The sequence below is a fragment of the Ovis aries genome, chromosome 20, assembly GCF_016772045.2.
Source record: "Ovis aries strain OAR_USU_Benz2616 breed Rambouillet chromosome 20, ARS-UI_Ramb_v3.0, whole genome shotgun sequence".
In the NCBI taxonomy this organism is placed as follows: Eukaryota; Metazoa; Chordata; class Mammalia; order Artiodactyla; family Bovidae; genus Ovis; species Ovis aries.
The window spans coordinates 42,062,091-42,134,179 of NC_056073.1; the positions used below are offsets into that span (position 1 = coordinate 42,062,091).

General features: G+C 43.2%; 1 protein-coding gene across 1 annotated transcript; it reads left to right on the forward strand.

Moving 5' to 3' along the window:
* Positions 1-7,920: 7,920 nt before the first annotated feature.
* MCUR1 (mitochondrial calcium uniporter regulator 1) lies at positions 7,921-32,371 on the forward strand. The gene is made up of 9 exons (XM_027958368.3): positions 7,921-8,489; positions 15,719-15,838; positions 19,213-19,316; positions 19,866-19,967; positions 20,922-20,963; positions 22,838-22,909; positions 25,471-25,524; positions 27,682-27,796; positions 28,919-32,371. The coding sequence occupies exons 1-9, from the start codon at positions 8,051-8,053 to the stop codon at positions 28,972-28,974; spliced, it is 1,104 nt and encodes a 367-aa protein (XP_027814169.1). The 5' UTR covers positions 7,921-8,050; the 3' UTR covers positions 28,975-32,371.
* The last annotated feature ends 39,718 nt before the right edge of the window (positions 32,372-72,089 follow it).

The window sequence follows — 72,089 nt, forward strand, 5'->3', positions numbered from 1 at the left end:
AATGCTAGCTTGCTTTAATATTAATAAACAAAATAAGCATTATACATTAATCACATATTGCAGACCAAGCACGATAGTATGTTTTGACCTTTCGTTTTAATCCTTACCTAAGAGGGAGATGGTATTATTATGACAGAATTCTCTTTAAGAATGGGATAAATCAGTGTGAGATCAAGAAAGAAATCACGTAAGGTCATACAGTTAGTAAATGTCAATCTTAACCACTGTGCTATTTTGCAAATAGCTCTCAATTTTTGGAATACTAGTGATTAGATCTCAATTTTTAGAAGGCAGACAACATTCCAGGACAAAAGTCTGCCTGTTACCTGAGAAATGTTAATATAACAGAGCTTGGCTCATACTGAGAGTTACACCACCTGTCTCTCCACAAACAAAGTTACATAACACAATAAAATGGGGTTACTGTAAAGAGCTCATGAAAATTTGAGCAGTTTAATCATTGGGAAAACCCCAAAAGGGCCCATCTGGTTTCGAAATGAAAAATTGGCCAAGCAGATTCTATGTGGAAAACGTTTAGACAAGATACACAATTGTGCTCAGACACTCAGCTGTGTCTGACTGTTTGTGACCCCACAGACTGTAGCCCGCCAGGCTCCCCTGTCCATTGGGTTTCTCAGGCAAGGATACTGGAGTGGGTTCCAGGGGATCTTCCTGACTTGGGGATCAAGCACTTGTCTCCTGCATTGGCAGGAGAATTCCTTACCACTAGCTCCACCTGAGAAGCTCACTGTACACAATAAAGTATCAAGAAGGTTTGGAGTTGTCAGCCAGTGCTACAAAAGGGAAATGGACTCCAGAAGAAAAAGAGTGGGGGGTGGTCAGCGGGGGTATGCACACGTGGACAGAGCCTGCTCATCACTGCTGAGAGTGATGGGAAAACTTACAGAGAAAGCGACATCATTTGAAGTCCTTTTCTACATTTGCTACAGTTATCCTCAAACCCTATAAACATTTGTTAGTCAAAACAGCCTCATGTTAGCACGGTTTTGGAGAAGGAATGGAAGAGCAGGTAGAAGTGACCCAACAGCAAAATTAATACTGTTCCCAACAATGATGAGATGCTAAGTTTCAGCAGCAAACCCACCTGAGCTGTGGAATAATTCTGTGTGTGTCCCAAATCCAGGAGACCCTTGGAAGGGGCAGAGAGAAGAACTAGATGCTATCAGCAGATAGAACAGAGGGTGTGATATAATAAGAAATAAGTAGATTTGCTCTTTGTCCCCAATTCTTGGCACCTAAAGCCCTTGGAATCTCCAAAGTGGTGAGTGTCTTTTGTGCACTGAGCTCACTGGAGGCTGGGGGCCCCGGATAGCTTCAGGACGGGGGCTGGTTTCCAGAAAGACGAAGGCATGGAACTTTCAGCCCCACCCCCTGACCTCCAGAGAAGGGAGCAGGGATAGAGGTTGAGAAAAATCACCAGTGGCCAATGAATTAATCAATCATGCCTAAGTAATGAAAGCTCCATAAAAACCCCTAAATGACAGAATTCCAACAGCATCTGGGTTGGTGAACATAGCCACTTATTTAGTCAGAAGTACAATCGTCCCTTGGTATCCACGGGAGACTGGTTCTGAAACCTCTGTGGATACCCAGATCCATGGATGTGCAAGTCCCTTGTATAAAATGGAGTAGTACAAACAAGAAACAACCTGAGACTTGAAATCAGCTTCAGAAACTGAGCTCTGAAATGCATGTTGTCTGACACCAACTTCCCAGAGCTGTTGGATTGAATTCTAAGACATCCAGTCAGTATCTGGAGAGTTGGAAAAAGTGGCTGTTGCGGAAAATATTCCCAGCCCTGTGAGGTCAGAAATGTGAGTAAAAATGGCTCAGAGAGGATAATGCCATTTATTGAATGGGCCACACTGGAAAAATAGAGCACCTTAAGTCAGCTGGTTTTCACTGGTTTATTAAAAATTGGATAAAATACAGACCAGCTTTTATGTCCCATAAAACATAGTCACAAATGCAAACCACACATGTAATTTAAAGGCTTTTATTAGTAGGCATGTTTTAAAAAAAATAAAAAGAAATACATGAGGTTAACTTTAATAATATATTTCATTTAACCTAATATACCCAAAATTATCATTTCAACATGTAATCAATGTCTAAAAATACAGGAGGTATTTTGTATTCTTTTTTTTTGTGTTTTTTTTTTTTTGCAGTAAGTCTTTGAAATTCATTTTATACTTTACACTCACAGCTCTTCTCAGTTTGGACCAGCCACATGTGAAATGCACAAATCACTGAAGTTTCTCTGGTCAAGATTTAAAATGAAACTTTTAAATAATTTTTCATGGCAATTTGCATAAAAGATAGTACTATATATTACCATATTTCCTATTTGCAGCTTCTTCTCTATTATAAAAGCAACATATGTTCATTTGTAGAAAATTTGAAAAAATACAAAGAAAAATAAATGCATCTATAAACCCCATTTCAGAAATAATCATTGTTAAATATTTTAATACGTGTACTTCTAGGATAACCTATATATATATATATTACTCTTTATATATACTCAGCACTTCAACCTAATTCATTTCTCCCCAACATTACCATAAGAGTTACCTCTTTAATCTCCCATAGTCCAGTCTCCTCCATTTCAATCCATCTTGACTACTAATGCAAAACTAATCTTCCAAAAATGCTATTTTCTGGCTATTGAGGGAAGGCAGGTAAAATGAGAGCTTGCATAGCCAGGTGTGACTGACTCATTCTAACAGAAACATACACTCCGGGAAATGTTTCCTTCTAATGGAAATAGAATTACTCCTCTGTTACCTCTTTCTCATATCTAGCCCATTATGGTGACGCAAAGTCTATTGCAAGATACTTAATAAGATCTCAGAAAGATTTGAGAGTACAATCTCTCTAGGAAAGGCTGGAGGCAATAGCAGCTGAGCTCTCTCCCATGAGTGTTACAGCTTCAGGCTATGGCCAAGTATACAGAGCCCAAGAACTACACTCTCATGCTGAAGTACAGACATCGAGACAAACAGGTCTCACAGGAAAATCAGTAAAGATGTAAGGCGAGACCATCCAAGCAAACTTAAGGTCTGGTTAGGGCTGCCTACATTAAGTATGTGTGTGTGAATGCTAAGTTGCTTCAGTCATGTCCGACTCTTTGCGGCGCCACGGACTGTATGTAGCCCACCAGGCTCCTCTGTCCATGGGATTCTTCAGAAAAGAGTACTGCAGGGGGTTGCCATTTCCATCTCCAGGGGATCTTTCCAGCCCAGAGATGGAATCCTGGTCTCCTTCATATTAGCGTACAGCCTGCGGCTCTTGCCTTATAAGCCTCTGACTCTCTTCCTTGGAACACTCATTTGGTTTTACCTTAATAGTGAAGTCGCTCAGTCATGTCCGACTCTTTGCGACCCCATGAACTGCAGCCCACCAGGCTTAAAAAGTATCTCCCAAATTGCAATTTTGAAGATAGCAAACAAAGCAAAACAAAACAAAACTTTCATTTCCAGACTTTCTCAGTTTTTTTGGTTGACATTACACGGTGTCAGATGTAGATGCAGGCTTTCTGTTTTGTTTTGTTTTTTTTCATTTCTGATTGACAATATTCACAACTGCTGCACATGGTGTCTAAGGAATTTACTATTTTGCCATAGTAAACAACTCACACATTATTGTTAAATGTATACACACATACATACAAGATACAGCATGTGTGAGGCATGATTCTAATTCTTTACACTGGTAACTATGTGGACACTAAAAACTAAAACTGCAAATAGTTTTCCGATACAAAAAGATTTACGTGATTGTATTCCAATGTGTACAAATTAAATAAACTGTCAACTTTAATTTTGAAATAAAAATTTGATTTTTAATTGTAATTATTTTTCTTTTAAAATAGCAATTCCAGTATTTTTGAAGAAAATATATAAATTATCAAAGCAATCTACTTTTACATTTTTTGCATTTGCCTTATGTTTTTGATGTAAATCATTCAACTTTTGTTCAATGTGAGCACATTTCGCTTTTTAATTCTTTAGATCTTTTCTATTCTAGAAAATGAACTATGTGAAAGTCTCCACTATACCAAGATAATTTGATTTTGTTGCAATGAAGGAAAGAAAAATTAATTTTATAGAGTAGGTAAAAATGCATAGAGTAGGAAAGTGTTTCAGTACTCATCTAAACACCACTGGTTCAGGAACTCAATGTGCCCCATGATAATTACACTCATCAATCTTTAATATTTTGCCAAGTTTCAATTATGTAAAAACTGTGTAAAACCATGAAAAATCAAATTTTACACATTTTCTATTTTTTCCAGTCTGAAAGTGTATCTATCAAGTGTAAGGGAAGAAAAATTGTTTTTCCATCTTAGAGTCATAGGCTAGGGCCCTGTATATTAGGCTGATTAAAAAGATAGATTTACAAGAGAAAAACAGACAAGCTTATTAACACGTGCGCAGAACATACACATGGGAGTACTCAGAGAGGAGTAACACAAAGGAGTGGTCAGAACTCGGACTTACATAGCATCTTAGCAAAAAGCAATAACTTTGCAGAGAAGTGGCAAGACAGAGGAAAAGGACTTTGAGCACCTAGGGCAGCAAATTGTGGCAAGGTCAATATATGGAAAATGCAGAGTACATCATGAGAAACGCTGGGCTGGAAGAAGCACAAGCTGGAATCAAGACTGCCAGGAGAAATATCAATAACCTCAGATATGCAGATGACACCACCCTTATGGCAGAAAGTGAAGAAGAACTAAAAAGTGTCTTAATGAAAGTGAAAGAGGAGAGTGAAAAAGTTGGCTTAAAGCTCAACATTCAGAAAACGAAGATCATGGTATCCGGGCCCATCACTTCATGGGAAATAGATGGAGAAACAGTGGACACGGTGTCAGACTTTATGTTTGGGGGCTCCAAAATCACTGCAGATGGTGACTGCAGCCATGAAATTAAAAGACGCTTACTCCTTGGAAGAAAAGTTATGACCAACCTAGATAGCATATTCAAAAGCAGAGACATTACTTTGCCAACTAAGGTCCGTCTAGTCAAGGCTATGGTCTTTCCTGTGGTCATGTATGGATGTGAGAGTTGGACTGTGAAGAAGGCTGAGTGCCAAAGAATTGATGCTTTTGAACTGTGGTGTTGGAGAAGACTCTTGAGAGTCCCTTGGACTGCAAGGAGATCTAACCAGTCCATTCGGAAGGAGATCACCCCTGGGATTTCTTTGGAAGGAATGATGCTAAAGCTGAAGCTCCAGTACTTTGGCCACCTCATGCGAAAAGTTGGCTCATTGGAAAAGACTCTGATGCTGGGAGGGATTGGGGGCAGGAGGAGAAGGGGACGACCGAGGATGAGATGGCTGGATGGCATCACTGACTCGATGGACGTGAGCCTGAGTGAACTCTGGGAGTTGGTGATGGACAGGGAGGCCTGGCGTGCTGCGATTCACGGGGTCGCAAAGAGTCAGACACGACTGAGTGACTGAAATGAACTGACCTGAACTGAATGGTAGATAAGGGCTAGTCTGAGTGAATTGATCATATAGATTCCTCAGATGCTGTCTCTGGGCTGCTAAGAGTTCTCTCTGGTGACTACCTTCTGCCCTTCACAGTAGAGAGGGGAGGGGGACACCCTTTATAAACTTATGTCCTGCTTTTAGGCCAAAATGAGGGAGAACAGAGAGATTCTCTTGTATTAGCTTTTTTTCAAAAGCCTTCAGTTCAATATAACCTTCATGCCAAAGTGGTGTATTTTGGGGTGGCATATTTTGCTACCCTTCAGAAGGAAGAGGGATAAACCATATTTTATTTAACAGTATATTAGCTTGATTTTCTCTGGTATAGACCATTTACATTTTATATGATTATTACTATATTTGAATTTGGGTCTACCGTTTTACTATTTGCTTTCGGTTTGTTTCCTCTGGTTTTTTATCTATTTTCCCTTTGCTGTCTCTTTTTGGGTTATTTGAATATTTTTTATTATTACATTTTACCTATTGTGTGTTTGGACTATGTCTCTTCAGATAATATGTTTATAGATTACTTTAGGGATTACAGTGTACATATTGTTTTTAACATTAGCACTTCAAGCGCAATGTAGAAAACTCACCACCACAAAAATCTCTTTATCCCTGCCCTTTACTTTGTAGTTACATTACACAGATATCACCTTCAGGTCACCACATGGTAACTACACACTGGCCAGGCCCAGGGCCTCCAGGGACAGCCCTGCCACCCTTCACTCTTTTCTCCTTGGTGACCTCGGAGTGTATGAGGCCTGCCTAGAGATCTCACTTCCTAGGGCTTCCCTGGTGGCTCAGAGGTTAAAGCGTCTGCCTGCAATGTGGGAGACATGGGTTCGATTCCTGGGTTGGGAAGATCCCCTGGAGAAGGAAATGGCAACCCACTTCAGTATTCTTACCTGGAGAACCCCATGGACGGAGGAGCCTGCTGGGTTACAGTCCACGGGGTCGCAAAGGGTCGGACACAACTGAATGACTTCACTTTAACTTTAGAGATCTCACAGCATCTGCCCTGTGAACCCAAATTGGCTCATGGAAGTCCCCAGGTCCAGTTGTAGGGAGACAGCAGGAGGGCCCCGTGTCCAAACATATTCTCCAATTCAACTTTGTCAGAAAGTTCTGAGCCCTGAGGGTAGTTTGGTCCCTGCCTGAAGCTTTAATTTGTAGATATTTCTTTTTCGTTTGGCCTTTTAATCCCTGTATCTAGTCTTTCCATTTATTAAGATTTCTGTTAGGATAAGAGACAGAAACCTTACTCTGATTTAAACAAAAAAAGTTTATAGATTTATGTAAATAAAAATGTTGGTTTCAATCTCTTTTTTTTTTGTATCTCTTAGGCTGATGCCTTGGGCATTTCATTCCTTTGTTCAAGGAACACCTCTGAATTCACACAATGGACCAGTAACTGAGATAGGTGCAGCGGGCATTCAAAAAGCTCACTGAACTGAACACTGCTAGTATCAGATATCCTTTTATACCAGTAGGTTTCATTTAACACTCAAACTCCCACGTTTTAAATTCCCAGATTGACCTTCTCACTTGAGCCACTAATCCGGAAACAAAAGCTCTTAAAGTTTAGATTTAAATGCATTGACTACGTTAAGTGCTACACCCTAGACCTTGTTAATAATCTTTAAAATGCACTCCGGCGCCAACACTCTGAGGGACTTCGGTCCGGGAAAGTCAGGAAAACCCAGGGCAGTTCGGCGGACTTTCCAAGAGATTCTAAAGGGCCCCAGGATAATTAATGTCTTTATACGGACATCAGTGTAATAAATACGCAAATCGTGGCAGTTCCGAGCTCATTCCAGCTCTGTGAAGGCCCACGACCACCTCCTGGTCTCCCTGGTCGCCGTTACGAAGCAGGATGCGGGTTTGATCTGTAACAGACTCTTGAACTGTGGTGTTGGAGAAAACTCTTGAGAGCACCTTGGACAACAAGGAGATCCAACCAGTTCATCCTAAAGGAAATCAGTCCTGAATGTTCATTGGAAGGACTGATGGCTGAAGCTGAAACTTTGGCCACCTGATGCGAAGAACCGACTCATTAGAAAAGACCCTGATGCCGGAAATGATTGAAAGCAGGAGGAGAAGGGGACGACAGAGGATGAGATGGTTGGATGGCATCACCGACTCAATGGGCATGAGTTTGAATAAACTCCGGGAGTTGGTGATGGACAGACAGGCCTAGTGTGCTGCAGTCCATGGGGTCGCAAAGAATCGGACGCGACTGAACAACTGAACTGAGAGACTCCCCTCTCATCCGGCGCTGGCTCGGGTTGAAGAGTCCGGCCCCGCCCCCAGCGCGCGCCCGGAGCCCCGCCCCCCCGCCCCGCCCCCAGCGCCCGAGCGGAGCCCCGCCTACCCACCCAGCCCGCCCCCGGCGCGGGCCCCGAACCTCGCCCGGCGGGCAGGAAAGGGCGGGCTTGGCGCCGGCGCCCGTGCTCGCTTCTGCCGGAGGTGTCGGGCGGGGACCGCGCGTGACCGGCATGAGCGCGCTCCCGGGCCAGTGACCGCGTTGGGGATGGACTGCGGCTCCGTTGCGGGCGAGAGGCCGAAGTGCCCGCCGGGCCGCCGGCGGCTCCTGCTCCTCCTGGCCGCCGGCCGCGCTGGAGGCCCGGGCGGCCGCGGCATCCCCGCGCGCCGCCTCCTGCCCGCGCTACCCGGCGGTCCGGGGGCGCTGCGCCCCGGCGCCCGGGCGGTCCGCGGCGGCGCGGCACGTGCCTCCCCGTTGCTCCTCCTCCTGCTGGTGCCCTGCCCGCGCCGGGCGGCCGCGGCCCCACGCCGGCCGCCGGCGGACTGGGAGCGCCCGCGCTCCGGACCCCCGGCGCCCCCGGGCTCCCCGGCCGGGCGCGGCGGCGTGTGGAGAAGCCAGCCGGGCCTGGCCCCGGGCCTCGCGGGTGCGGCGGGCGCGCTCCCCCGGTGCCTCGGCCGGGTGGCCGCCCTGGCGTCCTCCAGGAGAGGTGAGGGCCGGGCCGGGGCGGCGGGAGCTGGGCAGGCCGGCCGAGGTCGCCGGTCTTCTCCCGGGCGGGGGACTGTCCGGTCACGCTGTCTGGGCCGGGCGCTAACCTGGGCTTCCGCAGACGGGAAGGTCCGACCCCTCCGGATGCGGGCGCCGGGTGTCCGGCGCAGGTTGTGACTGATGGCTGCGGGAAGGCGGTGCGCACTTCCTCAGATCCCCCGGGTCGGGTGCACACACGGCGTGTAGTAGGCTAGCGATAGGAGGCGCGAAGCTACAGGAAACGAAGGGACTGTTTCACAGTTTAATTTCAGACCCTCTTTTGGGTACGTTACTGTGCCTGGCATTTTTCTAAGTACTCAGGGTGTATCGGTCAGCAAACTCTTTTCCTTCTTGGAGCTTAATTCTAGCAAAGGAGATTATATGTATATAATATAATAACATGTTATAATATAAGTATCATATATATTATATATAATTATATATGTATATAATAACATCTGATCAAATAGAGGGGGTAAAGGTTGAGAAGTGGAGTGGTCCTCCAGTTACTCATTTAAATGGAGTCCTCGTAATAAGCTTCTTTGGGAAGTTGGCATTTGATTAAATTCTTTGAGAACGTGAGATCAATCACTCCCCTGCATGAGATGAGGAAAGTCTAAGCAGACTCAGTGTACTAGACTGAAAACTGTTGATTAAAAAAAATATCATTTGGGGTAATCGTTATTTATTAGCAAAAGTCTAACTTTGGGGAGTCTATACATATACATCAGCAGCTCTCCCTAACCACACTGATGGCTATTTGAAAAATGTTTTCCTCAACAGAAGTGCTCGGTAAATGTTGGTTGCTTCTGAAATTTAAGAATATCTTTGGCTGGGCAAGAAACTGGTTAGTTTCTTGCAAAGTGTGAAGGAGAGTTGTGTAGGAGACTGGGAAATGAGTAGTCAGCTGTCAGTGTGCTCCAGTAATTGTGAGTCTTTATTTCTGTACTTTGCCTTTTGTTGCTCTTTTTTTGACAAGCTAGTAACTTGTGATTTCTTTTCCTCTCATGATCCCATCAGCTAATGAGAATTTTGTTTCTTGGTCTTCAGCCTAGTGGTCTGTTTGGTGTCCAGGATTCTCTGTAGAGCTACTTAGACCTAAGGGTGATTTATGAATAGGAACTTTGTGCTTCTTCCTCTGTCCAGGACTAACTTTGGGCTTCTTTTGCGTATGCTTTTGATGTGCTGAAGGTCCCCAAAGGAGAATTACATATCATAGCTCAGTTTCCTTGTTTCCTGGTTATTAATTCTGGGAATTCATAGTTCTTAGACCTCAATTTGTTGTCACAATAAAGAAGGAAAAGTGGGCCAGAGCTGCCTCTGGTGCCAGAGTACTGCTATGTCCCTAGGCCCTGCTCTGTGATGGAGGCAAGATGGACTTCACCTTCCATCAGCCGGGGTTGGAGGGTCAAGTGGCACATAACTAGGCCGTCTCCATTTTTCAGCCAATAATATTTATTTAAAATAAGCTTGCAGTATTGTTTTAAATTACATGAATGATTATTGTTATTAGAAGAAAGGAATTTGGGACTAGAATAATCGTATCAAGCCAGTTCTAGACACAAATATATTTGAGCTCTCTAACCCATGGAACAGTCTAGCACTGTTCTGAAATGGGTGGGGTGGCCTGTAAAGAGCTCTGTAAGAGGTACATTCATTCATTCACCTGCCATCCAGTTAGGGCTGTTCTGTGTCCGGGTCTCTTCTCATAAAGGCCGTTTTTGCCCAGGCCTAGCCATCTATGGGGTCGCGCAGAGTCGAACACGACTGAGGCGACTTAGCAGCAGCAGCAGCAGAGATAAAGGATGAAAAAAGAGGTGCCAGATTTAAGTGACCTCACTTATGTGAAAAGGGAAAACCATGGGTGAAGAGGAGAAATTAGTTCATCTCAAACTTTCTTTGTAGACAGTTTGTAGATCTGGATCTAAGAATTCATACAGTTGGATATTTTGTTAAGTTATTTCTGGCCTGCAATGTACCAGGACCTCTGCTAAATGCTAGTGATACAAAAATAAACTGACTGGACACTCTTGGGGAGCTTGGAATGAAACACAGACATGGAAATAAATGTAGTAGGTGCTATGATAGGGTTGTCTGTCCTGGCCTGAGACAGAGATAAGGAAGGAATACAGGCTGCTCCCTTACCTGGGAGGAGTTAGCAGAGAGAACCGTACAGGGTAGCATAATGCCCCGCCCGGAGCATAATGGATTCCAAAGAAAGGCAATGCCAAAGAATGCTCAAACTACTGCACAGTTGCACTCATCTCACATGCTAGTAAAGTAATGCTCAAAATTCTCCAAGCCAGGCTTCAGCAATACATGAACCGTGAAATCCCTGATGTTCAAGCTGGTTTTAGAAAAGGCAGAGGAACCAGAGATCAAATTGCCAACATCCCCTGGATCATGGAAAAAGCAAGAGAGTTCCAGAAAAACATCTACTTCTGCTTTATTGACTATGCCAAAGCCTTTGACTGTGTGGATCACAATAAACTGTGGAAAATTCTGAAAGAGATGGGAATACCAGACCACCTGACCTGCCTCTTGAGAACTCTGTATTCAGGTCAGGAAGCAACAGTTAGAACTGGACATGGAACAGCAGACTGGTTCCAAATAGGAAAAGGAGTGCGTCAAGGCTGTATATTGTCACCCTGCTTATTTAACTTCTATGCAGAGTACATCATGAGAAATGCTGGACTGGAAGAAACACAAGCTGGAATCAAGATTGCCGGGAGAAATATCAATAACCTCAGATATGCAGATGACACCACCCTTATGGCAGAAAGTGAAGAGGAGCTAAAAGCCTCTTGATGAAAGTGAAAGAGGAGAGTGAAAAAGTTGGCTTAAAGCTCAACATTCAGAAAACGAAGATCATGGTGTCTCGTCCCATCACTTCATGAGAAATAGATGGGGAAACAGTGGAAACAGTGTCAGACTTTATTTTTGGGGGGCTCCAAAATCACTGCAGATGGTGACTGCAGCCATGAAATTAAAAGACGCTTACTCCTTGGAAGAAAAGTTATGACCAACCTAGATAGCATATTCAAAAGCAGAGACATTATTTTGCCAACTAAGGTCTGTCTAGTCAAGGCTATGGTTTTTCCTGTGGTCATGTATGGATGTGAGAGTTGGACTGTGAAGAAGGCTGAGCACCGAAGAATTGATGCTTTTGAACTATGGTGTTGGAGAAGACTGTTGAGAGTCCCTTGGACTGCAAGGAGATCCAACCAGTCCATTCTGAAGGAGATCACCCCTGGGATTTCTTTGGAAGGAATGATGCTAAAGCTGAAGCTCCAGTACTTTGGCCACCTCATGTGAAGAGTTGACTCATTGGAAAAGACTCTGATGCTGGGAGGGATTGGGGGCAGGAAGAGAAAGGGACGACTGAGGATGAGATGGCTGGATGGCATCATGGACTTGATGGATGTGAGTCTGAGTGAACCCCGGGAGATGGTGATGGACAGGGAGGCCTGGCGTGCTGCGATTCATGGGGTCGCAGAGTCGGACACAACTGAGCGACTGAACTGAACTGACCACACTGTCAGATTAGATGAAGAGGGGTAAAAGGGATGCTTAAAATTTACCAGTTGAGAAAGGGAAGCAAGCCAAGCTTAAGGATGGAGTACAGAGTCTGACAGTGTGGGAAACAGAATAGCTTAGGTGGCCAGAATAAAAGCTAAAGGGGTGAGTGGGCTAAACTAGGATGAGCTTTGTGTGCCTTGTCAAGGGCCTTATACCGTAGGCGAGTGCTTCTTTGAATCTAAGCAACTCTCAAGTTTTTTGGTTGTTTTGTTTTTACTGTTTGACACACACATACAAAAGTAGTTGCTGCATTTTATGTTTTGTTGGTCTGCAAACAGTGCTTGGTACAAAGTGATTATCGGTTCTCTGGTCCTTATCTTGGTACAGACTGTGACTGCAGCCACCCCACTCTTTCCAGTAACTTGGGAACCACTGCTGTTGTCTTACAGAAAAGCATCAGATCTGTAGGGTCCTGTCCATGTCACATTTTGCTTACTTGGAATTTCCTTTGAATGTTTAGGGGATGAGAATAGAATTGATCAGCTGAAGGATGTTTAGGAGAGCTACTGAGAAAACTTTTCAACTCTGAATTAATAGGTGACTATTCTGTCTTCTCTCACTCTTCTATACCTGACATCTTAGAAAAGTAAGAACAAAGATGTAGTAGGTTTTTATATTCAGTTCAGTGCAGTCGCTCAGTCGTGTCTGGCTCTTGGTGACTCCATGGACTGCAGCACGCCAGACCTCCCTGTCCATCACCAACTTGTGGAGCTTACTCAAACTCATGTCCATTGAGTCGGTGATGCCATCCAACCATCTCATCTTCTGTCATCCCCTTCTCCTGCCGCCTTCAATCATTCCCAGCATCAGGGTCTTTTCCAGTGAGTCAGTTCTTCACGTTAGGTGGCCAGAGTATTAGAATTTCAGCTTCAGCATTGGTCCTTCCAATGAATAATCAAGACTGATTTACTTTAGGATGGACTGGTTTTTATATAGCTACGTTTATTACATTTGATTGTAAGATTTTTATATTGTCCATCTCTCTTGCTGTCAGTTTTAGTAGGCTTGTAAGAATAAGAAACTATTATGTTTAAATGGCCTTTCTTGATAAAAATTACAAGTTCTTCTTGCAGTTGTTCGCTGTCATTTTAAAACTACTTTTATGGTTTGTGGAATACAAAAACCAGGAAACCATTACTATGCTGCCTCCTTCAAATGAGCACCAGGAGGGACTTCGTGGGCTGTCCAGTGCTTAGGACTCCACCCTTCATGTAGAGGGGCTGCAGGTTCAATCCCTGGTCAGGGAACTAGGATCCCACATATCATGAGGAGTGGCCAAAAAAATTTTAAAAATCAAATGAGCATCTTGAAACAAATTTGCAAAACAGGTTGGATCTGTGGTTAAACACACAAAAATTCATGTAACAGGTAATATATGAATTGTTAGAACATGTCTTCCCAAAGGTAGACTTTTACAAAGTCAAGGAAAGAAAACTACAGACAAAAATCTGTTATGAAAATACTAGCAAACCAAATCCAGCGATATGTAAGAGGGAGTCAATGCCATGACCAAGTGGGCCTCCGTCTCAGGAACAGCAGGTTCACTTATCATCAGAAAATCAATTTGTGTAGCACACCACATTCACCGTGTAAAGGAGGAAAGCCACATGATCATGGAAAAAAATGAAGAATTTGATGAAATTCCATAATCCATTCGTGACAAATCTGGATCAGAAGCAACCTGCCTCACCTGATCAAGGACATCTGAAACACCCGCAGAGAACTTCACACTTCATAGTGAAAGGCAAGATGCTTCTCCCCCCAAGGTCAGGGACAGAGATCTGCTCTCACTATTCAACTGCACACGGTGCCAGAAGTTCTAGCCAGTACAGTTAGGCAAGAAAATGAAAAGGCATCCAGATTGTAAAAGAAGAGGTAAATTATCACTATTCACAGATGACATGACCTTGTACATGGAAAACTCTAAGGAATTCATTAAAATACTTTCACAGCTAATACACAAATTTAGCAAGATTGCAGGATACAAGATCAACATACAAATTCTATAAAAACAAAACTCAGTTGTATTTTTATATAGTAGCAATGAACAGTCTGAAAAATCTAAAGAACAACTCCAGTAACAGTAGCATCAAAAAGAATAAAATCCTTAAATTTAACAACAACAAAAGCACAAAAGTTATATTCTGAAATTATATATAACAGTAAAGGAATTAAAGACCTAAATAAATAGGCATTCCATGTTCATGGTTGGAAGACTTTAATATTTTTAAGATGGCACTGCTTCCCCAAATTGACCTACAGATTTAATGCAGTCTCTATCACAGTTCTAAGGAGCTTCTTTGCAGAAATTGATAATGATATAATCCTAAAATTTATATGGAAATGCAATGGACTCAAAATAGCCGAGACAATCTTGAAAAAGAACAAAAAGAACTCACTTCCTGGTGTCAAAACTTATCACAGAGCTACAAGTAATCAAGAAAATGGGGCTCTATCAAATGGACAGACATACAGATCAATGGACTAGACTGGAGAGTCCACAGATAAACCCACCCACTTAAGATCGGTTGAATGTTTGATGAGTCACAAGACAGTTTAAGGGAGAAAATAGTGTTGAGAGAACTGGACAGCCACATGTGAAAGGATGAAGTTGAACCCCCATCTCACACCATATACAAAACTATCTCAAATGGATCAAAGACCTAAACGTGAACACTAAAACTGCAAAACCCTTAGAAAACATGTCAGTCTCTGTGCTCACATCTGCCAGTGGCTTCTTAGTTGTGACACCAAAAGCAAAAGGACCAAAAGAAAAAGATAAATTGGACTTAACTTATTTTAAGATTAAAAAAAAATCTCTCAGTAATAAAAAGATAGCTCAATTTTTTAAAAATGGGCAAAGGGTCTGAAAGTATATTTCTCCAAAGATGTACAGATGGCCAGTAAACACATGAAAAGATATTCAGCATCATTAACTGTCAGGGAAATGCAAATCAAAACTACAGAGAGATACCACTTGACACCCACTAGGATAATTATAATAAAAAAGACAGATAATAACAGTGTTGAGGATGTGGAGAAATTAGAACCTTCATACAGTTAGTCCTTTAACTGGTGACGACGTTTGAAAAAAAAAAAAACTGGTATATCTGTACAATGAAATATTACTCGGCAATAAAAAGATACTGACGTAGAACACGGTGGGGTGAACCTCGAAAATACCACTCTGTGTGAAAGAAACCAGTCACAAGATATCATATACTTAATGATTCTGTTCAAATGAAATGTCCAGAGTAGGCAAATTCATAGAGACAGAAGATAGATTAAGGGATTGCTGAGGTTGGGGAGCACAGAGTAGGGAAATGAGAGAGGGTAGCTAGAGGGTCTAGGATTTCTTTGGGATCGATGAAAGTATTCTAAAGTTAGTTGTGGGTCAATTGCACAGCCCTGTAAATATACTGAAAACAACTGAAGTATGCATTGCAAATGGGTGAGTCATATGCATGTGAGGTGTGTCTCAATAAAGCCGTTGTTAATTTAAAAAATAGGCCTTTGAGGTGTGCCTTGTACGTTTTTGGTTTTTTTTTTTTTTTCCTGATGCTGAGTTGCCTTTGTTTGCCATCAGGTCCTGTTTTGTCCTTTCCTTTCTAGAGCTGAGCCTCTGTGCTGGGAATCTGCAGCTGGACAGCAGAAGGAGAGAGTTCGCCTCTTCTGGGAACAGGAAGCTCTACTTTGACACCCATGCCTTAGTGTGTGTGCTCGAGGAGAATGGTAATCCTCTGCCAGTGGTCACTCGGTGTCATCGAGAAACACTGTACCTCACGGCTTCCTGATGGTCTCACCTAATTTCTCATATTTCTCTTTGACTTTGAAGTCTACAAGTTGCCTTTTGATCAGTCTCCATGTTTTTAAGTTCCTTGGTTTTTTTTTTTTCTGTTTAAGGGCATTTTTGCTTCATCAGTACAATTGAGACTTTCCTCCTACGTTTTCTCTTTGTCCAAGTGAAGTGTATGTTTATAACATCACTCTGGAAGTTAAAGATTAGTGTTACAGGTTAAAAATTAGACATAAGCCAGCAAAACTCAGGAATGGCTCCTAGGACAGCTGTCTAAGGCCAGAAGGGACAGTTTTATTCCTGTGCATCTCGTGTGCTCTAATATTTTTTGTGAAATTAAAATGTTGCGGAGCAGCAGTTATTGATCGTTTCAGCTTACTGTGGTTTTAAAGAAGTATTCAGACTGACATTTTCTCTTACTGCTCTTGAACCAACTGATGTAAAAGATTACTCTGATATGTATGGCAGCTATTGAAAGTACACTTAGTATATAGGTAGCAGTCTCATATTTAATCTTGTCTAGACAAATGCACCGGAGAAGGCAATGGCACCCCACTCCAGTACTCTTGCCTGGAAAATCCCATGGACAGAGGAGCCTGGTAGGCTGCGGTCCATGGGGTCGCTGGGAGTCGGATGCGACTGAGCAACTTCCCTTTCACTTTTCACTTTCATGCATTGGAGAAAGAAATGGCAACCCACTCCAGTGTTCTTGCCTGGAGAATCCCAGGGATGGGGGAGCCTGGTGGGCTGCCGTCTGTGGGGTCACACAGAGTTGGACACGACTGAAGTGACTTAGCAGCAGCAGACAAATGCAGAATGTAAGTTTAATACATATTATATTGATAATTCTTTAAACCGTGAACACATATACTCTCACAATCAGAATCTCAGATACCATAGCTTATGCCTTTGAAATACATCAGTCTGTGCTATAGTACAGTCATCCATCTGGTTATGCGTGTTCATATCTGCAAAGCTGCCCTGTGTTAATGTGCTTTATCTACCCAGAACACGGTGATGGAGTGGGTCCTTCTGTGCGTACGTGGGTTAGTTATCGGCTCTGGTTTCAGGCTCTGCAAGCTTCCAGCTGTGTGGCCTCACAGTCTCCCTTCTCAGTTCCCAGCCGCCCACCTCTGGAGCATGGGTGTACTAAGAATTCCAGAGAGCTCTTGTGAGTGTTAAGCAATGTCCTGAATGCACGTTGGGAAAACTCACAGGCTCTGTGATAATTTTTACAGCTTTTTCATCTCAAACTTGAAACAGTCAGCCTTTTCCACCACGACTTAGTAGAAGTAAGAGGGGCATCTAAAATTATCTGGATAAGCAGAAGTCTTTTTTCCACTTTTCTTTTTCTTTCCTTTTTTCTTTTTCATGGATCTTTTGTATTCGAAGCAACCAAAAAGACATTCCAGAGATAATAGGAGCGTATCTACATGGACTAGATGTCTGACGTGTTAAGAGGACGTCATTTATTTTGTTAAGCGTGACTGTGGCCAGGTAGCTGCAGTGGACCCAAAGCCTTTCTCCCATGAAAGGTGGGGTTTGTTTCTCCTGCCTTTCAGAATCCATTTATTTATTTTTGACAAAAATAGTAGATGTTGAATGTTTCAACATATGTAGTTCCTACTTTTCTTGATTTAAAACCCTGGTCCGTGAGTATTTGCCTATTTCAAAACCAGTGATGTAAGGACCCCAGTGGGTGTAGGATGTGAAAGTGCTTACCTGGATAATGGCTGGGTTAGGGTAAGAGCAGGAAGGACCCCTGGGGGAATGCTCTGTCCTTTACCCTTTTTTATCCCCTCTGGAGTTATGGCTCCTGATTCATAGAACTTCCTCTGTCCGTAATCTCACTGGCCCTGATTTTGTCCCACCTCCCTTTCCTGTTAATACAAAGAATTCATTTGGATCTGGTATCCCAGAAGTTTTCAGGCTTAACTTCTCCCTATTCTTATCCTTTCTCCTCCTGTAGGTGGTTCTAAATTATAAGGCTGTAAAGTTTATCTCTTTTCTTATCAGTGTAAGTCCACTTTGGTTTCTCTTTTTCTTTTCTTTATAATCCTCAAGCCTAATTATGTTTAATTATGAACTCTTATTAATAAATTTTAAAAATTGCAAAAGACTTGTTGATTTTTTTAAAATTAGGAAAACAGAAAAGAACCAAGAAAAACTACTCTGAATCCCAGTCAGAGCTAAACTGTTAACATTTGAGTGATGTTTTTTTGCTAGCTGTTCATGACCCACACATTAAAAATAAAAGGATTTTGAATAAAGTGAAAAGAATAGGTTTTTGGAGGTCTTTTTGTCTTCTTTGAATTTGTTTCTTTGTTCTTTTTCAGTATAGTCCCATGCTTAATCTCATCCAGATTGAATCAGGTATAACTTTATCCAGACAAATATGCCATGAACTAATTATAAGAATCAGTACATTCTTCTGAAGTTCTTATAGATGAAAGTATTTAACAGAATTATATACCAGGTACTTATGCATCTTAAATATTTAAAATTAAGCATTTTAATTAGAATTTTCAATGTGAAATATGTTAGTACCTATAGTTATTAAAAATAGTAGCACTGCTAAGTTGAGTCTTTATATAATTCAGTTCAGCATCATTTATTGAATATAAAAGAATATATTCTTTCCAATTTGGGCTTTCCTCACTAGTGATTGAGGAAGATTGTGGAGGAAAAAATGTAAGAACTGATTTTATCTTTTAACATTAAATTAACAGCTGAATTATTATTATATAGCCATTGACTTGACCAATTTGTGCTGGAAATAAACTTTCTCTACTTGATGTAATTATTTTTTACTAATATATACACTTTAAAATTGAAGAAGTCATATCCATTGTAGAAAATTAAGACAACACAGAAGAAAATAACAGCTACCTAGACTCTTTGATAAGTTGCAAAAGCAATAACTTGTATAATATCTGTATTTTTGAGTCTTGCATCTTTTCACTTGACCTTGCAGAGCAGATATCTCCTGATATTAGACATTCTCTGAAAACATGGTTTTTGACCCCTTGGAGGGACGTCAGAGCTCAGTCAGCCCCACCCCTCATTTTACATGAGGAAACAGTCATGTAAACACTCATGTGTCCAACTTGTCCCAAGTGACAGATACATCACAGCCTGTGACTAGACTCCACCCTCTTGCCATGCTAAACTTTCCAGCTTCTTCTAAATTCAGACATTCACCTGCAGGTGTAACTTTGTCTTTTCTCCCTTTCAATGAAGGATTTTTTTTTTTTTAATTGATTCTGACAACTATGGTCTCCTGAGTAATTGTCTTTGTGTGTTTGCCTAGGGTTTACTACTCAACAAGCAGAAGTCATTGTATCTGCCTTGATGAAGATCATGGAAGCCAACATGGATATCATCTACAAAGATATGGTCACCAAGATGCAGCAGGTAGCTTTGCTGGGGCTCGTGAGCAGATAGAGCTAGTGGGCTACCAGGGAAGACCCAGCATATAGCAATTTTAATATAGACGAGAGGCAAATGGCTAGAGTGGCATAAAATATATTTATTCAGAGCTGTTTTTTCAACTACTCTAGAATCATTAAGTTTGAAAACTAACTCTTCTAGTCAGCTATGCAGTGGACATGCGTTTGAGCAAACTCTGGGAGATGGGAAGCCTGGCCTGCTGCAGTCCATGGGGTCGCAAAGAGTCAGGCACAACTGAGCAGTCGAACAACAGAATGCTTTCATAAATGGAAATGCGGCCCGAATTGTAGCTGGCAGTCCTCTGACTGCCGCTATTAACTGTGATTCATCTGGTGCTGATACTGGCCTAGAGTTCTTCCTGTTTTCTCATTTGGAGATGGAGGAGGACGTTGCTGAACCTCTTTCTACGTGCCCATGTCCTGGTTTCTCATTAAGATGATCTCAGGTTGAGGTGGTAGGAGATGGACTTCCTAGGCCAGATGAGGTTTATATGTTTCATTTTTCTTTTCCCAGGAGATCACTCTTCAGCAAATAATGTCTCAGATCGCTAACGTGAAAAAAGATATGATTATTTTGGAGAAGAGTGAATTTTCAGCCCTCAGATCAGAAAATGAGGTAAAGCTAAAGAGCCACTCATATTTATCAAGTGCTTTTCTACTAGGATATGGAGGTATAATGCGTGTACACAAAAGTGTACAAAGAAGTGTACACCTCAGATGAAGAAGTGGTCCTTGATTGGCACCCCAAGACCTGCCGTCACCCACTCTAGTCACTCCTCCCACAGCCAAAATCACTGTGGCCAACTTACATGGCCATTAACTGGTTTTGCTCTTGCAGAACTTTATCAGTGGAATCACAAGTGTGTCTTGCAGCAATAGGTTACTCTAGTCCATCGTTCATAGTATTATCAGAACATGCTGCGTTATTCTACTGGGATCCATACTAGAGTTGTTTCCAGTTTGGGGTTATTATGAGTAAGTGCTGCTGTAAAATATCTCTTCAAGTCTTACGTGGGCGTATGAGATCAGTGTTTAAATAGGTACTGTCTCCGCATCTTCCTTTTGTTTTCAGTCCTATTTAGAGTCCCGTGAAGGAAGTTCATTTATCACCTGTTGGTCTTGATCTTATAAGAACCTACCTAGCAAACAATTCCTTCTTTTGCTAGAAAAAAAAGATAAAGTTTGAAACTGTCTTGAAGTCGTTTATTTGAGGGCAGAATTAGTTAAAAGGAAACTTGAAAGAGATACTAAAGCATCTCTGGAGGGAAATGAGACTGTTGAAGACAGTTGTGTTACTAATTGTATGTGGCCTTCAACATGAATTGAAAGCCCTCAAGACGCACGATGACTATAGTACCATCCTGGCACGACCAGTGATCATTTCTGCTTCTGAGACTGTTCAGTTATCGTTGTGTTCTAAACATGGCTAAATTCATGTTGAATTGAGGAAAGAACTTGAAGAACTTGCTCATAGATGCATGTTGTAATATATGTTTATTACCAAGTTTTATGTTTTTCTTCTAACCTTCCAAACATATCCTTGACTGACTTCTTTTTAATGTTTCTTTAGAAAATAAAACTTGAGCTCCATCGGTTAAAACAACAAGTAACGGTAAGATCCTCATTCCTGTCTGCTTGCTTGTTTATAATTACACAAGTTCAGTAATAAATATAATGTTCAAAATATTTATGTGTTCTTGAAAACTTGCTTCTGTGTTAAATATTTGTGTGATATGTCTCAAAAGTACATATTGGAAGATATAACTGAGAACATAGCCAAAGAATAAGTTACTGATGTCTGTAACCAAATCCATTAAGAAAATTGTGATCCAGAAGGAATGAAGTCATTTTTAAATAAAATTTTTCTAAAACAGCCGCATGGAATCCTTACATTCTCTTAGGAGAGACTGTCTTTAGAAGAATTACACGTGATTTTAAAATGCTGACTGCAGGGGTCCAACCCCAGTGGATCCAGGGTAATTCGAAGTGGGAATGGCGTGATGAGGAAAAATTTATTTAGAAATGTAAAAAGAGATTAGGAAGAAATAGTACAGTAGGAAAATTTAGTGGAGAAAAGAGGCTGAATAAGTTGGTTTACGTGGAAAACTAATAAAGTTCCAAGACAAGGAACTTGCACTGTCTACGTTAGGCCACCGGTGCCCACTTGAATAGCAGAGGGTGCCCCGCCTTGGGCTCCCTCTTGCGTGGGTCTTAGAAGCCGGGGCAAGTAAGTACACTCAGAGAGCCTCCACGCCCTAGATGGGAATTCAGCCTGGAAAGGAGAGGGAGGTAGAGGAAGAGAGAGAGAGAGATTCGACACGGGGGAACCCAGTCTTTCCAGTGACTTGCCCCCCCTCTATTGTCCGGAAAGGCTTTTTATACTTTGGGTTGTACATAGAGATCAATGGATAATACAAAATTATGCAGCGTCAGCAGCCCTGACTGCTATCGAGACCAGGCTTTCTCTCTGCATACTTAGCTGTATACACAAGTCTTAGGTGATTTACATCATCTTCCGGCCAGAAGGCCAATTAACATTTTACGGCCCTTTTCTGATAAGGGTCTGTCAATCAGAAAACTTAAAAGTGTTGTTCTTTCCAAAGTCTGGTACCACTCTCAGAAAGCACTAAATAAAGTTACATTCTTACATAGCAAGGACACAACAATTTATAACAATGAAAGAGGAATACAGTGATTTATAACAAAGAGAAAATTAACTGAAAAGTCTAGTGTTACTAACATCAAAACTACTATATTCCTTTTTCTATATCCCAATTACATTGATTAATATCCTTCAGGTGCCTAAAAGATAAAGAATGTGGAGGCCTGGCAGCAGTCATTGACTCAACAATGAAAACCCATCACCAATGTAATTCTTAGCTGTTTAGAAAAGGCTCTATATCTTTAAGATGCTTTAAGCTTCGTGCCTCTCGTGGTTGGGGGGCTGTAAATAATCACAAGTTGTAAAAGTCCGGGCAGACCGGTCAGATAAGTTAGAAAGCCATCAAAGGAGTTTAAACCGAGACATTCTTTTTATATGCAGGAGACTGTTAACTGGAGCTCTGAGTTAACTCTTTACAGAGAAAGGTGGTCAGGGATAGCCTCTGTTATGTCAGAAGAGTGGAAAGCACAGTACATTAAGGCAGGCAGACTGGTTTTGGGGGGTAGATGTTCAGGAAAACCCAGGGGGACCCCTGAAGCCAGATCATGCCTTTTCATATGTCAGGCTTCCTTCCTCTTGACCTTTGCCACGGGCAGGATTCCTCACGCTGGCTGTATAAATAACCAGGACGTCCCCACAGACGTGGCTTAACCAGTCTCTTGACCTGACTCGTCTCTAGCTCTATCTCTCTGCACACCCCCGGCCCCTACCCTCGACCCCTCCGGTGAAGTAGTGGAGACAGTGGACCCAGGCTCATGTCCACACAGGCTTTGGATCTCTTACTTTGGATTTCTTTCTGTCTTTGATGTTTGCCCTCCCACTAGGATGAAGTGATCAAAGTCCGAACAGATACCAAATTAGACTTCAATCTAGAAAAGAGCAGAGTGAAAGAACTGGTATGTTTCTTTATTTAAAAATAGAACATAAATTAATTTCTTTGCAAGACGGAACATTTGGTCAAGTCTAAGGTTATTTACAGGTCATAAGTACTGTTAAATATTTACCTGTATATGATTGTTACACGTGGTGTTTCTTTATTTCAACTGTATTTTGGATTAGGACTTTAAAAAGTAACATTAAAATTAAAATCTTGGTCAAGTCAAGTTTGAATCTTGTTTGTTTCAGAGATACTAAACTATTTGTCACTTAGACATGAATAAATTGTTTTATTTTGATCTCTTTGATATTAACTTAAATCTCCACTGGTCCTGATTTTGCAGAAGTTAAGTTGATTATCTGACTTGGATCATATTAAATTATAAATATTAAATAATGTTTTAAAATTAAAAATTGAGGGTTTGAAAACTGTTTCCATGTAGTGTTTTTAATGGAGAAATCTTAATGAGTTTTTTGTATTGTTTTGAAATGCAAATTCTAAATGATTCTTTAAGTTATGCTAAATTGAAATTTTTAGTTAGGAAAAATAACTGAAAAATAAAACTTTCATTACCAAAAAGATACCACAAAATATGGGTTGTATATAAGCAGAAGGGATATATATTTTTGTTGTTGTTGTTGTTTACTTGCTAAGTCATGTTTGACTATTTTGCAACCCCATAGAGTGTAGCCCGCCAGGCTCCTCTGTCCGTGGGATTTCCCAGGCAAGTGGGTTGCCATTTTCTTCTCTAGGGGATCTTCCCGACACAGGGATCAAACCTGTGTCTCCTGCATTGGCTGGCAGGTTCTTTACCACTGAGCTACCAGGGAAGCCCCCATATGATATGCAAAATAATTATTATGCCAGTGTTACCTGCCTTTCTAGTCTTGAAACACTTTTACCCATGAAGAGGAAATCACTTAGTGTTGCTAAAATATGTAATGATCACTAGCATATGACTAGTTTCTAGAAGATGAAAAACCCTTTGGTTACCTTTGCCCTTAAGGGTTATATATAGGCTTAGCAGGAATTCTGAATCCACTTGATGTAGGACGATGCCTCTAGCAACAAAGTCAGGAAGAACTAGATCTCAGAGATTGGGGGATGTGGGCTGTGAGCATGGATTAAAGTCAGTCCATTTGTGTGACTTATTAACCTAGCTGAGAAGTCCTTTTTGGAAATCCTAAATTCAGATTACTCTGAAGTGCAGGACAGCAGTCTACTAGTCTGCAGCTAGCATGAGTTTAACTTGCACTGAGGAAGATGAGCTATCCAACCCTGTCATTCTTTTGTTTAATACACTTAGAATACTGTTCCAACAGCATTGACTGTGGTGATATTTACAGCCAGTTTCAAATGCAGTACAGCCTATAAACTGCTTTGGGGTAGAGGGAGATGGGTCCAGATAGATGCTACTTTTATAATCATGGCAGTGTCGAGATTTAGTCTTTTCTCTTGTGGCTGAGTCAGTATTAGTGAAGGCTAGAATTTTAAGGGATGCAGAAAATCCCATTCCACCCTGCCCTCTGGTGGTAATCTGGTGCATAGCTCTCTCTGAAACCCTGGAGATGAGCATTCTTTGGTCCTGCAAGTAGTTCTTGGTTTGGGGTTTGAGTTGTTTTTAACTCCTAAGCAATGCTGTTTTTATACTCTATCCCCCTGGTAGTCATAGGGGTCATTTATAGCTAGAAAGTTTCTAGAGACTTCAAAAGCATTAATTTCCCCCCTATAACAAGTGTTAGTTTATTGAGGATTTTTAAAATTCTTCACTTAAATTACAAATTTTTATTTGCCTAGGCAAATCCTAATGCCTACCACTAAGGAAACATGCCTGATTTTGGTTTCAGTATTGACAGAATCACACAGTCATTAATAGCAAAAAAGGCAAGGTATCATTTTAATTCTGAGTAGAACTAGTCAATTCCCTTAATAACATTGGATTGTGACAATGCCCACATGGATTTGTCTTTTGTTTTTTGTTTTTTTTGTTTTTTTTTCAATTAAAACCAACATGTGATGGTCTAGTGTATTTCTTGAATCTGTGTATTTATGTAGTGTTTTATAATCAGAAGGCAGCATCTGTGTCACAGAATAATAATCCTTGAATTTATTTTTTTCCCAACTTTATGTCTTTTCTCTTTTGTCTAAGCTTCAGATAGTGCCAATTTTGTTTGTAGTTAAGATGGGATAGCTTAAATTGAATTGTTAACCCTGCTTTTTTCAACCTTCCCAAAGCTGAAAAGCCTGTGACTCAGCATCCATCTAAATTGGTCCCAGGCAATGCTAGCATAATAGTGGGAAGGACTTAGAGTTATCACAGCAAAGAGGTGAAAACCAACCGAGAGAGAGGTAGAAGGTGACAAAAGGGAATCTAGATGTTGAAGCAATGAGTGAATATAAACAAGATTTTAAAAAGGTCAAAAGGAGAAAGCAGGTAGGCTGCTTTATCCTAGGGGTGACTGCTCATGGTACATATTCTTGGAAGTACTGAGACCAGAATATTTAAGGTACCAGACAAGGAAGAACGGAATAAATAAAGGAATAAATCAGAATCTAACCTGTGTTACATGTTTGTTTCAGTATTCGTTAAACGAAAGGAAGCTGCTGGAAATAAAAACAGAAATGGTGTCACTGGTAAGAAAAGATTCAGTTCTCACCTTGCAAAACTGAAACTCTACCCATTAAACGCAGTAGCTCTTTCTCCCTCCTGCTGGCTACCATCATTCTATTTTCTGCCTCTGTGAATTTGGCCACTCTCAGTCCCTCGTGTAAGTGGAATCATACAGTATTCGTCCTTTTGTAACTGGCTTATTTTGCTTAGCTTTCCGTCCTCAGGGTCCATGCGTGTTGTAACATATGTCAGAATCCCCTTCCTTTTTAAAGCTACGTATTCCCTTGTATGGACATACTACATTTTGATTATCATTATGGCCATTGTGAATAGTGCTTTAATTGTGGGCTTGTGGATATCTGTTGGAGTCCCTGTTTTTAATTCTTTTGGGTATACATACCCAGAAGTGGAGTATCATGGGAATTTTTTGCTTAACAAAGTACTTATTTTAATTGAGGAATAAATAAGGAATGGAGTTGTTGTTGTTGTTTTTTACTTTAATTTATGGCATGGATAACTTCTTTTCTGTCCTTATTACCTGGGACCTCTGAAACCTGGAAGAGACTTCCATGAGAGAATACTAAACTCATCCTCTGGAATATTTAACTCGTCCGTGCGTTTATTTCCTTATTCATTACCTGAACTGTTCACCACAGGGGACTACTTACTTGCCCTGGGATTTTTAGGAAGTATTTCCCATGCTTTTATGCATTCACATTAATGAAGTGTTACAAACCTTTATAACATCAGCCAAACTCACTACCCTTTGGGTGTTAACTACGTATCTGGTTTAACTATTATATTTGGGAAAGAACTCATAAAGGCCCTTGGTATAGCCATGCCTCATAATAAAACACTTGGTATTTGAATTATAAAAGAAGAAAACTTTTTAAAAATATGAATAGAAATAGTGTCAGCAAGCACTGTTGCTTTTAGATTACCTACCTAAGATTCCATTCATTTTTTAAAGCATGTTTTTTTTAATATAAATTTATTTATTTTAATTGGAGGTTAATTACTTTATAATATTGTATTGGTTTTGCCATACATCAACATGAATCCACCACAGGTATACACGTGTTCCCCATCCTGAACCCCCCCTCCCTCCTCCCTCCCCATACCATCCCTCTGGGTCGTCCCAGTGCACCAGCCCCGAGCATCCTGTATCATGCATTGAACCTGGACTGGCGATTCGTTTCACATATAATATTATACATGTTTCAGTGCCACTCTCCCAAATCATCCCACCCTCGCCCTCTCCCACAGAGTCCAAAAGACTGTTCTATACATCTGTGTCTTCTTGCTGTCTCGCATACAGAGTTATCGTTACCATATTTCTAAATTCCATATATATGCGTTAGTATACTGTATTGGTGTTTTTCTCTCTGGCTTACTTCACTCTGTATAATAGGCTCCAGTTTCATCCACCTCATTAGAATTGATTCAAATGTATTCTTTTTAATGGCTGAGTAATACTCCATTGTGTATATGTACCACAACTTTCTTATCCATTCGTCTGCTGGTAGACATCTAGGTTGCTTCCATGTCCTGGCTATTGTAAACAGTGCTGCGATGTCCTGGCTATTGTAAACAGTGCTGCGATGAACCTTAGGGTACACATGTCTCTTTCAATTTTGGTTTCCTCGGTGTGTATGCCCAGCAGTGGGATTGCTGGGTCATACGGCAGTTCTAGTTCCAGTTTTTAAGGAATCTCCACACTGTTCTCCATAGTGGCTGTACTAGTTTGCATTCCCACCAACAGTGTAAGAGGGTTCCTTAAAGCATGTTTTGAATACCTTTTATTGAGAGGAATTCAGGAGGAGGAGGTATATTCATTGCCATTGAGAACAGACCAGCTTCCTAATCTTAATCTTACTTGTAAAGCTGCCTATAATTTATAAAAGCTTTCTTCTATCAGTAATTGCACTTGATTCTCTAAACAGCCTTTGTGAAGACAGAGCCAATGTTACTTTTTATCTTTGTTTCAAACTGAAGGAAACAGGCCTAGAGATAGCTAAGGCCCTGACTAGCAGAATATAGCATGAAGCGATTCGAACTCAAGACTAAAGCCCAGGTCTCCTTAATCTGACCGTGGGGGTACCTTGATTGCACCCTGTCGGGAAGGGACTCAGGGACAAATCCAGTGTGGTTTAATGCTGTGAATCTCTTTGTTTTAAAAGCACGCCCAGCAGGATCGGGCCGTCACACAGACAGACAGAAAGATAGACACTGAGGTTGCTGGCCTGAAAACCATGCTTGAGTCGCACAAGCTTGATAATATTAAATATTTAGCAGGTAAGCCGTCTTACATTTAGATAGTTAAAATGAGCTGAAAATAAATTTTAAAGTTTTTTGGCCGAGCCGCGCATGATCTTAGTTCCCCGACCAGGGATCAAACCCACGTGCCCTGCGGTGGAAATGCAGAGTCCTGACCGCTGGACCACTAGGGAACTCCCAAGATAAACGTATAAATTACGTCACAGACAGATGTTGCGTTTCATTGATTCTAGCACATGTTTTTCGTGCTTTAGCATCTCTGAAATTAGAAGGCATCTTACAGTTTCCAATAGATAAAGTATCATACTATTAATGTCATTTTTTTTTTCTTTCTTTGTAAAGTACCTGACTTTCTTTACTACTACTCATGGCATCTTAAATTTGATGAGATGCTATCATCAAACTGTAGGTATTGGTAATTATTTTTAATGACATTCAAGATGGAATATTTTACACATAGTGAAGTTGTGATCTTTCTACTTCAGTGGTGACACTTCTTATAAGGAGTTATTTTGCTTTCGGAAATTTTGAGCCAAAAGAGGGGAAAAGATTCACGTACCAAAAAAAAATTACGTAACCATTATTTTAACTCAAATTTAACATTCTGTATCAATATTTTGAAGTAGAAGAGTATTTAAACGTAGAATTTTGCTCACAAAGTTAAAGGGTGTGTCCCTCTGTGGTACATGTGCCTTTACTTTGCTGCTGCTAAGTCACTTCAGTCGTGCCCGACTCTGTGCGACCCCATAGACGGCAGCCCACCAGGCTCCCCCGTCCCTGGGACTCTCCAGGCAAGAACACTGGAGCGGGTTGCCGTTTCCTTCTCCAATGCATTTACTTTGTGACCACAGAATTCTTGGGATTCTATACATTTATTGAGAAGTTTCCTTGGATATTGAACACATTTGTATTTCGGAGATGACAATATCAGATGTGGGGTTTTTTAATAGGAAGGTGTTTCATGGAGCGTGGCACATCAGTGGACAAGCCAGGTTTCTTGGGTTTTACTTTCTTAGAGGATAAATGCCTGTTTTGTTTTGTTTAATTTGTTTTGTTTTGTTTTGTTTTTAGTAAAATGATGTTCCTGCAAGTAACTTTTAATAGAACTAATACTGTGCACAATTGTTCTTTTTCTTCCAGGATCTGTATTTACGTGCCTAACAGTAGCTCTGGGATTTTATCGCCTGTGGATATAATAAAGTGTCTATTTAAAGAGCATTCTATTGTTCTGCCTTAAGAACACCAGATTCTTGCTGTACTTTTTTTTCTCATTTCTAATTATAATGCTGATTTTTTAATTTAATGTATATTATTTATTTTATGCAAATGATGGACAAATAACCAAGGCAGAGAAGTAAGAAATTTCAAAACTGCTTCTTTCATCTCTTCTATTTAGTTAACTTTATAGCTCTGAGTGGTGGACAAAGCAAGGAGGACTCCACTCCCCTGGACCAGTGAACTCAGTCTAACTTGCAGGACGTAGCAAAAGTAAATATGTGTATAACGCTGCAATTTTAAATCTTCTGTCTCATCAAGGATTTGGGGTCTCCATGTAAAGGCACGGGAGCTTTACTAAGTGCTGAAGAATCACGGTAACCAAACCAAGAGCATCAAATCTTCTTCACCTGCTGACCCAGACCCTGACATCAGCCGGTCCCTGTGTTAAAGGCTGTGTTTCAAGTCCAGTCGGTCGGTAGCCTCATGCTACACTGTACTTGACACCAGAGAGAGATTTTTTTTTCTTTTGGTTTCCATTATCTTCGTTATTATTCTGCTTATTGTTTATGTGCCTTCCAGCTGGAAAATCTTGTTGCCTAATGAAGTATTATGATTAGGATGGAGACTGTCCCAGCCTCCTGGTGTGCAGACTCCCTCTGCCTCCGTCCCCCTCACTCGGTCCCTCCTCCTCTCCCTCTTGATTTAAGAGCTATCATAATGCTCTAGGGATGACACTGTCTCCCCAGAAAACATGCTTACTCTCAGCATGGAAGTCACCTTCAGTGTGTGTGATCGTCACCCTAATGGCCTTCGTCAGCTTTGTACACGATACAAGGGCAGCACAAGGCATAATGTCTGTAGCAATACTGAGATAGTTAGCTAGTGTAGGTACTGCTCAGAAATATCTTCAACGAAGATGCCTTTGCCTATTACAGGCTCAGGTCATAGGCTTTGAAAATTAGAGAACTGTCCTGCCAGGTATCAGCCTAATGTGGGTTAATTTCTTTGGTTGTTAAAGACATTCTCATAGCGACCTTACCTCTGCATTTGAAACAGATTACTAGATACAGCTAGGGGGTGGGGGAGGGTGGGGGGGTTGGAAATGCACATTCTTGTCTTGAATGACCTGCACGTGAAGAGAATAAGCATTCAAGAAATGATGACATCAGATGTCTCCTTCCTGTCTTTCTCACACGTGCGTGTGGATATCTGTGTGTACCTGGTCCAGTGGAAAAACCACATAGAGACTTCTGGATCACACTGGTAGAATAACGTACCCATCATCACTCTTCCATCCACAGTGATGACTAAGTTGTCCTCTGTCCTTTGGATGCCATTTCTAACTTTGTAAGTCATTGCCTTGTTTGAGAATATTTGTGTAACTTAAAGAGTCTGAGCTCCAGATTAGTATGAAAATCAAATATTTTGGCATTCGTGGTATCAGTTTCAAAGTGAAAAATAATCTTTTTTCAACTAAATCCAAAGTTGTCTTAACTGCCACAAAAGATACTTTTATCAATATATTCTTTCCCTTTCAGAGAAGGTTCTCCAGAAAATCCTGTTCATTTAACAATTGCCCTAAGCCATTAAGCCATTAAGCCCACCTTTGCAACATAACTGATTAGGGAGAGCCAGAAGGAGGATGGAGCCCACGCTCCAACAAACTAAAGTCCCAGGAGGAAAAAGCACTGTCCGCAGTTCTGTTTCAAAGCGAGCACCAATGCATTCGCAAAGTGACCTTATATTCCGATAAAATATTTTTAAAATAACATTCAGCTGGATGACTTTCTGTCCTCTGCCAAAAGTATTCCATGTGACATTCCTCCTAGTGAGGGTGGGCGGCACCCACCTGTCACTTGGTCCAGGCTGTCACTGGCTGCAGTGGATTCCTCCAAAGTACCAGCCCGCACCTCCCCAGCCTTGGGGAAAAACGAACTCTGCTCTTGGTGGCCTGGACTGCCGGTTTGGGACCGTGTTCTCTATTTAGTCACGTATATTCTATTTGAAAGCACAGGAGCCAGAAATGCAAGTATACCCTTGCCAGCGCTCACCCAGCCGTCTGTGAGCCTGTAAGTGGCTGGGGCTGGATGCTGTGTGACAGTTCCTGAGCTCAGCTGACTTAGAGGAAGTTCGGTATTAGCACTCAGAAGGGAGAAGATGCCTGATGAAACTCCCTTCGTCTAGCACATGGGGGAATTGGCCATAGCGAGGTCCTGAAGATCACCCCTCCAGGCACAGGTTCCTAACCCTGAATGTCAAGTGGCTTGAGTCCTTATTTCCAGTTCATGCACGAACCACTCAGAAGGTTCCTCCGTACCGTCTACACTCCCCTGCTTTTAATCTTTTTTAAAAGAGCTTAAACTGCAGCCTGACTCCTTTCCTGTTCCCTTCATCAGCAAGCCTGTTTGTGTGCATGGTTCTTTAGAGAAAACGTGAATTCTGACTTCCTTGCTGGTCTCAGCCCTCCTCTAAGTACTTTTCCAGCTCAATAGCTAAGAAAACTACAGCTGAAGGTCTTCGTCGTCTTTCCGCTTAAGGATGTCAGGTACCAGTCGAGAAGTCTCTGGTTCAGGAAGAAAGGCTTGACTCAAGCCAGCCATCTTGCTCTGAGCTCTTTGAAAACCAAACTCCTGAGCCGCAGGGCCTGTGGCCCAGCCTCGGCCGTGTCCCTTTGCTGCCGTGCAGAGTGACGAGCTCTTCCTTCTGTCCCAGGCTCCTCTGCAGCCTCTCCTCCTGCTAACTAGCTGTGTCAGCGTTGGCAGGGACCTCTCTCCCCCCGATATGCCGTGTTCTGAGAATTTTGGCATCATTCCTGAACAAATGTCGTATAGACAGCACTATGGAACTCACGTCTCAAAAACTGGCTCTTAACATACGTTCATCACATGTGTTGTGACTTTGCTGACACTGGAGCAAAAACATGTTAATCAGGAGTGATTTATTCTTTATAGAAAATGTTTGAGCCTGTTTAGCCTTTTATCAGGGTTTCATTTGGAAAATACCAACCTTCCTGCAGATTTATAACTTATGCTGCTCTCCTTATAACCTAAATCATTTCTTAACCCTTTCATTACTTAAGCAAATATTCGGTTACATTTTACTGTATAACTGAGGGGGCCTAATATTCTTATGATCTAAAATAAAATATTTAATTCTCTGTGATTAGAATACTCTTCTGTTTGTTCACATTGAATGTGAAAAACTAGAACAGCTTATGCCTACACTGTTTCTGCTGTTTTTTTCCTTCCAGTTGTATATGATAACAATGATGTATTATTTTAAAAATCTAAAACCTAAACATTTGGATTTGCATACAGGATACATTTGAAAGTGGTTATCTGATTTAAAAAATAAATTTTTATTCTAAAGACTCTCTTATTAGCGTGCTTGTAGTGAAGTGTTTTAACTCCTTGTTTGAGGGAAAATGCGGTTTTTATGCAAGTTTCTACAAAAGCTGAAGGTCAAGTTGCAAGTGATAGAAATCTGAATCAGATGAGCTTGAGCAAAGAGTTGCTTTTCTTGGCCTAGATGATCAAAATTCAGGAAGAGCGAGATGAAGGCACCATGGGAACTCACCCCCCGGCACCTCACACTTCCACTCCTTACCAGGGCGGGTAGTTCTCTCAGCCCAGCTCCACGGTGGTGAAGTTGCCAGCACACGCCCTGCGACTTAGCATGGGAGAGTTGCACCGTGAAAGGGCCTGGGAGGAAGAAACCGAAGCAGGCGGCTGCAGGAGCAACCAGAGGAGGGGTCCTGAGGGTTCTCCACGCTCCTTCCCCAGGACCCACCTGTCCGACACAAACGCCACCTCTGAAAGGTGGGGCTTTTCTGAGTCACCTGCACAGGCTTAGCTTCTGTGTGACAGACGCCTGCTCGAGAGGGAAGCGGGGGAATGGCTTGAGGCAGTGGATAAATGAGTGAGCACCTGGAAACTAATTTTGGGCCCCTTTCATTTTCTCCAACCAGAAACCTTTTCCTCAAGTTAGGGAGTCACCAAGAACTGGCTAGATTCGAGGCGGGGTGTTGGGGGGCCGTCCAGTTTCTCAAAGCCCCTAAGTGACCCACAAACGCAGCCTTCCTGTGAAAACTGTGTCATTGAAGTCCAGACGTCAGTCTTCTGTCCGCCTTCTCACCTCAGTCCCCCTTCCACCTCCATGGTGCGCAGACAGACTAAAAACCTGCTTTTTACCACGGCTCTTTGATTTCTTTAAAACTAAGAAAATTGTTTTAAAGAAAGACATTTTCTAAAAACAGCGCTGTCGCTGGACTCTAACCCGCTGGCATTCCACAGCAGTCTCGCTGCTCGTTGTGCCGGCAGCCGTGTTTCTACCGTAGTTCTGCAGTTTCCAGGGAGGACCAGACTAGGACCCCAGCAAGGGGCCGTGGTGGCCACTGTCCCACAGGGTCTGAGCTCCGGCCTCTCTACGTTTTAAATAGGGAGCAAGGTGATGGCACCCCACTCCAGTACTCTCGCCTGGAAAATCCCATGGACAGAGGAGCCTGGTGGGCTGCAGCCCACGGGGTCACGGAGAGTTGGACATGACTGAGCGACTTCCCTTTCACTTATCATTGTCATGCATTGGAGAAGGAAATGGCCACCCACTCCAGTGTCCTTGCCTGGAGAATCCCAGGGACGAGGGAGCCTGGTGGGCTGCCGTCTAGGGGTCGCACAGAGTCAGACACGACTGAAGTGACTTTAGCAGCAGCAGCAGCAGTGAGCTTCCACTGTTTTGCACTTCACAGGTACATGGGGAACTATTTTTAGGCCAACACTCAGGGGTAAGAAGTTGATACAAGCTCACATTTTATAGGGTCCTAACTATTCCTTTCAGTTTAATTTTTTGTTTCTTTTTGCAGGCAATCTGTGTTTCAGTAAACCCTGATCTATTGTTCATGATTCTGAAGTTCCAAGTCAGCTTAACATAAAGCCCAAGAGCTGCACTCAACAGCTTCGGGTCAGCGTGGTGTTTCTGCACTTACCACCTCTCAGGGAAGGCTTTTTAAAAAAACTTTGCTCTTCGGCCATCTCCGACTCCTCAACATCCATTCCCCTAGGAGAAAAACTGCCGCTTAGCAGCCTCTTGTCCCTCAGCGTGAAAACTAGTGTCCACCTAACACAGAGATATTTTTCACTAGTTCTCTTAGACTAGTTTATGGCCTGCATGAACCTGAAGTGCTGTATCAGGCAGTGACTAGCTCAGACCTCAAGAACTGCTACCTGTTGAAAACAGTGGTAAAACTTTGTGGGGGAAAGATGGAAGCTTGGGGGAATCAAAATACTCAGTGATCCCATGAGAGCACTTAGAATTGTTTGGTTTGTTTTTTCACATTTGTATCAGTTGGATGCTTTCAACTGTAAGTAGCGTAAAACTAACTGATTTATACCTCATGACGTTCACTACTCAAGTCTAGAAGCAGGTGATCCTCAGGACTGGCTGGCAGTTTAACCCTTCATCTTTCCACTCTTACCTTCCTCTGTACATTTTAGTTCAGTTTAGTTCAGTCGCTCAGTCATGTCTGATTCTTTGTGACCCCATGGAATGCAGCACGCCAGGCTTCCCTGTCCATCACCAACTCCTGGAGCTTGCTCAAACTCACATCCATCGAGTCGGTGATGCCATCCAACCATCTCACCCTCTGTCGTCCGCTTCTCCTCCTGCCTTCAGTCTTTCCCAGCATCAGGGTCACTGTACGTTAGCTCTCAACTTCAGCCATGGGATTGCTGATCACAACGTGACTGCCACAGCTTCAGGCATCGCATCCTCACACAGCATCCAAGACAAAAAGAGAGAGATGCATAAAAGCATTCGTCTCATAAAAGGTCTCTCTCCTTTTAATCCGGGAAGAAGGTTTTCCACCCCTCCCACAGAAATTCCCTTATGTCTCATAGGCCAGGACTAGGTCACATGGCCATCTGTAGCCAGACAAGTTACCAAAGGGAATGTTAAGCTTTCCAGCCCTTCTAGTAGGAGGTGGGCAAGGAAGAAGGAGTTCGGAAATGGTTGTTGGATTGACATTCAACAGTGTTATTTACAGTGTTCGTGAAAATTTAATGAAACACAGGCTACACAGTAAAGACAGCCATAGGACGGCTTGATCTGAAATTCGAGTGGCCGTAGGAAGTGTGAAAAATAAGTCTACATTTGGTAGAATTCAAGGTCAGGGAAGGATGACTGAGGCAACAGCCCTCGGGCTTGTTCAGGGTGGGTGGACCTAGAGGGCGTCTTGCTCTCTACAGAACACTATGTCCTTTGCGAAATACTGCAAATTATTGGTGTATCTAATTCCTTCTTGCAACCCAGGATAGGTGTACCTGCAGACTCTACTGACACACGTATGCAATGAAATCACAAGGTCAGGGGCTCATGGAACGAAAGAAAAAAGTGGCTCTTGAACCAAGCATGGACAGTGAGTTCTCAGTTTTCTGCATAAATATTTACGTGAATGCCTTGACTCGGCCAGCAAGTGGGACCAGCAAAGCAGCTGCAGGTCCACAGAGTTTAAGAAAACTCTAAGGGAAAAAGTGAGAGACATTAGACAAAAGTCTACTGATGTCTTCCTTCCAATGAATAAAACCACGATTATTTTGCCAGGGCAGCACAATATCTTGGTCTGGTCGCTACACACAAGTTTTTACAGGCAGATCATTTCACAACCATGGGTAGGATGAGTCAGGAGCCCTGGTTTCAGCCTCCAGCCTTACCGCTTGCTTTGCTCTGGCGAAGCCATCTGACATTGCCGATCCTCAGTCCCACATTTCTAAAATAATAGCATCAACAACAATAATGATAATGGGAATAATTTTAGGGATTCATTTACTGTCTTAGAGGCACAGTTCTAAAACCTTGGCACGCTCCGTCGCTTCAGTCATGTCCAACTCTTTGCGACCCTGTTAACTGTAGCCCACGAGGCTCCTCTGTCCATGGGATTCTCCAGGCAAGAACACTGGAGTGGGTTGCCATTTATCTTCATTGCATCCCTGGGAAGTAAGTATTATAATGATCTGTTTTATGTTGAGGGAAACAGGAATGAGAGAGCAGAAAAACTTGTCTGAGAGCACCCAGCTACTAAGTGGTGACTCCAGATTCAAGCCCAAGCCTCCCGACTCCAAGGAATAGAGACCCCACCCAACTGAGAGCACTTGGTGAGGATCAAGTGAGGCCAAACACATGGACACGTTCTGTAAATTGTAAAACCATACATTCATGGAAAACATAATGCAGTCCATGTGTGATAACTGGAATCACTTACTAGTAATTACTAGGCATATTAGTTACACCACCGCCCAAACAGGTAAATTCCCCTTAGTATGCTCCCTAGCAACCACCCCAGAGCACCAAGACAGACGATGCCATATCCCAGCAAAAGAACATCATCATCCTTTGAATGGCTGGTATAGAGATTGCAGTAGATATTAGAGGAATGTAGATTAGAATCTAGAGGAAATAAGTGTTATACTACAGCAGCCCTTCATATAAATCCCAGGGTAATTGTGACTGTTCATACTTCTCTTTGGAGGTCTTCCTACCAAAGAATTGGTGTTGGCATGGCGCCCACTGTCCAAGCCTTAGCTTCATCTGACGTTTGGGCCTTAGGTAATTCCTTCCTGCTTAGTTCAGCACCCTTCTTTCTGCGACACGATCATTAACTAGGATATTTCATTCTTAATCAACGACATCAACCACTACATGAGAAAATAAATTTCAGCCTCTTTCAAAAGTTTCCCAGAAAACTGGGCTCCCCAGATCCTGACCCAGGCCCCTTGGGAACATTCACATCTCATCTGAATTCTATTTTATTTGTATAAAACCCTTCTTGCTTGCTCTCAGCTTTCCATGGAAACTCAAGCCAAGTAAGATTTCAGATCTCAAAGAGGAGGGAGGAAGAATTGGTACCCTTACAGGTCACACTATGCTTTCACCCCAATCTCTTGTGCATTAAAAAAAATTATATACATGTAATTATATAGATTAAATTTTGTAAATAATATGTATGTATTGTACACACATGTACACAACCTCACGAGAATAGGCAAATCCATAAAGCCAGAAAGTAGACTGATTCTCACCAAGGGCTGGAGGCTGAGGATGGGGAGAGATGAAATGTGAGAGCTAATTCTACAGGCTTGCTTTCTGGACTGATGAAAATATTCTAAAATCCAATTTTGAAAAAAAAAAAAATTCAGAGGCTGGGGGTGGGTCGGGGGCACAAGGGCACTGAGACCTGGATGTGTTTTTCTAAATTAAGTTGGAAAAGCAAAAACAAAATAAAAACCAATTTTGGTGATAGTTGTGCAGCTCGGTGAAGATACAGAGAACCACTGGATGGCACATTTTAAATGGGTCAATTGCAAGTTGCCTTCTAGCTCCATTAAAGCTGTGTTGTTGGTTTGCTTCTTGGTCTTTTTTAATGTCCATTCTACACCTCCGGTTTACAGATGAAGCCCTGAGGCCTGAGACTTGTCCCTTTGACTGCATGAGTCACACAGCTGTGACCAGTGGCCCGGCTGGGATCTCAGAGGCCAGCTCCTCCTGTGGCCTCATGACTCCTGACTAGTCTCCTGAGGTGATGCTTTGGTTGCTGTTAAGTCCTAAATCACTTTTTATCAGGTTTCATCGATGCCATAATATGGTCATCCTTCTATTTGTAACGTTTTACAAGGGGCAACTCCTGGTCAGTTCAGGGAGAGAAGCGGGAACACGCCCATTTGTGAGTCTGTCTCCTCAAGGGCACTGGACCCACCCCCTGGCCCGGGTACTCCAGAGTCAGCGTCAGGACTTGCCCGTCTCATCCCCAGGATGCCGGAGAGAGGTGGTACCCACGTGGGCGGTGAGGGTGGAGAAGCCGCCCATGCTGACCGCAGAGGCCTCTTCTAGGGAGCGAATCAGAGTGTGGCCAGAAGGGGGCGCAGTACCAGGCAGGAAGGCTGAGACGTCCACCATTCGTGGACCCCACCGCTTGGCTATAACAGGAATTCGGTGCTTCCATCCTCACGCCTCCAAATCTGGACTAACCCAGGCCTGGGTAGGCAAGATCAACGTTTCATAATTCCCCAGGGAATCAGGAGGCCGGGGCGTGCTGGCCTGGGCACCACAGAATCGCTTTCAGCTTTAGTTTCTTTGTCTGTAAAATAAGGAGGGTGAAGCTGATGGTTTTATTGTCCTTTCCAGACTCACAGCGACCTTTTACAAACATCTTCGGAAGAACTGGTCCCTAACTGGTGTCCTTTCCCCGTGTCAAAATAATGCCCAGCACTGCCCAGTTGTTGCTTAGTTCCTCAGTCCTTGTTGGACTCTCTGAGACCCCAGGGACTGTAGCCCGCCAGGATCCTCTGTCCATGGGATTTCCCAGGCAAGAATACTGGAGTGGGTTGCCATTTCCTTCTCCCGGAGATCTTCCCAACCCAGGGATCGAACTGGCAGGCAGATTCTTTGCCACTGAGCCACCGAGGGAAGTCCACAGAGAGTCTTCAGTTAAATGCACGTGCTGTTTCCTACAGGAATCTGTTTAAAATTAGGAGAAAGTCCAACACTGGATTTTTTTTTTTTTTTTTTGACTGAAAGAGATCATTTGGTTTTAATGAGAACCAGAGAGGTTAAGTGACTTACTGAAGTTGCTCAGCCAGTTAATGATAAAAGCCAGAATTAGAATCCCGTTCCTTTGACTACCAGCCTGTAGTATTCCCATAATGTCACAGTACCTTGTGAACTTCCTTTTCCAGCAGAGATACAGGAACAAACTGAAGTGAGAAAATGAATTTAGGTAAAGCGACCAATGAAATTTTTATCAAGGGTGATCTGCCCCTATTCCCAGGTGGCTGTATCGGTAAAGAATCCGCCTGCCAGTGCAGGAGACGCAGGAGACAGGGTTCCATCCCTGGGTCGGGAAGATCCCCTGGAGGGAAATGGCAACCCACTCCAGTGTTCTGGCCTGGAGAAGCCCATGGACAGAGGAGTCTGGTGGGCGACAGTCCGTTGGATCGCAGAATCAGATACAACTGAGCGATTGAGCACACATTGTAAACTCCGGATATTTGTTGCAGAGAAGAGCTGTCACCTTCTCATTTGCCTTGCTCTCCTGAAGCCTGAAAGTGTCCTTTAGCTGTGCCACTCGAGTACCTCGGGACTGCCCTAAACAGGGCTTCAGATTACAGGTTAAAATTGGCCTCCTCCCTCTCTGAAGACCAGAGGAGGTGGGAGTGGGTGGCATAGTGGGAACAGAGGCCAGAGTCCCCCTCAGATGTTGGCATCCGAGGAGGGGGCAGGGAGCCCAGAGATCCCCGGGTTATAAAAATCCTGACTTCATGTGGTGGCTTGAGTGTCTTTGCAAGGTCTGCTGCTGCTACGTCTCAGCAGCATTGACAGCTGGAATCCTGCAGATTGTTCCCTTTGTGATTATAAACTGTCTCTGGAGTAGCGCTCTGTGGGCGGTTGCCGTTTATATTAATAGAACTGCCTGGACCAATCAGCCTGCTCCTCGAAGGAACACGCGCCTTCCCGTCTTCCAGGATTGTTCTTCCAAAACAACATGCTGTGCCGATCTATTTGGAAGGAAAGGAGGAGAGAAAGGGCATCTTCCAGCTCAGGGACATGAAGAAGTACCGGAGCCCAGGCCAGTCCTAAACAGAACTCAATGAGAACCGTCTTTTATGTATTATCTCTGCCCGCCTCCCGCCACCCACTCTCCAGGCCTTCTCTTCTTCCATGGTCTCCACCTGCTGTCAGATGCCCACTCCTTTCGTCTTTTCTCAGGACCCCAACCCACCAAAACCAAACCCCAAACCATCTACTCTCAGGAATAGTGCACATCTCACCCTTTGGAGGCGGCCTTATGAAGGTGAGACCTTACAAGGAGCATGCGTACTTAGTCACTCAGTCGTGCGGACTCTTGCGACCCCACAGACGGTAACCACCAGGATCCTCAGTCCATGGGATTCTCCAAGCAAGAACACTAGAGTGGGTTGCCATGCCCTCCTCCAGGGTATCTTCCCAACCCAGGGACTGAACCTGCATCATCTCCTCCATTAGCAGGTAGCACCACCTGGGAAACCCAACAACAAGGAGAGCTGAGTTTAAATCCTCACTCTTCTGCTTCCTAGTTGTCTGAATGGTTGCAAATTACCTTCCCTCTCCGATGGAAAATATAGGTCGTGTGTGTGTGTGTGTGTGTGTGTGTGTGTGTGTGTGTGTGTGTGTGTGTGTTAGTCACCCTGTCATGTCCGACTCAACCTTAGCCCTCCAGGCTCCTCTATCCATGGGACTTCCCAGGCAAGAATACTGGAGTAGGTTGCCATTTCCTTCAGAGGATCTTTCTGACCCAGGGATCAAACCCGACCCTCCTGTATTGCAGGCAGACTCTTTACCGTCTGAGCCACCAGGAGCCATACAGCTCATAACACTCACCATACCTGGCAGTGTGCTTTCAGCAGCAAGTAACCAAAAAGTCAGCCCATAACGAAACATATGGACCCCTGTAATCAGAAGTTCAAAATCTATTTTTTAAGGGGAAAATATTTTAAAAAATAAAATATAAAGTCTTGAGTATGAACATAAGTGAAGAACTTACCATAATTCAGTGCTCAGGAAATGAGTAGTATTACTATCACTATTCTTTTCAGGGAACTTTGCTTATTACACTTGATCTGTTATTGAGGAATTTAAGATTCTCTCAACTAATAAACAATTTTCAGGTCCTAGTCAGCAAGTGAGGCAGCATTTTCTCAGAAAATGATCTTGCCAGAGTCCCTCAAAACCATGCCTATAAGTAACTATTTCCTTAACTGGGAATAAGACCTGCACTCATGAGTATTTCTAGGATACAGTGGAAAGGTATCCTTTCTATTGGCTTCCATGTGGCTCCTGTATTAGAATGCTGGCTTTTGATGAGGCTCCTACAGATTGACTGATTTTACTAATAATTATGAAGGCTCTTTTAATTCTGTGTAGTACTTAGGTAAAAGCTAGTCCACCAATGTCCTCATTCACATTTTGTTATGCCCAAGGTCCAAATCCCCAGAACTGAGAGAACAAGACATCCACGGCAATGCAAACGCAAAAAGGGAATTTATTGCTAGCTTGAGCCAGGGCCCTGGCCACATCCAACACAGTGGGATAGAGCCAGGGCCCCAAGCCCTGGGTTACAGTAGTATTTATAGGTTTAGGACAAAGACAGGGAATTGGCAAGGTTGGATTGGTTACAAGGGTTTCTCTGCATCTACTAATTGGCTAGATTTTCGCGCGCGCGGGCTTTCTTAGGAGATTTCTATCCTCGTCCCGATTGGCACAGACCAGGCTACGGGGAGCATGCTGACAGGCTGAGTCCTCTCGTCACCGGCGGGGGTAATTTTGATCCCACCTGGGCAGTGTCTCAGCTGTTTCCGGGATGCTTGCTCCGGCCTATTTTAGTCATGGCCTCTATCAGGCCTCAACAATTTCAGTTATGGCAAGTCTCTAGAACCACAGCTTATCAAGGTACTAGTCAGGCATCTCCACTCTGGAGACAAATACACCTTCCCAATCTGAACAACATTACCCATCCATTGGGCTTGCCAGGTGGCCCCAGGGATAAAGAATCTGCCGGCAATGTAGGAGATGTGGGTTTGATCCCTGGATGGGGAAGATCCCCTGGAGAAGGGAATGGCTACCCACTCCAATATTCTTGCCTGGAGAATCCCGTAGACAGAGGAACCTGACAGGCTACAGTCCATGGGGTCACAAGAGTTGGAGATGCCTTAGCGACTAAACCACCACCCAGTACCTGTCACTTAGCTTCAGAATAGTCTGGTGGATAGAACAGTTTTTCTTATTTCTACCAAACATATACATATATATCCTAACTTGCTACTTCCCGGGTTGTTTTTTCCCTTTCCTTCCGAGTGTGAGAGTCAGGTGGGTTTTTATCCAACTCTGTGACCCAGAGTAACTTGAGGGGTTCTTGGTTTCTGCATGTTGCTGGGGATGGGGGAAGAGCAGGTGCCATCGAGAAGAATCTACCAGTTCACTGGGAGGAAACCAGGGGAGCCTGAGGACCTAGAGTGTTTCCTCTGTCAGCTAATGTACGCCTGCAGCCCTGCCAAGCTCTGATGTGTTTAAACTTGAACTTCACAGGGAAGGTCGCACAAAAAGCAAGTTCCTGGGATTCAGTCTGTAGTCTGAGTGGGCTGGCGTGTTCTTGCTGGGCTATTTCTGTACAAAAAGCTGTCTGGAACCATCTGAGAATCACTAACCGCTGCGGTTTATGGTAATATATTTCCTAGTCACTTTCTCTTGCATCATTTCCTCTCCATTTTATGCTAAAGAGAGTGAGTGTGTGTGTGTACTTGCCTGTGTGCGTGCGAGTCTGTGTTGTGTGTGTTCCCAAGTTACGTTACCATGGAGAGGTATTTGGAAAAGGTGTCTTGTGAACCACTTCAGCTGATGTATGAAACTGCGTTTTAGAAATCAAAGCTCCTCTTCCATATGTAGCTTCTGTCTGGAAGGACACATGAAAAATGGTAACAGTGCTTGCCTCTGGGGGAGAGAACTAGAGGTTCAGTGGTTAAGGGACACTCATTCTTCAGTGTGTATTGTTTATTTATTTTTTTTTACCATGAGTATGTAATCCTTTCTAAAAATGAGATCTGGTGATTCAGTGCCAAGGCTTCTCTTGGAAAATAGTCACTGACTCAGATATTCCTCTTGGGGGGGGCCTCCCAGGTGGCTCAGTGGTTAAAGAGTCCGCCTGCCAATGCAGGAAATATGAGTTCGATCCCTGGCCTGGGGAGATCCCACATGCCTCAGAGCAACTAAGCCCGTGCGCCACAACTACTGAACCTGTCCTCTAGAGCAGGAGGAGAAACTGTTGAGCCCAGAAGCCGCAACCCCCGAAGCCCCTGTACCCTAGAACCTCTGCTCCGAAACAAGAGAAGCCACTGCGATGAGAAGCCCTCGCACCTCAATTGCAGAGCAGCCCCAGCTTGCCACCGCTAGAAAAAAAGCCTGTGCACAGCAACGAAGACCCAGCACAGCCAAAAATAAATAAATATTTTTAATATACTACTGTTTAAAAAAAACTCCCCTTGACTCCTGCACTCAGCTCCCCAGAAAGAATTTGGGCATCTCCGAACAATCATAAAGTGAATATGAAGATGGAATCTGACTGCCTTCTTGGGTGCACGTGACTCATCATCAAGGATACTGTCCTCAGCCCCGTCCACTGGGATGGATAAAGGTTGTTGACTGGAGAGATGATATCTGTTAGATTCAACAGTAATCAATAGTAGCACTGAACACGTTCTTGCTGGCAGTATCACAAAAAGAGTGCAGCTGGTGGTGAATGTGCCACCTGCTGACTGCAGGGAGCCGGGTATACACCTGAGTTTCTGCCAAGCCAAATCTAGATAGCTCATCCAGGCTGGACAGGGAAGCCCCATGCCTGGTCACGTAAAGAATATTAAACACTTTCATGATGTGTCTACACATGTTTTGATTCCACAAGAGATGATGGCTTTGACTTCAGAAGCTGTGGTGACCTTACGGTGTATTTTTATATTCTCTGTGCTGAGTGGATGACCCGCTTCCAAACCAAGAGTGCAAATTACAAACGAATGTCCCAACCGCATGTCATTTTCCATCTTCACTAGACTGGGAGTCCATGAAAATAGAGTGTCAACACAGCACCTCCCATGGATGCTTGACATTCAGTGTGGGCTAACTGGATTGCGCTGGACGCGTTTCTATTCACTGGAAATCATCAGCCAGCTCAAGAGGGAGGAGAACATTGCCCATCACAAAAATAACTCGAGAATTGTGCAATCTGCCAACATCGGTCATTTGTGTTGAACTTGCTTTCAGCACTCTGCTAAATATACCACACCCTACCACGGAAACGATCATTCCCTTCCTTTTGAGTCGCAAAGTGGTGGGAACTAGAAAAGCTTCTGTGAATTTGGCAAGGGTTAGGATAAATGTTTCCAGTCCCTGTGGCAAAGGTGAGGCTGGCAGAGGGAAACACGTCTATTCATCATGCTTTAGTGTCGCTTGTTCATTAAGGGCTATGCTCTGGGGGTAAAGCTGGGCTTTCCTGCCCCGAGACAATGCCTGGACCTCGTAAACATAACTGACAACATAATTTTGCCACACAGGTTATTGTTGTGTTTTTCCCAATATGCTTGAAGTGATCATGAAACTTCACGGTATGCTGAACGTTTTCCCATGGGAAATACTTTATTTTGCACACAGAGCCACCCGGTCTGAGAGTCCCCTGCTGGGGACACTGTGCTACTCCATTGAACACGAGAGAGCAGATGTTTCAGAGGATTTCGTACAGTTGGGAGGAATTTTGCTGACTGCCAGCCGTGTGCTAGACCCTTCTGCGTTTTTCAGGTCTGCACGCATTGTTGACAGCCTCTCTGCAAGGCTGATGTCACTGACTGCCGTCTAAGAGCAGAAGGCGGAGCACAGGGAAGGGAGGGGCTTGCCCGAGCGTGCCCCACTGTAAGTGACAGAACTGGGGTGCTGCACACCCGGGCCGTCCTTGCCCAAATGCAAACTTCTTTCCCTACAGCAGTGACATGGCCCTCCAATGCTTCTTTGAGGCAGAAGAGCAAGGTCTGCTCACAGTTTGGACGTGACTTTCAGGAAGGCTGCCCAGACCATGGATGGGACATTGATGAGAAAGAGAACTTGGATTTTTTTCTTTTTTTTAGGAGAGTGTCCACAAATTGCTAATACAATGACATCCGGAGAGTGAGAGGTGAGATTCCTGCTCTGCGAATAGCAAATATATAGAGAATGGATCATAGAGGCAGGATTGCACTCTCTAGAAAGACTGAGGAGGCGATCACAAGGCGGCCCCTGAGTCACAGAGGATATAAGCCAGGAAGGCATTGACTCAGAATCAAAAGGATCAAACGAGCCAAGATGGAAACCCACAGGGAGCACGACACTGGCCATTCATTGATATGAGCGGCCAGTGACCAGAACCAGCAAGAGCAACTCTGGCCTGCTGTGTGGCAGGCACTATTCTAGTTGCTACGGAAATAGCCATGAACAAAATAGACAAAGTCCTTGCCCTTATGGAGCTACGAGTATACAGATGATAGAACGGCATGTAGTTTGAAAAAAGCTGAAACACAGGGCAGGAAAGTCATTTTCCAGATGTCACTGAGCAAACCTAGCGGAGCCTGGCATTGAAGCAAGAGAACAGGCATTCAGGACCAAAAGGCCAGTCCACCCCAGGACCCGAAGGAAATAAAAGGCACCTTAGCAGACATATGCAATGGTTTCAATGCTGGGGTGGTGGGCTGTCTTTAAAAATTTAAGGACCAGCATCAAATATATAAACAGGATCTTGGATAGCAGCCTGGGGCAAAGGAACAGAAGACACCCTAGAATGGCTGCAGGGCAGACGGGATGATGGCTTCAGTTTGCACTAAGGAGAGGATGCCCATTCCATGCTTAGAGACTCAAGGCAGGAGAGGACCACCTTGGAAATGAGATACTCAAAATTAGCGGGCCTCCTCAGGGCATTTGATGCACCGTAACCTCTGAACGTGGCCCACCTGCCCTTCCCTGAAGCCCTGGCTGACTCTTCATCCTTCCGGTCTCATCTGAAATGTCATGAGGTCAGGAAAGCCTTTTACCTCAGCCAGCCTCCTTCCACCCAAATCCAGTCGTGAGGCCAGTGAATTTGAAAGCTACCAATATTTTTTTCTGTGCAATTTAATGAAAATCCAAATTTTAAAGCAGGCAAGCGTGTCATTCTAATCAGGTATCTTTGAGGGCAGAACCAATGCTTTGTGAGCTGGGTCAACTGTATAGATCCTGGAGGCCAGTATAATATTCTGGGCCCTTCCACATCTCTTGGGATTGAGGTCCGTAACGTTTCTGCCCAAAGCTCTCTTTCTGCTTCCCTGGTGGTTCAGACAGTAACGAATCTCCCTGCAATGCCAGAGACCCAGGTTCCATCCCTGGGTCGAGAGGATTCCCTGGAGAAGGGAATGGCAACCCACTCCAGTATTCTTGCCTGGAGAATTCCATGGACAGAGGAGCCTGGTGGGCTACAGTCCATGGGGTCTCAGAGAGTCGGTCACGACTCAGCAACTAACACAACAACAGAGCTCTCCTCCTGCTGAGGTCTAGAGAGCCTGCCCCTCCTGAGTCTGCTGAGCATCATAAGAGCGAGCATTGCTGAACTCTCTCTCTAAAAATACCAGATGTACCCAGGCCACCCCATCGCCATCCCTCTAAGCTCCCTTCGTGGTTCTCCACTGCTTCTGCTGGCATTTTCACATGTCTGTTTATTGCCCAACTTCCTCCTTCCCATGAGGGCAGGCCATGTATCGTTTGCCATTGTGTCCCCAGGGCCTGGCGAGGAATAAGAGCTTAATAAATATTTGTTGAATGAATAAGAGGGTTAATCAATGTCAGACGACAGGGAGAACAGGCTGTCTGGGCACTGATCAGCCTATCACATCCCAGGCCCCAGCCCCCAGGCTCCAGGTGAGGAAGCTTCCAGACTTCCCCTCATTTCCTTTTGTTGCTTTTTCTGCAGCAGAAGGTGGTCTGTGGTCTTCTGGACTTTTTTCCGTTTCTTTGTTTGGGTCTCACCTTGTCCTGGCCCTGATTTTCTGATTCCTCTGGGATTAATTGACTTCCCTTAGTGGCCCAGACGGTAAAGAAAATGTCTGCAAGGCAGGAGATCTAGGTTCGATCCCTGGGTCGGGAAGATCCCCTGGAGCAAGAAATGGCAACCCACTCCAGAATTCTTGCCTGGAGAATTCCATGGACAGAGGAGCCTGGTGGGCTACAGTCCATGGGGTCACAAAGAGTTGGACACGACTGAGCGACAAACACACTGGGATTGAAGCAAGGCTCTCGCAGCCTGTTCACACGCTGCTGTTTCCCTTGGCTCCAGCTGCCCATCCGAGGTCAGTCCCACCTGTTCCATGGGACAAAGCATCTCAGCAGTGCCCTACCCAGTTCCTGAAAAGATGCCCACCTGTCTGCTAGTCATGCTGGGGAAAATATCGCAATGAAGCCCCTCACTCTCCTGGCTAGATGGTGATCACCAAAGGCTTTCCTGCAGGTAAACATTCCAAAAATCGCTGAGAGGCACTTTGATCTGTGTTGAGGTCGCCCCTAAAACTTCCCACTGCTTCATGACCACCTTCCTGTGCGGAATTTTGAAGAGATTCTGACCAAAGCACCAGCAGAGAACAAACCTGTGGGAAGAAAGTTCACGAGGTCCCACATCATTTGCTGTTTCAAATATTCAGCTAGAAAGAGGAAGAACAAGAGAGATGAGGGGGTTATCTTCTGAGGCTGCCACTCAGCGGAGCTGACTCTCCCTCACCATAATTAGGACAGGACACAGACTGTGAGCCTGTATTAAGATGTCCTTCTCCTGAAACAAAGCAGGGCACCCAGCTCTCCTAGCCCTGCTGAATTTCTGCCGGGTCTTCCTTCTCTCCCAGAGACAAACATGCCTGAGACCCTTCAGACCCTAGCAGCCAAGGACTTCCGATGGCTTTGGTTTGCGGTCCTGAGGCTTCTTCCTAAAAGGCCAGGGAGCCGCCAACTGCCTTCACCCACTGAGACCACAAGCTATTGCTTGTTACCACTTTAGGTATTAGGGCTCAGCCACAAAATGCCAGCTGCCACCAAGCCACCCTTTGTTTACTCCTTGAAAGCAACGCAATCCACAGGTATTAAAACAGGTAAAGAGGGCTTTGCAGTCACTGAGGAATTAAGAAGTCCCCCTCAGGCTCTGTGCCTGCACCTTTACACGAGTGGCTGTCAGAAGCCTCCTTACCAAAGGTCCCCAGTGCAGTGCCATTTAATAAGCACTGGACATTTTTCTGCGTGAGCCTAGGAAGAGGACACAAACACTCTTTATCCATTGTTGAACATCTGGCACCTAGCAGAGTGCCAGGTATAGAGAGATCAAATAAATATTTGTTTAACGAGCGAGTGAAATTTTCAGAACGGTCTTTGGTGACAAGACTGCAACCTACTACCTGAGTAACCGTAGGAAATTTATGGAACTTCTTTAAGCATCAGTATCTCTATATGTAGATGAGGAAAGGAAGGTGACCCACTGCAAGGCTGTTTCAGAGCCTAATTGTGATTGGACAAGACAGCGTGTAATACATGGGCACAGCAGCTGGCACGTGGTAATAGCTCAATACAATATCCTTATTGTGTCATTGTCATACTTTCAACCCTGTTCTCCTCCTAAGGCCTAAAATTCTTAGATCATGGATTCAGGAACCAAATAATAGGAACTACTATCTTTTATGTCAGTGGCATTGTGGTTCTGTGTTACATAACTGTGCTTTCACGCTCAGACGTTCAGTCATGTCCGAGTCTTTGCAACCCCATGTGCTACAGCCTACCAAGCTCCTCTGTCCATGGGGTTTCCCAGGCTAGACTACTGGAGTGGGTTGCCATTTTCTTCTGCAGCGGATCTTCCTGACCCAGGGATTGAACCCATGTCTCCTGCGTCTCCTGCGTTGGCAGGTGGATTCTTTACTGCTGAGCCATCAGGGAACTACTCCTTTTCAGTTCCTACTGTTGAATGTTTCTGTAATGAGAAATGAGATTTAGCTAAAATAGTTTTTCAGGAGTAAAGGACTTTCTTGTTGAAGGTGTTCTAATCCCATCCAAAAACACTCACAGACACGCACTCAGAATAATGTTTAACCAAATATCTGGGTCCCCGTGGCCCAGTCAAGCTGACCCACAAAATTAATCATCACAGGAGAACAGACTAATGATGAAGCAAAGAAGCATGTTTGTGTTGGAGATACTTCCTACTTGAGTTTTCCTAATGGAAAGGAACCTAAGAAAGAAATACTCCTCTTGGACAAAAGAGTATAAGTGTTCCACTGAGGGCTTTCCCTGGCTCCCCAAGCACTTTTCATCTGAATGTCTGGAAGGCAGGGAGCTACTGCCCGCAGGGAGCAACCAATGATGATTGCAAATGGGTAGAGAAATACCCCAGCTTCCTCACCCCTCATGTCAGGCACATCTAATGTACCTGTGTACCATCTGCAACAGGAGCTTAGTGAAACTGGGTCCCGGTTGTCCAATGGTAACTTCAATCTTATTAATACACCGTATTCAATTCCTTTTTTCGTCTAATTCTCCACTCCCCTACTGGGGCTACCCAAGACATCACCTCTAAAATAAACTACTTGCACTCAGATCAGGTCTCAGGGTCTGTTTCCAAGGAAACCAGACTTAAGAGAATAAATTACAGTCATAAATTCATTTTTACATGGATTTAAGATTGAAATTCACATACATGGTTCTCCCAAAAATCCTACGTGGAATTTGTGTTCAATGTAGGCCAGAGCAGTAAATGAGGCCTGGAAAAAATGAATGCAAAATCTCTGATAAACACATTTTCAATACAGGCTTCAATGAATTATCAGAGATAGTTTTCCAAGGGAAAAAAGTCACAATAAAGCTATCTTAGAACATACAAGGATTCAAGTCTTCATGCTTAAGAGTCCCTAAGATCAGAATGAAATTTTTTTAAGTGAAAAAAATATTAATCCATAGATTCACTGAACTCTCTTTCACAATCTCAGCACGTTTTTTGAAAACAGTGACAAACTCATTTTAAAATTTATATGGAATTACAGAGCCAAAAAATTTTGAAATAGAAGAACAAAGTTGAAAGAATGACAGTAACTGATTTCAATACTGGCTATAAAGCTACAGTAATTAAGACAGTGTGGTTTTGGTATAAGAACAAGCATACAAATTAATAGAATATGGTAAACAGTCTAGAAACAGATCTTCACATATATAACCAATTGATTTTTGACAGAAGTACCAACGTAATTCAATGAGCTGAGGATATCTTTTCAACAAAATGTCCTGCAAAAATTGGATGATTGCATGGAAAAAAAAATTAGTCTTGGCTTTTATTGACCTCAAACCCCAAGATTAACTTGAAATAACCAAAGACCTAGACCTAAAAGCTAAAACTATGATATTTCTAAAAGAAATGATAGGAAAAGGTTTTCACAATCTCGGATTAAGCACTAAATGCTCAGCATTTTTATTCATCAGAGAAATGCAAATTAAATTCACTAGAATGACCAAAATTTTAAAACTGACACCACCACCAAGTATTGGGAAGGATATAGAGCTGGTAGAAATACAAAATGGAACAACCACACTGAGAAACAGTTGGACTGTTTCTTAAAGTTACACTAATCATATGACCTAGCTATTCTGCTCCTTTTATTGTACCCAAGAGAAATGAAGAATATGTTCACCCAAAGACTTGCACATGAGTATTTGCAGAAGCTATATTCATAATATCAAAAGCAAAACGAAACTGAAGTTAACCAAAATGTCTGTCATCAAGTGAGTCAATAAATGTGTTTTGGTATATTCTACCAAATATAATGAAATACTTGTTTCACTAGATTGTTTGATTACTAAGTCATGTCCAACTCTTTGTGACCCTATGGACTGTAGCCCTCCAGGCTCCTCTCTCCATGGGATTTTTCTGGCAAGAATACTGGAGTGGGTTGCCATGCCCTCCTCCAGGGGATTTCCTTCACCCAGGAATTGAAACTGCGTCTCCGGCTTGGCAGGCAGATTCTTTACTGCTGAGCCACCCGGGAAGCCCCTAATAGAACACTACTCAGCAATAAAAAGAGCAAACTGTTGGAATACCCAACATGGGTGAATTTCAAAAACATTACACTGAGTGAGAGAAAACAGATACCAAAGTGTCTACACTCTATGATCCCATTTATGAAGTTCTAGAAAAGAAGAAGGGAACTTACAATGACAGAAACATTCTCAAGCTCATGCACAGTTTTTAAAAGGCAAAAACCACAGTGAGGTATGCTTTTTTCAGTCGTCGGAATAGCCAAGGTATGTGCTTGAACAAAGCACAAATCAACAACAGGGGTCAGAGGTGGAATTTAGGAACTGACTCCAAAGGACCTTGAGAGAATATTTTGATTATGGTAGGATACCCAAGAGGATACATTTATCAAAATCCAACAAAATATACACTTAAAATGAGTTTTATCGTAAGTCAATTCTGCACCAACCAGGGGAATGGGAAGTTACTGTTTAATGATCATTGAGTTTCAGTTGGGGAAGATGAAAAAGTTCATCTTTTTTCATGGTGGTGATATATGGTACTTCATGTGAATTTCTAAAACAACAATGTGAATATACTTAATGCCATAGAACTATACACTTAAAAATAGCTAAAATGGTAAATTTTGAATTATATATATTTTACTACAACAAAAAAATTATACCTCAATAATACTGATTTTGCAAAAATGAAAAGATGGAGTTCAAGGTAGAAGTTTGAAAATGAATGAAATACAATGTCTGGAAATGAATATAGGGGTTTCCTTAATGTCTCAGCAGGCAAAGAATCAGCCTGCAATGCAAGAGACACAGGGGACATGGGTTTGAGTCCTGGGTCAGGAAAATCTCCTGGGGGAGAAAAATGGCAACCCACTCCAGTATACTTGCCTGAAAAATTCCATGGACAGAGGAGCCTGTGTGGTCCCGAGGAGCCTGTGTGGTCCAGTCTGTGCGGTCACAAGGAGTCGGACACAACTGAGTGACTGATGCACACTCATACAGAAATGAATATATTTGGAAACATCTATGGAGGATATGTTAGCAAGATGTTAGACGCTGTCGAAGAAGACAAAAATGGCAACCGCAGAGTAGAAAAAGAGCCAACTTAAAAAGCCAGCGTTCCCTGTGTCAGCAGGTCACGTGTTCTTTCCTCCTTGAGCTTCAGCTGCCTCACCAGCAACATATGGGGGATGGACTGGTTCACACCCAAGGGCCCTTCCATTGCCAACACCCACTGCTTTTATGTTCACTGGGGATTTACTTTCTTACAGAATAAGAGATGGGAAAACGAAGAAGCAAAGCTGGGGTTAGACTGACGTAGCGGATTGCAGGTGGCGCTAGTGGTAAAGAATCCCCCTGCCAGTGGCGAGGTAAGAGATTCAGGTTCAGTCTCTGGGTCGGGAAGATCCCCTGGAGGAGGGCATGGCAACCCACTCCAGCATTCTTGGTTTAGGAAGATCCCCTGGAGGAGGGCATGGCAACCCACTCCAGGATTCTTGCCTGGAGAACCGCATTGACAAAGAAGCCTGGCAGGCATCATAGGGTCGCAAAGAATCGGACACAACTTTAGCAACTTAGCACGCATGCCCAAGGAATGCTTTAAAGAAGTGAAGGATATCTGCATTCATGAAAAAAATAATTTGTCTTAAAGAAGTCATGCTAGTTTTTTTTCAATTAACTTTTATTAAGCGCTCATGGTTTACACCAGGCTTCTCTCTCTCTTTTCTCTGACTCTCTCTCTCCTGCCTTCCCTCCCTTTCTCTGATTTTCCTTTCTTGTGACTCAAGTGTTAGTCGCTCAGTCGTGTCCAGCTCTTTGAAACCCCATGGACTGTAGCCCATAAGGCTTCTCTGCCCATAGAATTCTCCAGGCAAGAATATTGGCGTGGGTTGCCATTTCCTTCTCCAGGGGGATCTTCCCGACCCAGGAATCGAACCCGGGTCTCCTGCATTGCAGGCAGATTCTTTAGCATCTGAGCCACCAGGGAAGAATCAAGCCTCCCCCAAACCTACTCTACCAAAGGTCATTGCCGATTCCAAAGCACTCTTAAATCTTCATTTTACCTGAGTTCTTGGCCAAACTCAACACTGATAACTCCTCCAATCTAATAAAACTTTCTACTCCTGGCTTCTCAGCTGCCGGTCTGTCTGCTTCTCCACCTGTATCCCTGACAGCACTGTCTGAGCCTCCTCTTTTTCTCTTCATCCCAGATTCCAGGAATTGACAGATGTTTTCCTTAAAAGGGATGATGGTTCATATTTTAGGTGTCATGGGCCACAGGGTCCCCACTGCATATTCTTTGTTGTTGTTTTTTGTTTGTTTGTTTGCCTGCTGTTGTTTAAAACCTTGTCTAATGTTAAAAGCCCTTCTTAGATAAGTGTTTCTGCTCTGTGTGGGTCCCCGCCCCCAACTCTGAGTGTTCTTCATGGACCACTCCACCCACTGCCATTATTCCAACACCTGTAACCCAATGGCCTCAATAGCAATGCCTTTTAAATTCCATCTTCCCATCGAAGGGTATTAAGGATGTCCCATTTTCTGCATTCCAAGAAAAAATTATAGTTGTGCAAAAGAGAAAAAGGCCAAGTACACCAACAGATGATTTTAAGCATATGAAGACTTTCAACCTACATGATAGAAGAAAGGCAAAGTCAAACTACAATGAGATGTGGTTTCACAATCTTGCAGACTAACAAACTTGGAAGAGTGATAAGGAAAAGCGTTGATGGGGTATTGGAGAGATAAGCATCCTCCTTTTCAGTGGGCAATTTAGCAATATCTCTCAAAATATGAAATGCACACCTCTTCGGACCCAAAAGGTCCATTTGTAGGTAGTTATATGAGAATGGCAGAATGGAGAATACCTGGGTGGCATGATACTGCTTGTATACGGAAGGTACGGGGACAACAAATGCATATACAGCAGACTGTTAAGAGTGCTTTGGGTGGGAAGAAACTGGAGTGGAGGAGTCAAGGTTTGGGGAGAAACTGACTTTTTCATTGTTGTAACTTTCTGTATTAGAATATTTTGGTCTTAGGCATATAGGATTTTTACCAAAAAATTAAATAAATGAGAGGATAGATAGAAGAATCTGATAAACAAGAAAAGGAATAGTTGAGTTAGAAGGGGCCTTTGTTGTCATTGTTGTTCAGTTGCTAAGTTGTGTCTGATTCTTTCTAACTCCATGGACTCCAGGTTCCCCTGTCCTTCACCATCTCCCAGAGTTCACCCAAGTTCATGTCCATTGAGTCGCTGATCCTATCCAACCATCTCATTCCCTGCTGCTATCTTCTCCTTTTGCCTTCAATCTTTCCTAGCTTCAGGGTCTTTTCCAATAAAAGTCAGCTTTTCATATCAGATGGCCAAGTATTGGAGCTTCAGCTTCAGCATCAGTCCTTCCAATGAGTACTCAGGGTTGATTTCCTTGTAAGATTGACTGGTTTGATCTTGCAGTCCAAGGGATTCTCAAGAGTCTTCTCCAACACCAGAGTTCAAAAGCATCAATTCTTTGGCATTCAACCTTCTTCATGTTCCAACTCTCATATCTGTACATGGCTACTGGTAAGACCATAACTTTGACTATGCAGAACTTTGTCAGCAAAGTGATATCTTTGCTTTTTAATATGTTTTCTATGTTTGTCATAGAAGGGACTTTCAGTTCAGTTCAGTTCAGTTCAGTTGCTCAGTCGTGTCCAACTCTTTGCGACCCCATGAATCGTAGCACACCAGGCCTCCCTGTCCATCACCAACTCCTGGAATTCACTCAAACTCATGTCCATCAAGTCGGTGATGCCATCCAGCCATCTCATCCTCTGTTGTCCCCTTCTCTTCCTGCCCTCAATCCCTCCCAGCATCAGGCTCTTTTCCAATAAGTCAGCTCTTTGCATGAAGTGGCCAAAGTGTTGGAGTTTCAACTTTAGCATCAGTCCTTCCAATGAACACCCAGGACAGATCTCCTTTAGAATGGACTGGTTGGATATCCTTGCAGTCCAAGGGACTCTCAAGAGTCTTCTCCAAAACCATAGTTCAAAAGCAGAAATTCTTCGGTGCTCAGCTTTCTTCACCATCCAACTCTCACATCCATACATGACTGCTGGAAAAACCATAGCCTTGACCAGATGGACCTTTGTTGGCAAAGTAATGTCTCTGCTTTTGAATATGCTGTCTAGGTTGGTCATAACTTTCCTTCCAAGGAGTAAGTGTCTTTTAATTTCATGGCTGCAGTCACCATCCACAGTGATTCTGGAGCCCCAAAAACTAAAGTCTGACACTGTTTCCACTGTTTCCCCATCTATTTGCCATGAAGTGATGGGACCGGATGCCATGAGCTGAGTTTTCTGAATGTTGAGCTTTAAGCCAACTTTTTCACTCTCCTCTTTCACTTTCATCAAGAACTCTTTAGTTCTTCTTCACTTTCTGCCATAAGGGTGGTGTCATCTGCATATCTGAGGTTATTAATATTTATCCCAGCAATCTTGATTCTAGCCTGTGCTTCTTCCAGCCCAGTGTTTCTCATGATGTACTCTGCATATAAGTTAAATAAGCAGGGTGATAATATACAGCCTTGATGTACTCCTTTTCCTATTTGGAACCAGTCTGTTGTTCCATGTCCAGTTCTAACTGTTGCTTCCTGACCTGTATATAGGTTTCTCAAGAGGCAGGTCAGGTGGTCTAGTATTCCCATCTTTTTCAGAATTTTCCACAGTTTATTGTGATCCACACAGTCAAAGGCTTTGACATAGTCAATAAAGCAGAAGTAGATGTTTTTCTGGAACTCTCTTGCTTTTTTGATGATCCAACAGATGTTGACAATTTGATCTCTGGTTCCTCTGCCTTATCTAAATTCAGCTTGAGCATCTGGAAGTTCATGGTTCACATATTGCTGAAGCTTGGCTTGGAGAATTTTGAGCATTACTTTACTAGCATGTGAGATGAGTGCAATTGTGTGGTAGTTTGAGCATTCTTCAGCATTGCCTTTCTTTAGGATTGGAATGAAAACTGACCTTTTCCAGTCCTATGGCCACTGCTGAGTTTTCCAAATTTGCTGGCATATTGAGTGCAGCACTTTCACAGCATCATCTTCCAGGATTTGAAATAGCTCCACTGGAATTCTATCACCTCCACTAGCTTTGTTGTAGTGATGCTTTAAGGCCCACTTGACTTCACATTCCAGGATGTCTGGCTCTAGGTGAGTGATCACACCATCATGATTATCCTGGTTGTGAAGCTCTTTTTTGTACAGTTCTTCTGTGTATTCTTGCCACCTCTTCTTGATATCTTCTGCTTCTGTTAGGTCCATACCATTTCTGTCCTTTATCGAGCCCATCTTTGCATGAAATGTTCCCTTGGTATCTCTAATTTTCTTGAAGATATCTCTAGTCTTTCCCATTCTGTTGTTTTCCTCTATTTCTTTGCATCGATTGCTGAAGAAAGCTTTCTTATCTCTCCTTGCTATTCTCTGGAACTCTGCATTCAGATGCTTATATCTTTCCTTTTCTCCTTTGTTTTTCGCTTCTCTTCTTTTCACAGCTATTTGTAAGGCCTCCTCAGACAGCCATTTTGCTTTTTTGCATTTCTTTTCCATGGGGATGGTCTTGATCCCTGTCTCCTGTACAATGTCACGAACCTCATTCCATAGTTCATCAGGCACTCTATCTATCAGATCTAGTCCCTTAAATCTATTTCTCACCTCCACTGTATAATCATAAGGGATTTGATTTAGGTCATACCTGAATGGTCTAGTGATTTTCCCTACTTTCTTCAGCTTAAGTCTGCATTTGGCAATAAGGAGTTCATGATCTATCTAATCCAACTGCACTTTTTGCAGATGAGGAAACTGAGCTCAGAGCAGTTCTGTGACTTTCCTAAGATCTTCCTGTTACTGGCCGAGCTTGAACTTGAGTCCAGGCCTCCAAATTCCAATCTGGCCCTGATCCTCTACACATACTACATGACATTTCTAAGTTGATCCCCTTGATTCAGGAAGTTTATCTGCATAATTTGAACATGACAGAGAAATTAAGCATTTGTAAAATTAAATATTTGCAATGTATTTTCTTTAAAAAGTCCAGTCTTGTATTTTATAATTATCAAAGTACACGCGCACCTCATTTTATTGCTCTTTGCATTTTGTGCTTCCCAGATGCTTGTGTGGGTGTGTGTTTTACAAATGGAAGGTTTGTGGCCACCCTGCATCGATATCGGTGCCATTTTCCCAACAGTATTCACTCACTTCAAGGCTCTGTGTGACATTTTAGTAATTTTCACAATATTTTACACGTTTTTGTTATTGTTATATTTGTAATGGTGATCTGTGACCAGTAATCTTGTACTATCGTGAAAAGATTGACTTCCTGAAGGCTCAGATGATGTTTTTTTTAGTAATAAAGTATTTTTAAATTTATATTTAAATAAAGATTGAAGGCAAAAGGAGAGGGGGTGGCAGAGGATAAAATGGCTATATAATATTACTGAATAAATGGACATGAGTTTGAGAAAACCCCAGGAGACAGTGAAGGATGGGGCAGCCTGGTGTGCTGCAGTTCATGGGGTCCCAAAGAGTCAGACATGACTTAGCGACTAAACAACAACAACAGTTTTTAAATTAAAGTGTGTACATTGTTTTTAAAAGACATACTCCTGTGGCACACAATAAGACTACAATGCCGTGTAAACATAACTATTATAGGCACTGGGAAGCCAAACATTCAGGCTTTATTGCAATGTTTGCGTCACTGCAGTAGTCTGAAACTGAACCTGTTGTATCGGTTCAGCGTTCAGTCATGGCTGTATCGGATGATTTAGTATCTAGAGAATTGACAGAAAATTTAAATATTGCAGAAGTATATTGTAGTGGTTCCTCCACAAACATTCCAGCCCTTTCCCATCAGGTGGCAGCTATGAGTGATTTGCATGGGACTGACCCTACTCCCAATTCCAGGGGACACCCTGATTGATCTAAGCAAGCCTTCTTGCTACATTCATTTATTTAGAGTATATAGGCCTTAACCAATCAGCATTGGCCATTCCCCTGGCCACAGGAGTTCATTCAGGATTGGTCCAATCAGTGTCAAATCTGAAGAGCTTTACTGAGAATCATGGGACACAAATATACTCTTCTTCTGGATACCATGGTGTGTATATAACAAGCTTGGAACTGTTGGAAACTTTTTGCTACCGTGAGGGAACCTTGACTAAGAATTCAGCTGACTCAACAGAAGGCAAAGTAGAGAGAAAGAAACCAGCTCCTTCAAGACATTATTAAGTTGCTAAATCACACCAATCCCAGCATTGTCAACAGGCCAAGTCATATCAGACCTCTGGAACTTCAGTTACGTGAATAAAATTCCCCTGTGTATATTAGAGCTAATTTGATTTCAGTTCAGTTCAGCTGAGTCCGACTCTTTGTGACCCCATGGATTGCAGCATACCAAGCTTCCCTGTCCTTCACCAGCTCCCAGAGCCTGCTTAAACTCATGTCTATCAAGTCGGTGATGCCATCCAGCCATCTCATCCTCTGTTGTCCCTTCTCCTCCCACCTTCAAAGTTTCTCAGCATCAGGGTCTTTTCTAGTGAGTCAGTTCTTTGCATCAGGTGGCCAAAATATTGGAGTTTCAGCTTCAGCATCACTCCTTCCAATGAATATTCAGGACTGATTTCCTTTAGAATAGACTGGTTGGAGCTCCTTGCAGTCCAAGGGACTCTCAAGAGTCTTCTCCAACACCACAGTTCAAAAGCATCAATTCTTTGATGCTCAGCTTTATTGCTCAGCTTTATAGTCCAAACTTCACATCCATACATGACTACTAGAAAAACCATAGCTTTGACTAGACAGAACTTTGTTGGCAAAGTAATATCTCTGATTTTTAATATGCTGTCTAGGTTGGTCAGAGTTTTTCTTCCAAGAAGCAGGTGTCTTTTACTTTCATGGCTGCAGTCACCATCTCCAGTGATTTTGGAGCCCAAAATAATTAAGTCTCCCACTGTTTCCGTTGTTTCCCCATCAATTTGCCGTGAAGTGATGGGACCAGATGCCATGAGCTGAGTTTTCTGAATGTTGAGCTTTATGCCAACTTTTTCCACTCTCCTCTTTCACTTTCATCAAGAGGCTCTTTAGTTCTTCTTCGCTTTCTGCCATAAGGGTTGTGTCATCTGTGAATCTGAGGTTCTTGATATCTCTTCTGGCAGTCTTGATTCTAGCTTGTGCTTCATCCATCCAGTAGGTCAGCATTTCTCATAATATACTCTGTGTATAAGTTAAGCAAGCAGAGTGACAATATGCAGCCTTGACAAACTCCTTTCCCAATTTGGAAGCATTCTGTTGTTCCATGCCCAGTTCTAACTGTTGCTTTCTGACATGCATACAGATTTCTCAGGAAGCAGGTCAGGTGGTCTGCTATTCCCATCTCTTTAAGAATGTTCCACAGTCTGTTGTGGTCTACACAGTCAAAGGATTTGGCATAGTCAACAAAGCAGAAGTAGATGTTTTTCTGGAACTCTCTTGCTTTTTTGGTGATCCAGCAGATGTTGGCGATTTTATCTCTGGCTCCTCTGCCTTTTCTAAATCCATCTTGAACATCTGGAAGTTCACGGTTCATGAACTGTTGAAGCCTGACTTGGAGAATTTTGAGCATTACTTTACTAGCATGTGAGATGAGTGCAATTGTGTGGTAGTTTGAGCATTCTTTGGCATTGCCTTTCTTTGGGATTGGAATGAAAACTGACCGTTCCAGTCCTGTGGCTACTGCTGAGTTTTCCAAATTTGTTGGCATATTGAATGCAGTACTTTCACAGTATCATCTTTTAGGATTTGAAGTAGCTCCACTGGAATTCCATCACCTCCACTAGCTTTGTTCGTACTGATGTTTCCTAAGGCCCACTTGACTTTGCATTCTAGGATGTCTGGCTCTAGGTGAGTGATCACACCATCGTGGTTATCTGGGACATGAAGATCTTTTCTGTATAGTTCTGCTGTGTATTCTTGCCACCTCTTCTTGATATCTTCTGCTTCTGTTAGGTCCATACCATTTTTGTCCTTTATTGTACCCAACTTTGCATGAAATGTTCCCTTGTTATCTCTAATTTTCTTGAAGAGATATCTGTTCTTTCCCATTCTATTGCTTTCCTCTATTTCTTTTCGTTGATTGCTGAGGAAGGCTTTCTTATCTCTTCTTGCTATTCTTTGGAACTCTGCATTCAAATGGGTATATCTTTCCTTTTCTCCTTTGCCTTTTGCTTCTCTTCTTTTCTCAGCTATTTGTAAGGCCTCCTTAGACAACTATTTTGCCTTTTTGCATTTCTTTTTCTTGGGGATGGTCTTGATCACTGCCTCCTGTATAATGTCATGAACCTCCATCCATAGTTCTTCAGGCACTCTGTCTATCAGATCGAATCCCTTGAATCTATTTGTCACTTTCACTGTATAATTGTAAGGGATTCAACTTAGGTCATACCTGAATGGTCTGGTGGTTTTCCCTACTTTCTTCAGTTTAAATCTGAATTTGACAATAAGGAGTTCATAATCTGAGCCACAGTCAATTCCTGGTCTTGTTTTTGCTGACTGTATAGAGCTTCTCCATCTTTGGCTGCAAAAAATAAAATCAATCTGATTTCGGTATTGACCATATGGTGATGTCCATGTGTAGAGTCTTCTCTTGTGTTGTTGGAAGAGTGTGTTTGCTATAACCCATGTGTTCTCTTGGCAAAACTCTGTTAACCTTTTCCCTGCTTCATTCCGTACGCCAAGGCCAAATTTTCCTGTTATTCCAGGTATCTCTTAACTTCCTATTTTTGCATTCCAGTCCTCTATAATGAAAAGGACATATTTTTTGGGTGTTAGTTCTAGAAAGTCTTATAGGTCTTCATAAAACTGTTCAACTTCAGCTTCTTCAGCATTACTGATTGGGGCATAGACTTGGATTACTGTGATATTGAATGGTTTACCTTGGAAATGAACCGAGATCATTCCGTCATTTTTGAGATTGCATCCAAGTACTGCATTTCAGAATCTTTTGTTGACCATGATGGTTACTCCATTTCTTCTAAGGGATTCTTGCCCACAGTAGTAGATATAATGGTCATCTGAGTTAAATTCACCCATTCCAGTCTATTTTATTTCACCGACTCCTAATATGTCGATGTTCACTCTTGCCATCTCCTGTTTGATCACTTCCAATTTGCCTTGATTCATGGACCTAACATTCCAGGTTCCTATGCAATATTGCTCTTTATAGCATCGGACCTTGCTTCCATCACCAGTCACATCTGCAACTGGGTGTTGTTTTTGCTTTGGCTCCATCTCTTCGTTCTTTCTGGAGTTAGTTCTCCACTGATCTCCAGTAGCATATTGGGCACCTACCGACCTGGGGAGTTCATCTTTCAGTGTCCTATCTTTTTGCCTTTTCATACTGTTCATGGGTTCTCAAGGCAAGAACACTGAAGTGGTTTGCCATTCCCTTCTCTAGTGGACCATGTTTTGTCAGAACTCTCCACCAGGACCCATCCATCTTGGGTGGCCCTAAACTGCATAGCTCATAGTTTCATTGAGTTAGACAAGGCCGTGGTCCATGTGATCTGTTTGGTTAGTTTTCTGTGATTGGGGTTTTCATTCTGTCTTCCCTCTGATGGATAAGGATAAGAGGCTTATGGAAGCTTCCTGATGGGAGAGACTGACTGACATAGAAACTGGAACTTGTTCTGATGGGTGGGGCCATGCTCAGTAAATCTTTAATCCAATTTTCCACTGATGGATGGAGATGTGTTCCCTCCCTATTGTTTGACCTGAGGCCAAACTTTGGTGGAGGTAATGAAGATAATTACTTCAAAAGGTTCCATGCAGGCACTGCTACATTCAATGCCTCCAACCCTCAGCAGGCCACCGCTGACCCAAACCTCTGCCAGAGACTCCAGAACACTCACGGGCAAGTCTTGGTCAGTTTCTAGTGGGGCGGCTCTGTGGTGGGGTTAACGGTGACCTCCTCCGAGAGGGCTTATGGGATGCCCAGGTCTGCTGCACCCAGAACCTCTGTCCCTGTGGCAGGCTACTGCTGACCCGTACGTCTGCAGGAGACACTCAGGCACAGTTCTGGCTCAGTCTCTGTCGGGTCTCTGGGTCCTGGTTCACACAAGGTTTGTTTGAGCCCTCCGAGCATCTCTGGAAGGTATGGGGTTTGATTCTAAACATGATTTCACCCCTCTTACCATCTTACTGGGGCTTCACCTTTGCTCTTGGAGATGGGGTATGTTTTTTTGGTGGGATCCAACACTCTCCTGTGGACAGTTGCTCAGCAGTGAATTGTAATTGTGGAGTTCTTGCAGGAGACGATGAACACGCATCCTTCTACCCCACCATCTTGTAGTCCCAAGTCACCTAATTTGAGTTTGGTGTTCCTTTACTTCTATGCAAAGAAATAGAGGAAAACAATAGAATAGAAACAGAATGGGAAAGACTAGAGATCTCCTCAAGAAAATTAGAGCTACCACGGGAATATTTCATGCAGAGATGGGCTCAATAAAGGACAGAAATGGTATGGACCTAACAGAAGCAGAAGATGTTAAGAGGTGACAAGAATACGCAGAAGAACTATAGAAAAAGATCTTCATGTCCCAGATAACCATGATGGTGTGATCACTCACCTAGAGCCAGACATCCTGGAATGGGAAGTCAAGTGGGCCTTAGGGAACACCACTACGAACAAAGCTAGTGGAGGTGATGGAATTTCAGTTGAGCTATTTCAAACCCTAAAAGATGATGCTGTGAAAGTGCTACGCTCAATATGCCAACAAATTTGGAAACCCAGGCCACAGGACTGGAAAATGTCAGTTTTCATTCCAATCCCAAAGAAAGGCTATGCCAAAGAATGCTCAAACTACCACACAATTGCACTCATTTCATATGCTAGCAAAGTAATGCTCAAAATTCTCCAAGTCAGGCTTCAGAAGTTCATGAACCGTGAACTTCCAGATGTTCAAGCTGGATTTAGAAAAGGCAGAGGAACCAGAGATCAAATTGCCAACATCTACTGGATCATTGAAAAAGCAAGAGAGTTCCAGAAAAACATCTGTTTTATTGACTATGCCAAAGCCTTTGACTGTGGGCCACAACAGACTGTGGAACATTCTTAAAGAGATGGGAATAGCAGACCACCTGACCTGTCTCCTGAGAAATCTGTATGCAGGTCAGGAAGCAACAGTTAGAACTGGACATGGAACAACAGAATGCTTCCAAATTGGGAAAGGAGTTCGTCAAGGCTGCATATTGTCACTCTGCTTGTTTAACATATCTACAGTACCTCATGCGAAATACTGGGTTGGATGAAGCGCAAGTTGGAATCAAGATTGCTGGGATAAATATCAAGAACCTCAGATTCACAGATGATACTACCCTTATGGCGGAAAGCGAAGAACTAAAGAGCCTCCTGATGAAAGTGAAAGAGGAGAGTGAAAAAGATGGCTTAAAGCTCAACATTCAAGAAACTAAGGTCACGGCATCTGGTCCCATCACTTCATGGCAAATCGATGGGGAAACAATGGAAACAGTGAGAGACTATTTTGGGGGGCTCCAAAATCACTGGAGATGGTGACTGCAGCCATGAAAGTAAAAGACGCTTGCTTCTTGGAAGAAAAGCTATGATCAACCTAGACAGTATACTAAAAAGCAGAGACATTACTTTGCCAACAAATGCCCATCTAGTCAAAGCTATGGTTTTTCCAGTAGTCATGTATGGATATGAGTGTTGGGCTATAAAGAAAGCTGAGCACTGAAGAACTGATGCTTTTGACCTGTAGAGTTGGAGAAGGCTCTTGAGAGTCCCTTGGACTGCAAGGAGACCAAACCAGTCTATCCTAAAGGAAATCAGTCCTGAATATTCATTGGAAGGAGTGATGTTGAAGCTGAGGCTCCAATACTCTGGCCACCTGATGCAAAGGACTGACTCATTGGAAAAGGCCCTGATGCTGGGCAGGATTGAAGGCAGCTGTAGAAGGGGACAACAGAAGATGAGATGGTTGGATGGCATCACCAACTCGAAGGACATGAATTTGGGTAAACTCCAGTAGTTGGTGATGGACAGGGAAGTCTGGTGTCTTGCAGTCCATGGGGTCGCAAAGAGTCAGACAGGACTGAGCGACTGAACTGAACTGAGAACGGCTTTCTAGTGCCCATCCCTGGGGGTTTGTAACTGTACCCACAGCTCCCCCTTCTGTGTGCCACAAGACCTCAACCTAGAACATGCCGAGGGCAGGGAGAATGCAGGTCTATGGCCCTCAGTTTGCTCAGTATTTACTGAGCTACTGAACATGGTATTTAGCTGTGGAACACAGGAACAATACAGGATATAGAAATAATCGAGTTCCTGCCCCGAGGATGCCTGGAGGGCAATGGAGGAAGTGACACACAAAATTCCTTTCCCTAAAGTCTGATTAACCGTCTACCTTCACAAAACATTTAAATATAGATACTGGGGCTTCCCAGGTGTCTCAGTGGTAAAGAGTCCGCCTGCCAATGCAGGAGACCAGGATTCAATCCCTGGGTCAGGAAGATCCATTGGAGAAGGAAATGACAACCCGCTCCAGTATGCTTGCCTGGGAAATCCCATGGACAGAGAAGCCTGGCAGGCTATAGTCCATGGGGTTGCAAAAGAGTTGAACATGACTTAGCAACTAAATAACAACAGCAATAACAAATGAGGTTGACTAGAGAACTTTAGCATTCCAGAATTCTACCTTTAATTTCTCTTTGTATCCCACGAAGCACAATGTCTAACATGCAATGGTGTTAATGAACAAATAAATAATTTTTTTTTACAAACATTCACTCTTAAAAATGACTACAGGTGCTAACAATAGATGTTTCTACTTTAAAACTGCTACTTTAGCTTCCCTGGTGCCTCAGACAGTAAAAAGTCTGCCTGCAGTGCGGAAGACCCAGGTTCAATCCCTGGGTCAGGAACATTGGAGAAGGAAATGGCAACCCACTCCTGTATTCCTGCCTGGAAAATCCCATGGACGAAGGATCTTAGCAGGCTACAGACTATGGGGTGGCAAAGAGTTGGACATGACTTCACTTTCACTTTAAAACTTAGATAAGAAATAGCTAAGCTTGAAACAAAGAAAAACCCTGGACACATTGTTTACATCTGAGGATGCATATATTATGAGGACCTTATGAGGATAAAATCATTGGCATTTGGTTAATCCTGAGCAGTAGATGCTATTAATAATGGTTGGTAAGAAATGTCACTGAACTTCCATATTTCTTGACCTTTCCTCTCTGTCTTGGCTCAAGGAAATGAGTCTTATATTGGGTTCAGTTTAAGGCTTTAAAAAAATGTTAGAAGGAACTCTCCAGCCATCCAGTGGTTAGAACTCCAGTGTTTTCAAAACAGTATTCTGATTAATATATGTAGAATTTAAGTAAATCTAATAACTGGAGACTCTGATATCTAGCCAAAATCTTGGCTAAACATAAAAACTCACCACAGAACCTCAAAAGCTTCTCGTTTCTCCTTCAGTTTCCAGCTAGCGAACATTTTCAGCTGCACGTGCGTCTGAGGAAGATTATGCTGCCTGCTAGGGTCCAGCCTCCTTTTTTCAAGAGGTCTCCTTCCCATAACGAGAGTGTGCTGATTTAAAATGGTAATTAAACAAACAAAGGACTCAGAGAATCTCAAGAAAATGTTCACCTTCTCCTAAAACTGCAGCCTTTCCCTTTGTGCTTCTCAAGGAACAAAGACACTCGGAGGCCACCACTGTGACCTCTGGCACCCAGAACAGAGTCAAAATGCTGGTTGCATTTCTTCAGACATCCCCTGGCCAACTACATGGGCAAGTGGGTGTGTGTGTGTATGTATATGTGTATTCGATTACTTTATAAAACCAGAATCAAATGTTCTATTTTTTTAAAAAAACTACTTTTGAATTTGCAGGGGAAAAAACCTCTAAAAACAGTCATAACTAGCACATCTAAAAATTCTGTTTCTTTCTCCCCCGTGGTGTCTCTTGTGTCTTGTTTTTGCCAAGGAGAAAGTGCTCTGTTTACATTTTGCACCTCCCTCTTCACGTGTTTGGGATCCTCTTAGCCAGGCTCACGGGTTCTGGCAGCCCGCAGGCATTCTCTCTTGCTCCCACTCCTTAAAGGAGCCTTGGGCAGCTGTGTGGAGCCAGGGCTCTCACCCTGGCAGGCAGCAGGAGGGTGTGCTCCATGTCCTGATTGCATGATGCTATTCTTTGGGTCTGTTTTGACTAGCTGAGTGCTAGATCAGGGTGATTAGGAAAGACTTGATAGTATCACTTGACTACCAAGTAAATACAACCCAAAGCCACTGTCTTATTCATGATGAACACCAATAAGGAAAAAAAAAATGATGATATCCACAAGGCCTCTTGGAAGGTGTTCCGGTCACAAGGTCAAGATTTTCCAGGTCTGATGCTTTTCAGTGACTTGGGTCAAACCAGTTAACATTTCTGTGATGATGACTAATATTCACCCCCTACACAGTTACTAGGGATTTTATTATAAGAAAAACTTCTGGTTTATTATTATAAGTAAGTCTGAAATTCAAGTCATGTGCAGCTCTGAAGGCTCCATAGGAAGCAAGTGCCTTAAACACCATGGCTGTGACATAACCAAGACTGAGGGTGCACGTCACGCCAGAAAATTCTTCTTATTATTTTTTAATCGCAATCAAAGCTGCTGCCTATCTTAACTCAGACTGTGTTGGAAGATGATCTGACTCTTTGATCCCTCTCTGTCAGTGGTTTGCAAATGTAATTTTGCATCCGTGTTCAGTGAGACTCTTTAAATTATGGTGCTCACGTTATATATGGGGTCCTGAAAACCAGGGATATAAATAAAACCATCTATCCAGTTTTATACGCATGTCACTGACCATAAAGAAAGCTGAACACCAAAGAACTGATGCTTTTGAGCTGTGGTACTGGAGAAGACTCTTGAGAGTCCCTTGGACTTCGAGGCGATCCAACCAGTCCATCCTAAAGGATATCAACCCCGAATATTCATTGGAAGGATTGATGCTGAAGCTGAAGCTCCAATACTTTGGCCACCCGATGCCAAGAACCACCTCAGTGGAAAATACCCTGATGCTGGGAGAAAATTGAGGGCAAGAGGGGAGGGGGACAACGGAGAATGAGATGCTTGGATGGTGTCACTGACTCAATGGACAGGAGTTTGAACAAGCTTTGGGAAATGGTGAAGGACAGGGAGGCCTGCCGTGCTGCAGTCCGTGGGGTTGCAGGAGTTGAATAAGATTTAGTGACAGAACAACAACACTGACCATCATCCACCAACCACTGGGGCAGGTGAAATAGGATGTACGTGGCTCCTGGGCCCACGTATTCTGTAGAGATAGTTACTGTGTGTACTAAATTATAATTCAGTCCATATTTATTGAACTTTTTGATGCTGTGCTTGCCTTCAGCCTGGAGACAGAACTAAACAAAGGAATAAGAGATGAAAGGGCTAGTGGCCATTCTTCTTAAAAGATTCCCATTTTTCTCACGTCAGCCCAGTAGCATGTGCCTACCCAGGGCGGCTGGTATCAATCACTCAACAAGCATGCGAAAGACAGAACGAAGTAGATCTTTAAGGAACTTACTACCTAGTTTAGGAAAAAAGATGTGTCTACATAAAAGAGCTAGAGATCAATGCAAGGTCATACAGGATCAAGCAGTGGAGCCTGATGACAAGGACAGGAGCATGGATGGAATTTGGAAAGGGGATACATCGGCTGGGCCCAGGTTAGGGAGCGTCTTCTGTGAAAGATGGAGCCTTGGGAGCTGGCCCTTGAATGAAGTGAGGGATTGAACTAACACAAAGGACAGCAAACTGGGCTTCCCCGGCTGGAAGAGAGATGAGCTCAGGGAAAGCCTAGAGGCTGAGCATCCTTGTTTACCTTTGTCCTTCTTTCATTTTTTTTTTTTTTTCCTACTGCTTCACACGTTAGAGTTCCTCCAACACCAGCTAATAGGCTGCAGATTTATAGAATAGCCAGCTGTATTTTACACCATCTGTTCAGGGAATGTTTTGTACCTGTTCCCCCATCTTTTTGGGGAATAAAGGAGCATCGCATCTGATGAGGATATAAAGAATCATTGAAAAGAAGTGGCTCTTTTCCTGTCTGGCCCTTCCCTTCTCTTCCCAAATAATCCAGTCATCCTAAAGTATTAGATGGGGCAGAGAGAGGTGGACATTCAGGGTGCGGGAGAGAGTTACCTGTGGCATGTTGGCACCCACTCTAGGTAAAGAGGACCTCTGTGCCAGGGGAAGTCTGATGGGGGGGGTGGGCTCAGAGCTCATCAGGGTGGGGGGCATCCACAGACGGGCTGGCTCCACGTGTGTGTCAGAGTGTGAACGCAGTGACCAAGTCATCCTCATGTGAGCGTATTGGAGCCTGAGCAGAGAGGAAAGCATCTATAAGAGGGAGGGGTGGAGGTGAGCCCACAGAACTTATCAGATACATAAATCTATGAAGGTTCCTCACGCTCGAGAAAGGAGTCACAAATGTGGAAAGGGAGAGACCCAGAATGGACATGGTGGTGTTGGATTGGAACTGGACGTATGACCACGAACCATGATTTTCAAGTTAGAAAGACAAATGATAGACAGATAGAGAGACTAGGCAGGTGGAAATACAGGCATAGCTGTACACATGCAAATATGCACTGTAGCTTATGGTCTCCCCAGTTATGCACTTTAGGAGGCCTGGGTTTCTCCCTTGCCTTTGCCTCTTATTAAGGTGATTAAGGTTAAAAATTCTAAGGTGGTCCCTAATGGTCCACCCCTCCTGGAGCTCATGCCCTTGTGTAATTAATTCCCTCCCCTTGAGTGTGACATGACCAATGACTTGCTCTCAACCAACAGAATACAAAACGAATAAGATGTCATTTCTGTAATTATATTGCATAAGATTATGTCTGTCTTGCTTGGAGACTCTCTCCCTTGCCAGCTTTCACAAAGCAAGCTGCTATGTTTAGTCACTTGTCCTGTGGAGAGGCCCACATGGATAAAAAAAAAAAGTGAAGGCAACTTTATTCTTTGTATTCTTACCAAGAACTGAGGTCCTTGAGGGTCCTCAGAAAAAGAGAGAGTCCTCTTTGCCCCTCCCAATCCCATAACAGAAGGAAATGGCAGCCCACTCCAGTATTCTTATCTGGAGAATCCCATGGACAGAGGAGCCTGGCAGGCCACAGTCCATGGGGTCGCAAGAGAGTCAGGCTTGAGTGAGCAACTAAACGGCAACAACCTCTAGCCAACAGCCTCCAAGAAACTGAGGCTCTTTGTCCAACAAATCCACAAAGAACTGAATTCTGCCATCATATGAGCTTGGAAATGGGTCCTTCCCCAGTTGAGCCTGGAGACAAAAACACAGCCCCAGCTGACAGTTTTGGGGACCGTGATGCAGAGGAACAGGTAAGCCATGGCTGGACTCCTGACCTCAGAAACCAAATGATAGTAACTGTGTGTTGTTGTAAGCTGCTAATTTGTGCAGCTATAGAGAACTGACAGAGGAGCCTGGCAGGCCACGGTCCACGAGGTTGCAAAGAGTTGGACACGACTGAGCAAGTACTCGTCAACACTCAATAGAGGACCGGCATGGCAGTCTATGTACCTTAGCGCTCCCTGAGGATGCCTAAGGGACCAGCACTCTGGCAGCAGTGAGTACCCCTGGGGCCCACATTTGGACTTTAAGGCCACTTTCAATAAAAGGAACCATGGCTCCTTAGAGAGATGGCTGATTCCAGGACTGCAGCAGAGAAAGTACCAAATGAACCTGGAGCTTATTTTTTGTGCCAGAAAATAAGCAAATGCTCAAAGAATGAGCAGGGCATGTCAAAAGGATATAGAGGTCGACATGAAAGGGTTCCCATGAGCCAAGTCAGGGATAATTTGAACATCAGGGCGAATGATCATAGAAGCAGATTATGAATCTGTTGAATGAAACGAGAAGCCATGTGTCCATAGAGACACAAGTAAATAATCTAATGAATAAACTGAAAATTTGACAAGAAGTGAGATATTTAGATCAGCTCAAAATACTTCTTCACATAATAGCTATTAATGACAAAGAGGAGAGAAACGTGGCAGATACCACCTTCATTACACAATGGAAGCTCACCTCGTCATTAATAGGTGAAGGTGAAGGTGAAGTTGCTCAGTCGTGTCCTACTCTTTGCGACCCCATGGACTGTAACCTACTAGACTTCTCCGTCCGTGGGATTCTCCAGGCAAGAATACTGGAGTGGATTGCCATTTCCTTCTCCAGGGGATCTTCCCGACCCAGGGATCGAACCCAGGTCTCCCGCATTGGAGGCAGACGCTTTAACCTCTGAGCCATCATAGGAGGGTTTGTACATCGAGTCCCACTATTCTCAGGCTACACTCTTAATACTACATGAGCCAAAATCCACTTTGCAATTATGTTAGGGAAGCCTAGCCTGAGAGGATGTTCTGAGAGGAACACAGAAGCATCCATTTGAGATTCCTGCTCAAGATACATAACTTGAATCTACTCGCAAGGAAATAGCAGATCAATCCAAACTGGGGGTTGCTCCAAGAATAACGAGTCTGTGACCTTCAAAAGTGTCAGGGTCATGAAAGTCGAGGAGAGCCTAGGAACTGTTCATGACTGTGAGAACATGAAAAGTCACTGAAATGCACGATTTTGAACTGGATCCTTTGGCTGTAAACAATGTTATTCGAGCGGTTTGCAAAATTTGAGTAGTACGGAAAGATTGGGTGGTAGCAACGCATCAGTGTTCCTTTCCTGATCACAATGGTCATACTTTGCTGATGTAGCAGAAAATCTTGGTTTGTAGGAATTCCACACTAAAGTTTTAGAAGGTGATAGGCTGTGATGTCAGTAACTTATTTTCAAATAGACCAGTTTTTTTTAAAAAGTGTTGTGTCCTTTATTTCCAGCTTCTTTGTTGTTGTTCAGTCACTAAGTTGTGTCCGACTCTTCGTGACCCCATGGACTGCAGCACGCCAGGCTTCCCTGTCCTCAGCATCTCCTGGAGTTTGCTCAAACTCAGGTCCATTGACTCAGTGATCCTATCCAACCATCTCATCCTCTGTCGTCCCCTTTGCCTCTTGCCTTCAATCTTGCCCAGCAACAAGATCTTTTTTAATGAGTTGGCTCTTCGCATCAGGTGGCCACAGTATTGGAGTTTCAGCTTCAGTCCTTCGAATAAATGTAATTTCTTCTTAACTTTGTGATTGTTTCAAATTTTTTAAAAAACTCTTTAAAAAAGAAAAATTCCAGTCCAGGGATTCCTAGAATGTGTTCCCCAGAATAGAAGCAGCAAGACTACCTGGGAACTTGTTGGAAATGCAAATTGTTGGGCCCCACCCTTTAGGTGATTCTGAAGCACTCTTAAAGTTTGAGAACCACTGTACTAAGTAGCATTCAAAAAGCCAGTTTTTAGCTGAATATACTCAAACTGTTGACTACAAGTAAGATTGGTCTTTTTTAATCCCTTCCTCTCTTTCTGGGCCTCCCTGTGGCTCAGGTGATAAAGAATCTGTCTGCAATGTGGGAGATCCGGGTTGGATCCCTGGGTCAAGAAGGTCTGGGGAAGGGAATGGCAACTCACTCCAGTATTCTTGCCCGGAGAATTCCGTGGACAGCAGAGCCTGGTGGGCTATGTACAAAGAGCTGGACATGACTGAGCAACTAACACTAACTAACCTCTCTTTCTGTTAATGATCCATTATGAAGCTGACAAACTTGGTACTAAGTAAGGAAAGAGGAATACTGCGAATAGATTTTAAAACTGTTTTGGAAACGGAAGAAAGGAAGTGCTATCTACTGGGAAGATGCCACATGCCAGGTTTCATGCTAGGTTCTTTCCAGTAGGAAAGAAAATCCATGTTTTTCAGGATAGCCTCCAGAAATTTTGAAAATTAATCAGAATCTCCTAACCCAATTTACTGAATATTCTAGGTTTTCAGAAGTCTATTCAAGATTTATTCGTTAAGCATCTTTTGATCACCTACCATATACCTCATAGTGAGCAAAGCATTTAAAGTTGTATTGTAGTTCACTCCTATGCACAGGATTTGGTGGCTAGGACAAAACCCTCCCTAATACATATAATCTTCTTTTAAACCACAGCTTTATTGAGATATATTTCACATACCACAGATTTCATCTATTGAAAGTGTACAGTTCAATGGTTTTCGGTATATTCAAAAGTTGTACAACCACAATCAACTTGAGAACATTTTCATCATCTCAAAAAGAAACCTTATACTATTAACAGTCACTCCCCAATCTCTCCTCCCCTCAGCTCCCGGCAACCACTCATCTACTTTCTATCCCTATGGATTGGCCTACTTTGGACATTTCATATAAATAGAATCATAAAATATGTGGTCTTTTGTGACTGGCTTCTTCACTTAGCACATTGTTTTCAAGGTTTATCCATGGTGTGGCATGTGTTAGAATTTCATTTCTTTTT

What these genes read in the sequence shown, in the direction of transcription:
- MCUR1 (XM_027958368.3), top strand. Translation starts at nt 8,051, where the DNA reads ATGGACTGCGGCTCCGTTGCGGGCGAGAGGCCGAAGTGCCCGCCGGGC. An exon ending in GTGTGTGCTCGAGGAGAATG is followed by an intron (nt 15,839 to 19,212) that starts GTAATCCTCTGC and finishes GTGTTTGCCTAG; the next exon opens with GGTTTACTACTCAACAAGCA. An exon ending in AGAGCAGAGTGAAAGAACTG is followed by an intron (nt 22,910 to 25,470) that starts GTATGTTTCTTT and finishes TGTTTGTTTCAG; the next exon opens with TATTCGTTAAACGAAAGGAA.